The 72,089-nt window shown below is 47.0% G+C and overlaps 1 long non-coding RNA gene across 1 annotated transcript; it reads right to left on the bottom strand.

Annotated features, from left to right (window-relative positions):
* Positions 1–34,104: 34,104 nt before the first annotated feature.
* On the bottom strand, positions 34,105–39,311 carry LOC118352168 (uncharacterized). The gene is made up of 2 exons (XR_004808861.2): positions 38,938–39,311; positions 34,105–38,784 (listed from the first exon to the last, which is right to left on the bottom strand). It is a non-coding gene; the product is annotated as an uncharacterized LOC118352168 (long non-coding RNA).
* Positions 39,312–72,089: the final 32,778 nt, after the last annotated feature.

The following is a 72,089-nucleotide window of genomic DNA, read 5'->3' as shown; positions in this document are numbered from 1 at the left end:
GTGAAACTTGCAAATTCCAAAGATAAAGAGAAAATCCTTAAAGCAGCAAGAGATAAGAGATCCCTAACTTATATGGGAAGAACTATTAGATTAACAGCAGACCTCTCCACAGAGACCTGCAGGCCAGAAAGGGCAGGCAGGATATATTCAGGGTCCCAAATGAGAAGAACATGCAGCCAAGAATACTCTATCCAGCAAGGCTCTCATTCAGAATAGGAGGAGAGATAAAGAGCCTCCAAGATAGGCAGAAACTGAAAGAATATGTGACCACCAAACCAGCTCTGCAAGAAATATTAAGGGGGACAACTGTAAAAGAAAGAGGAAGCCCAAAGAAATAAGCCACAAAAACAGGGACTGAATAGGTATTATGATGACACTAAATTCATATCTTTCAATAGTAACTCTGAATGTGAATGGGCTTAATGACCCCATCAAAAGACACAGGGTTTCATAATGGATAAAAATGCAAGACCCATCTATTTGCTATCTACAAGAGACTCATTTTAGACCTAAGGACACCTCCAGCCTGAAAATAAAAGGTTGGAGAACCATTTACCATTCAAATGGTCCTCAAAAGAAAGCTGGAGTAGCAACCTTCATATCAGATAAATTAAAGTTTGTCCCAAAGTAGTGAGAGATGGAGAGGGACACTATATCATGCTTAAAGGATCTATCCAACAAGAGGGCCTAACAATCATGAATATTTATGCTCCTAACGTGGGAGCTGCCAAGTATATCAATCAATTAATAACCAAGGTTAAGACATACTTAGATAATAATACAATTATACTGGGAGACTTTAACACGGCACTTTCTGCAAATAACAGACCTTCTAAGTACAACATCTCCAAAGAAACAAGAGCTTTAAATGATACACTGGACCAGATGGATTTCACAGATATCTACAGAACTTTACATCCAAACTCAACTGAATACACATTCTTCTCAAGTGCACATGGAACTTTCTCCAGAATAGACCACATACTGGGTCACAAATCAGGTCTTAACTGATACCAAAAGATTGGGATTGTCACCTACATATTTTCATACTATAATGCTTTGAAACTTGAACTCAATCACAAGAAGAAACTTGGAAGAAATTCAAACACGTGGAGGTTAAAGACCATCTTGCTTAAAAGATGAAAGAGTCAACCAGGAAATTAGAGAAGAATTAAAAAGATTCATGGAAACTAATGAGAATGAAGATACAACCGTTCAAAATCTTTGGGATACAGCAAAAGCAGTCCTGAGAGAGAAATACATCGCAATACAAGCATCCCTCAAAAAATTGGGAAAAACTCAAATACACAAGCTAACCATGTACCTAAAGGAACTCGAGAAAGAAGCAAATAAAACCTGTACCCAGCAGACGAGAGTTAATAAAGATTCAAGCAGAACTCAATGAAATAGAGACCAGAACAACTGTAGAACAGACCAACAAAACCAGGAGTTAGTTCTTTGAAACAATTAATAAGACAGATAAACCATTAGCCAACCTTATTAAAAACAAAAGAGAAAAGACTCTAATTAATAAAATCATGAATGAACAAGGAGAGATAACAAACAATACCAAGGAAATACAAACGATTTTAAAAAACAAGTTATGAACAGCTATACGCCAATAAATTAGGCAATCTAGAAGAAATGGGCGCATTTCTGGAAAACCGCAAACTACCAAAACTGGAGCAGGAAGAAATAGAAAAGCTGAACAGGCCAATAACCAGGGAGGAAATTGAAGCAATCATCAAAAACCTCCCAAAACACAAAAGCCCAGGGCCAGATAGCTTCCCAGGGGAATTCTATCAAATGTTTAAAGAAGAAACAATATCTATTCTAATAAAGCTGTTCCAAAAGTTAGAAAGGAATGGAATACTTCCAAACTCATTCTAGGAGGCCAGCATCACCTTAATTCCAAAACCAGACAAAGATCCCACCAAAAAGGAGAATTATACACCAATATCCCTGATGAACACAGATGCAAAAATTGTCAACAAGATACTAGCCAACAGGATCCCATAGTACATTAAGATTATTCACCATGACCAAGTAGGATTTATCTCTGTGATGCAAGGCTGGTTCAACATTCATAAAGCAATCAACATGATAGGTCATATCAACAAGAGAAAAACCAAGAACCTTATGATCCTCTCAGTAGATGCAGAGAGAGCATTTAACAAAATACAGCATCCATTCCTGATCAGAAGTCTTCAGAGTGTAGGGATAGAGGGAACATTCCTCAGTATCTTAAAAGCCATCTACGAAAAGCCCACAGTAAATATCATTCTCACTGGGGAAACACTGGGAGCCTTTCCCCTAAGATCGGGACCAAGACAGGGATGTCCACTCTCACCACTGCTATTCAACATAGTGCTAGAAGTCCTAGCCTCAGCAATCAGGCAACAAAAAGAAATAAAAGGCATTCAAATTGGCAAAGAAGAAGTCAAACTCTCCCCCCTTTGCAGATAACATGATACTGTAGATAGAAAACCCAAAAGCCTCCACCCCAAGATTGCTAGAACTCATACAGCAATTCAACAGCATGGCAGGATACAAAATCAATCCCCAGAAATCAGTGGCATTTCTATACACTAACAATGAAACTGAATAAAGAAAAATTAAGGATCAATCCCATTTATAATTGCACCCAAAAGCATAAGATACCTAGGAATAAACCTAATCAAAGAGGCAAAGGATCTATACCCTAAAAACTACAGAACACTTCTGAAAGAAATGGAGGAAGACACAAAGAGATGGAAAAATATTCCATGCTCATGGATTGGCAGAATTGATATTGTGAAAATGTCAATGTTACCCAGGGCAATATACACGTTTAATGCAATCCCTATCAAAATACCATGGACCTTCTTCAGACATTGGAACAAATCATCTTAAGATTTGTCTGGAATCAGAAAAGACCCTGAATAGCCAGGGGAATATTAAAAAACAAAACCATAGCTGGGGGCATCACAATGCCAGATTTCAGGTTGTACTACAAAGCTGTGGTCATCAAGACAGTGTGGTCCTGGCACAAAAACAGACACATAGATCAATGGAACAGAATAGAGAACCCAGACCCAGACGTGGACCCTGAACTTTATGGTCAATATTCGATAAAGGAGGAAAGACTATCCATTGGAAGAAAGACAGTCTCTTCAATAAATGGTGCTGGGAAAATTGGACATGCACATGCAGAAGAATGAAACTAGACCACTCTCTTGCACCATACACAAAGATACACTCAAAATGGATGAAAGATCTAAATGTGAGACAAGATTCCATCAAAATCCTAGAGGAGAACACAGGCAACACCCTTTCTGAACTTGGCCACAGCGACTTCTTGCAAGATACATCCATGAAGGCAAGAGAAACAAAAGCAAAAATGAACTATTGGGACTTCATTAAGATAAGAAGCTTCTGCACAGCAAAGGATACAGTCAGCAAAACTCAAAGACAACCTACAGAATGGGAGAAGATATTTGCAAATGACGTATCAGATAAAGGGCTAGTTTCCAAGATCTATAAAGAACTTATTAAACTCAACAGCAAAGAAACAATCTAATCATGAAATGGGCAAAAGACATGAAGAGAAATCTCACAGAGGAAGACATAGACATGGCCAACAAGCACATGAGAAAATGCTCTGCATCACTGGCCATCAGGGAAATACAAATCAAAACCACAATGAGATACCACCTCACACCAGTGAGAATGGGGAAAATTAACAAGACAGGAAACAACAAATGCTAGAGAGGATGTGGAGCCAGGGGAACCTCCACATTCTTGCAAGAATGTGAACTGGTGCAGCCTCTCTGGAAAATTGTGTGGAGGTTCCTCTAAGAATTAAAAATTGAACTGCCTTATGACCCAGCAGTTGCACTGCTGGGGATTTACCCCAAAGATACAGATGCAGTGAAGCGCCGGGACACCTGCACCCCGATGTTTCTAGCAGCAATGGCCACAATAGCCAAACTGTGGAAGGAGCCTCGGTGTCCATCGAAAGATGAATGGATAAAGAAGATGTGGTCTATGTATACAATGGAATATTCCTCAGCCATTAGAAATGACAAATACCCACCATTCATTTGCTTCAACGTGGATGGAACTGGAGGGTATTATGCTGAGTGAAGTAAGTCATTTAGAAAAGGACAAACATTATATGGTCTCATTCATTTGGGGAATATAAAAAAATAGTGAAAGGGAATAAAGTGGAAAGGAGAGAAAATGAGTGGAAATATCATTGAGGGTGACGGAACATGAGAGACTCCTAACTCTGGGAAATGAACAAGGGGTGGTGGAAAGGGAGGTGGGTGGGGGGTTGGGGTGACTGGGTGATGGGCACTGAGGGGGGCACTTGACAGGATGAGCACTGGGTGTTATGCTATATGTTGGCAAATTGAATTTCAATCAAAAACATATATACAAAAAAAAATAAAAAGGAACCAGTGATCTGCTTATTGGTGAAGTGAGCAGGAAGGGAGTTACCTAAGCATGGGGAGGTGTTGCTGGATATTTGCTCTAGTGCCCCTGGATGCTTGAAAGGGCTGCACTCAGAGACAGTAAGAGGTAAATAAAAAATCCCATGTATATCACGACAAACCTCCCGTTCCTTCAAGCTGAGCACACAGGTATCCCAACCCATTGCCTTCAGAATGGTGGTCATCCCAGTTCTGCTCCCCACCATCACCTCTTCTACGTGCTCTCAAGGGCAACTCCAGAGATCTCTAGATCATTCCTCCATGATCTCTAGATTCCATGGTAAATTTGCCCCCTTTTGGAAACTCGGACCCTGCTCATTTTCCCTCTCATAATACAGCTGCACATGGCAATGTCTTGTACCCCATTGTATCAGTCAGAAGTTGCCATGTAACAACTCCTCAGGACTCCAACAGCACTCATACATTATTACAACCTCCATGTCTGAGGGTCAGGGAGCATTGGCCAATATCAGCTGGGCTCACGTGTGCTTCTGCAGGGTCAGGGGCTCTGCTCCAAGCTGGCTGGCTGAGACCAAACCCAAGTGCACATGTCCATCCTGTGCTTTTGTCACATTATGTTCACTAACACGTCTCTGGCAAAGTCAATCTCATGGCCAAGCCAGGAGTCAGGAATCAAGGCAGTCATGCTTCCCAAGGTGGGAAACCTCATAAAAGTTACCTAGCAGGGGGTGGTCCACAGGGGAATGTAGAATTTGGGCAGTAATACACCCACCATATCTATGAATCTATGGTTCCTTGAGGGGTGGAGACAATGTCACTGACCTGCACACAGTTTTCTATAATTCACACTGGGCCTTCACAAGACTGCTGCAAGATAGGATTTCTTGTGTTACTTCATTTTGATCTGGTTTCCTTTTGGTTTCTTGTTTTGTTTTACCATTTTTTGGATGAAGCCACTTCCATCCAGAGGAAGAAGGTGTCCTGATCAAGGTCACAGCATGGAGGTGATAGGGCCCCGGAGTTGGGACAGGACCCCAAATGCACCCTGGATCTCAGGAGCATGCGATGTATTCTGATGTGCTTTGATAGCTCGCTACACATCGCAGTGTGGTCCTCGGATGAGTGACCCACAGCAGCCTCATTGTTGGGAGCTCATTGCCAATTATAAATTACCAGCAAGCCTTTCTGACATTATAGGCTACAATGGGGAAAACCCATCTGTGTTTCCACGATAGAGTCCAAAGATTTGAATGTTATCTAATTTGATTTGTGTTAGCTTTATCTTCAAAACTGGTCTGTAGTGCTAAAGTTGTGGAAAACTGTGTTGGGCGGAGGTGGACTGGAGTACTTACAGATAGTTGATGTGCCTGATTTCAGTTGTGCATCTGGTGGGTAGCTCTACAAGGAAAAACTGTGTAACATGCTTCCCTTCATAAATTTCAGTGTCTAGCATGTGTGGGCCAGAGGCCCCTGCCATCCACTGCCCACATAGCATCCCGCTGGGCAAGTCACCAAGGTGTGCTAAGGATCAGGCAAGGGCTGTGCTATGGCAAGAGTTGCGTGGGGTGCTGGAGACACATGTGGTAGTTTCACAAGAAAAATGAAATAACACCAGTAGGGTGCATCATAAAGTCATGAACTCATCCATTTCCCCAGTCTGGGTGGCCTCAGGTGGGGCAGAGGTATATGTGTAACTTCACATGGCTTTCCAAAGAGGCTGGACATCTGTCTGTGGTCCCCACAGCCATGGACAGATTTGCTCCCTAGTCCTGATAACACTTGGGATGGGCCATCTTCCAGTCTGAGCCCTGCTGGTAGCTATGGTGGTATGATGGTATCTCACTGCGAATTCCAGTTTGAATTCAGGAATAACAATGAATAAACTCCTTATCTTTAACAAACTTCATTCCTTTCGGTCTGCTCTAGCAAAATCCTGGACGGGGGTGGGGAGCAGGCTTATAAACAGCAGAAGCTTCACTTCTCACAGTGCCAGAGGCTGGAAGCCTAAGGTCAAGGTGCCAGGTATGTGGAGGGGAGGTGCTCTCCCAGGGCACAGGCTTTTCCATGCTTCCTCACATAACAGAAAGGGCTACAGGCCCCTCTGGAGCCTCTTCTATGAAGCACTAGTAGGGCTCCAAGGCCAGTGCCCCACCTCAAGCACTTCCCAAGGGTCTACCTCCTAAAACCATCACACTGGGCATTGAGATTTCAACATGTGGGTCGGGGAACAGGGACCTTCCATACATAATGCCGCTGACACACAGTGCTGTGGATCTCAAAATCATCACACAGAGTGAACTAGGTCAAACAGGAGGGCACATGAGATTCCTACACAAAAAGTGAAGACTTATCTCTAGGGACTAAGCACTGGCAGCAGTCATCTAGGTCCAGGAATGAGAGGGTCTCATCCACAATGGGGCACAAAGATCTTCTGGACTTGATGAAAGTGTTCAGCACCCTGATGGGGCTGATGGTACCAGTCATCCAGATTCCCTGAAGGCTACATTTTAAATGTACACTTTAAGTGGATGTAGTTTACTGGCCATGAATTATTCCTTAATAAAGTTAATAAGAAAAAAAAAAACTCTGCTGTAGGTACAGAAAGAGCAGTGCCCATCTCCCTATTCTGTAAGCAGACTAATATTAGTATTTATTATAGTAATAATAGTAATAATGGTGAACAGCAAGCTAGTGCCTACTTGGTGCCAGGCACTGTTAGGCATCTGGTACATGTTACCTCCAGATCTCACAGCAATCCACGACGAAGCCTCTGTTACCATCACTGTTGTACAGATTGGGTAAATGAGGCACAGACACATCAAGTGACTTACCCAAGATCACACAGCCAATTAGCACCAGAGTCAGGATTCAAATACTAGCAGCCAAGCTCTGGATCAGCATAGTTCAATAAATACTCACAAGACAAGTATTCCCAGAGACTGGGAAGCCCAGGGGGACCCCAACTTTAGATGCGCTTCTCTGTGTTAGGCCCTACCAACTCAGGCCACTGCCTGCATGCATGCATTTCCTCTTGAGGAAAGCAGGCCCCCTGGTACAGATGAGCACTGGTACTCCTTCCTCTCTTCTGTCCGTGAACTCATTGGGACAGGACAGTTGGAAGAACAACACCCACCCACCACCATGTGGCCGACTGTCTCTCTCATGTGCAGGGGAAGGGTGGAGTTCACCAAGGATGTTGGAGTGGCTGCCCTTTACCCATGGGGTGATCTTGACGGAAATCTAAACACTGAGGGTATGGAACGCCTGCATGATGCCCTTGCCTAACCCATTGGCAGCACAGAGGGACCCCAATGGGAGCCCCACTGTGTGATGGGAGTGAGGCAATGAACATGGGGACCAGAGACCCTCCTTGCAGCACCTGTTAGACCTGGGTTTCAGGGAGCAGCCCCTCAAAGAAGCATCCAGGGGTCACAGAGGGCCATCTCTGTCCCAAGTACCCACTGCCTGCCCCTGCCTAGGACATGTCCCTGAAGTAAGGGTGACCTCAGAGGGCAGAGGCGGACTCGAAGGATGAAGGCAGGGACAAGGAAGGAGGGGGGCAGACCTTCTTGGGACCTTCATGGAGGCCAAACGCCATAGCCTGTGGTCAACCTGCAAACATACGGTCCCCACCATTACACCATCCAAAAAAGACACAGTCAGAGTGTCCCCTGATTGCAGACACTGGCTGCCTCCCATCTCCTCACCCAGTTCACTTCCCTCTGTGCCCTGAGCTCCAGCAAGGGATATGTTTCTTCTCTACTTTTATAAAACACATCCTGGAGGTCAGAAATGAGTTCTTGAAGTGTGGTTTGCCTAAAATTGGACACAGGATCTAGTTAAAAACCCAGATTTCTGCACCCCATCACTGCCCCCACACCCGATCTGATTTGAAGGTAAAGTGAGGAGCCCAGACAGAGGTCTTTGTAATAGACTTCCAGGGGATTCTTCTGCAAGTGCCCTTAGGCCACACCTCAGCCATACTTAGACTTGCAGGACCAGTAGGAAGGACAAAGACTGGTGGATCTCCAGTCTCCAGTTATGGAGCTCAGACCTCTGCAGGGCCTAGGTTGGGCAAGGGGTGAGGGTCAAGAGGTCGGAGGCAAGGCCCCCTTCTCAACCCAACCAGATCATGTTATATTTATGTGTTTTTAAAATGGGCTTCTGCAAATATTAAGGTAAAGAAGTATGGTATTAATGATTAAAAAAGAAAAAGTTTAGAAAGAACAAATCCCAAACAGTGTCAGTTTGTGGACAAGACACCAACGCTCAGATGGCAAGGCAGGTGGAGTGTCTCGAGACTCGGGACAGTCTGCAACCCGAGTAGGTGGGGCTTACCCCAGAACCTGTCTCCTGGTCCCTAAAGGGCAGGTAACAGTACCTGCCTCCGAGTCAGGGGGTGTGTGTGCAGCTTTCGTAGCAGGCCTCCGCAGACTCCTTTCCTTGCCCGGTCCAGAATCTGGAGGGAACCATTTCCCCCATTTCTCGTCCGGAGGCTCAGTCCCTGAGCACTGTGGGAAGCAGAAGGAAGCTTAAGACTCAATCCGCCCTGGAGACACTTCTGCATGAGTCAGGAGACAGCATACTGCCTGACACTTCTCTAGGCCACTGGTAGGAGGGCTGCTGAGAGCAGGGCAGTGGATGGGCTTTCTGAGGAGATGAGGCACAAACAGTCTTTCTGAGCAGGGCAAGGTTTTGGGGGTGAGATTAGGGAAGCAGGTGGGGCTTAGCGCATGGGGTACAGAAGCTCTGAATCAAGGGAGTTTGGACACCATTAAGCTTCTCAGCCCTTGTCTTCAGTGATGCTGAAGCTGGGACATGGATGCAGGGGATTCATAGGACATCGTTTGCAGAGTGACCTGTGATCAAGAAGCCCTGACCTGAAAACCCTGGAATGATGAGTGTCACATCCCTGTTCTAGGCCCAATCTGCTCCCTACCCGGAGTGCTCTGGGCTCCCTACGGCCAACATCTGCATCTCTCCTAGGAGGCTAACCTCCTTGGCAGGAGGCCTGAGTCAGTGAGAGATCAGGGCCTGGGGACAGATATCCCAACCTAGTTACTGCAGCAGCACATTGGCCCAGCAGGACAGAGCCCCAGGGGTGCTCTGCTCATGGAAGCCGCTGTCTGAACTCCCTTATGCCCTCAACTCATCCCTTCACTTCCCAACAGACACTTCTGGATTTGACTCCCAAGCAAACTCATCTCAGGGGTAGCTTAGGGGTTCCCCACCTGAGACACAGGTCCTCTATGAGCCAAGATCACCACCTCCAGCCTGCACCCAGCTCAGAGGATGGAATAGGTGCAGATGTGGGAGCCAGCCACTCATTATTCAGGGAATGAGGCCCTCCAGCTCACATGCAGGGGAGGGCCAAATGCTGTTATCAGAAATAAAAAGAAGTAGAAAGGCATAGAACATGTAAATTGTCCTGGGTAGCATAGACATTTTCACAATATTAATTCTTCCAATCCATGAGCATGGAATATTTTTCCATCTCTTTGTGTCTTCCTCAATTTCTTTCAATAGTGTTCTGTAGTTTTTAGGGTATAGATCCTTTACACGTTCTATGTAATTCCTATTAAAATACCATGAACTTCCTTCACAGAGTTGGAACAAATAATCCTAAGATTTGTGTGGAATCAGAAAAGACCTCAAATAGTCAGGGGAATACTGAAAAAGAAAACCAAAGCTGGGGGCATCACAATGCCGGATTTCAAGCTGCACTACAAAGCTGTGGTCATCAAGACACTGTGGTACTGGCACAAAAACAGACACATAGATCAATGGTGAATATAGAGAACCCAGAAATGGGCCCTCAACTCTAGAAACAAACAATCCAATCATGAAATGGGCAAAAGACATGAACAGAAATTTCACCAAAAGAGACATACACATGGCCAACAGGCTCATGAGAAAATGCTCCTCATCACTTGCCATCAGGGAAATACAAATCAAAACCACAATGAGATACCACCTCACACCAGTGAGAATGGGGAAGATTAAGAAGGCAGGAAACCACAAATGTTGGAGAGGATGCGGAGAAAGGGGAACCCTCCTGCACTGTTGGTGGGACTGTGAACTGGTGCAGCCACTCTGGAAAACTGTGTGGAGGTTCCTCAAAGAGTTAAAAATAGAACTGCCCTATGACTCAGCAATTGCACTCCTGGGGATTTACCCCAAAGATACAGATGCAATGAAACGCCGGGACACCTGCACCCCGATGTTTCTAGCAGCAATGTCCACAATAGCCAAACTGTGGAAGGAGCCTTGGTGTCCATCGAAAGATGAATGGATAAAGAAGATGTGGTTTATGTATACAATGGAATATTCCTCAGCCATTAGAAACGACAAATACCCACCATTTGCTTCAATGTGGATGGAACTGGAGGGTATTATGCTGAGTGAAGTAAGTCAATCGGAGAAGGACAATCATCATATGGTTTCATTCATTCAGGGAACATAGGAAATAGTGAAAGCGATTATAGGGGAAAGAAGGGGAACTGAGTGGGAAATGTCAGAAAGGGAGACAAACCATGAGAGACTCCTAACTCTGGGAAATGAACAAGGGGTATTGGAAGGGGAGGTGGGCAGGGGGATGGGGTGACTGGGTGATGGGCACTGAGGGGGGCACTTGACTGGATGAGCACTGGGTATTATACTATATGTTGGCAAATCGAACTTCAACCTAAAAAATATATATTTAAAAAAAAGAGGTGGGAAGGCAAAATGATTTCCCCAAACTTACCCAGGACTTAGAATGTCCTTTTGCTTCTCCAGTGTTTTCATCTTTCTGGCACCCAATTTCCCCATGGCCCCCAGAAGAGCAAAAGAGTGAGGGACAAAATCCAGAGAGCCATCTTCAGGTGGCTTTTTTCCAAGCTTCCACATTGTAAGCTTGGAAAATGGAAGCCAGGCTTGGTTTCCTAAGCAACATGCAAAGGTGCTAGAGAAGCCAGAAGATGTGAAACTTGACAAATTTTCCTTCAACTCCATTTGTTTGACAAGGGTTTGATTACAACAAAATAAACCAGACCTGCAAACAGTACAGTTAAGTGTAAAAATAGTTCTCTCTCACTCTTCCAGCAGGATTGGGCAGGATGTTGTCCTAGAACCATGTATTTCCCACGGTAAGTCAATAGATATTCCATTAAAAAAAAATTAAAGTTTCAGTATTTCGTTAAATAAACTGGCATGAAGTTGCGTGCTCAACTGGCTGATTAAACACACATTATCATATTAAAGTCACTAACAATTCCTAAATAAAGACAACTGTTTCACATTAAAGTTGTGTTTTCCAAACTCAGTGGACCATGGAATCTTTTCCTTTTTTAAAATAACACTTTCTAAAACCTGAAGTGTAATTGACGTGTAACATTATATTAGTTTCGGGTACACAACATTTGTATACATTGCTCAGTGAACCTCTTGCTAAGTCTAGTTATATCTTCATCCTCATAAAACCTTACAGTTTTTTTTTTCTTGTGATGAAAATTTTCAAGAAAATAGCACCATTAGTGTCCTATAGGACGCTAGTCCCTGTTCCATAAATGCAGTCTGGGAAATGCTGGGCTTCACAGGTCCCGCTGTCAAGTCAATCAATAGATCATGCATTGAGTGCCCTGTGTGGTGTGCCTGTGGCTCACAGGGGACAACCAAAGCCATCTGCAAGTGCTCAACTGGATTCCCCAGTCTTAACCCAGATGTTTGCCATCCTGACCAGCAGGGAGAGGCTAGCATCCAGCGTTTAGGCTATTGCGGGGCAGTGTAGTGACTTCTTGTAGGCATTCCTGGAGCACGCTAGAGAATACCCCAATTTTATATTCTTCCATGAATTGGTAATTTCTTCCATAATTAGAAGATTCAGCCACACAAGCATTGCCTGCGTCTGCTACACTAGGCAATTGCCATATTCATCAGACTAACACAGCCTCCACGAGCTTAAATTGACCCTCACCATCAAGAACCTTCTGATAATCTGAGAATCTCAACATGGCCAACAGGTCCTTCAACACATGAAAGGGCTGGTCAGGCCTTCTGAGAATCACCAGGAGCTGACAAGTGACTGACTGCCCTCTTAGGCAAGCACAGATAATGCTACCATGGCCCTTTCGTCTTCTCGGTAAGTCCCTGTTTCTTATCATTATGTTGTCAGCACAATTACTGTTTATTTTCTGGTTGTGTGGCTTATGCACTATTTAATTTCCTGGCTCTTATCTTCTTTGTGCACGCCCAAGAGAAACAGCCCATATATCAAGTTAACCTCAGCTCAGCGCAGATTGATTCTGCTTCACTGGGATGTTGGGTCCCAGTGAACTCATACTGAGCTCATGTGGTGATGTGCGTCCTGCACCTGGACCATGCAACTGAGTCTAGCCTGAGACTGCCTCTCATTTATTCCTCAGGGATCTGCTTGGGCCCCTGCTCATTTCCCAGGGGAGGGACAGGCCTGCATTCAGTTGGTGCATTGCTCCTGCAGGGACAGCAGAACCAGAGCTCCAGATGGGGATGCAGGGCTAAGGCCACATTTCATCCTTCCTGTCTCCATTTGTACCTTGCCCAGAGACAGCACTTATCAAGCACCCACCACACACATCCAGGAAAGGAAAGACTAGTCCCTATTTGCCAGTAAAAGTGCTTCCTAACCCATTTTCCAAGAGGCTTTTCAGAAAACTTTTCTTTCAAAGCATAAGTAACCAGCAGCTCTGAGACTGTGGGGAGCTGTATGCATGCTTTGCGTCTGGATCCCATTCCAATGCGGGAGAGGGGTGCAGGGGGAGGGTGAAGCTGGGCAGCGACTCTGAGGAGGCCTGCTCCAAGTCCTATAATGGGGACCCTCAGATCTGGCAGCCCTAAGAGGAGCAGCCAAATCAAGGGAGGTGGTCAGGAAAGTTCCCTCACTGTTTCCCATGCTGCCATTGGCCCCAAATCCGGTGGGGGGTGGGGGGATTTTTCAAATGAGTGACAAGGACATAGAGGGTGTGAGGCTGGTCCTGAACATGCCGCTGCCTTGCCCCTCTGTTTCTCATCTGTAAAATGGGGGTGATAGTAATGGTAATCTCATAGATTATCATAATAATTCAGTAAGACCATTGAATGTTGTCCTTTGCATGGCGTCAGGCACATAACAAGAGTCGGAAAGGTGCTGAGTTTTAATATTTCCTTTGTCTTTCTTTCCTTCATTTCTGGGTTTCATACTGAAAAGGTGGGTGGGCTTTCTAATGAGATATATAGGTTCTCACCCTAAAAGTTCCTCTTTGGAGGACTGGAGGCCAAGAGCATCACAAGCATCTATATTGGCAGGGTCTGGGCTTCCTTCCACATTCTGGAAACCACAACCAGCAGAAGACAGACCTTACACCTCCTCCCCATAGACCCCTGTGAGTGGTGGGGTTCCAGGGTCATAGAGCCCCACAGTCAGTCCAGACCTTCCCCTTTCTCAGCATACAGCAGCACCTCCAAGGGATCCAGCTGTCTTCAGATTTTCATGTGGATATTCCTGACAATTCTAGGAAGTGGAGAGTCAGTGGGAAGGTTAGGGGTGGAGCCAAGTCCCTGGTCTGGCTCCAGAAGTGTGGTCACAGAGAAGGCCTCTCGGGGCAGGGACTCATCAGGCACATGCCCAAACAGCCAGTCCACAAGCTTCCATGTGGGGCTGCAAAGTTCAGAGAAGTAGAGAATTGGCACTAGAGAGTGGGTGCCCTGGAGATAAGGCCTCTGAGGACACAGTCAGTGTGAGGAGCCCAAATGCCCAAACACTTTCTTTTTTTTTTTTTAAGATTTCGTTTATTTATTCATGAGAGACACACAGAGAGAAGCAGAGACACAGGCAGAGGGAGAAGCAGGCTCCCTGTGGGAAGCCCGAGGTGAAACTCGATCCCAGGACTCCAGGATCATGCCCTGGGCCAAAGGCAGGCACTCAACCACTGAGCCACCCAGGGGTCCCCCAAACACTTTCAATGACAGCAAAAGCATAGCCCTCTGAAGGATGAGTGCGAGGTGCAGCCACTACATCTGTGACCATCATCAGGGATGGAGTGGATGTGGGTCTTTTCTGTGGGGCCATACTGTGATTTCAGCTAAGGGTTTTTGTGGGGGTTTTTAAATGCCTGTTTATCTATCGATTCAATTTATTCCAACTGAGGCCAAGATTTAGGGAACACCAGAATCCATTTATTGTATTTGTCTTTTACAGGCATCATTGATATAGTGCAGATTTGATGTAAGCAGGCATTGGCAGGGGTGCACATTAAGTTTTCAGTACCATTAATTGGAAGGCCCAGACACTGGCAGGGTGTTGAGAGGACTGGGGCCTGGGGCCTGCTCTTGGGACACAGTTCAGTGGATGCATTCTGTGAGCAATTGACCTTTCTGGGTGTGAGTCCCTTCTCTGGAAAAGTCTGAGCCCTAAAGCAAGATGGTCTGAGGCTCTTCCAGCTCTATAAAGGCAGGGTTCTTCTAAGATCTCATGGACATAGATCACATCCATGCCCATCCCCAGGCTCATGCACACAGAATATTGCCCAAAAAAGAAATTTAGAAAATAATTCAATTTACAACAGCATCAAAGAGAATAAAATGCTTAGGAATTACAGTCAACCAACGAGGTGAAAGACTTATATTCTGAAAACTATAAAATATTGCTGAAAGAAATGAAAGAAGACAGAAATAGAAAAACATCTTGTATTTATGGATCAGAACACAATATTGTTAAGATGTCAGTAGTATCCAGAGTGCTCTACAGATTCAACGCAATCCCCATCAAAATCCTAATGGCACCTTTTTTTGAAGAAATAAAAACATCCATCCCAAATTTCACATGGAATAAGGGACTCTGATTAACCAAAACAAACTGGGAAAAGAAGAACAGAGTTGGAAGTATCCTACTTTCTGATTTTAAAATCTACTACAAAGCTATAGTAGTAGTCAAAATGGTATAGTATTGGCATAAAGACAGGCATGTAGACCAACAGAATAGAATAGAGAGCCCAGAAATCAACCCTAAACATATGGTTAAATGATTTTCAGTGAGTGTTCCAAGGTTATTCAATGGAGAGAGGACAGTCTTTTCAATAATTGTGTTGGGAAAACTGGGTGTCTACGTGCAGAGGAATGAAATTGGACCCTTACCTCACACCATACATAAACATAATTTCAAATGGATTTAAGACCTAAAACTATAAAACTCTGAGAAGAAAACACAGGAGAAATGTTTCTTGACATTCTATTGAGACATTAGTTCTGGCGTATAATGTCAAAAGCATAAGTAACGAAAGTAAATCAGATAAATCAGACTCCATCAAAATTAAACATGGCTGTACATCAAAGGACACAATTGACAGAGTGAAAAGATGAGCTACAGTAAAAGAAAATATTTACAAATCATATATCTGATAAGGGGTCAATATCCAGGATACATAAAGAACTCTGACAACTCAATAACAATAACAACAAACCAATTAAAACATGGGCAAATGATGAGAATAGCCATTTTTCCAAAGAAGACATACAAATGGCCAACAAGCACATGAAAAGACACTCAGCTACACTAATCATTAGGCAAATGAAAATTAAAACTATGAGATATTACATCACGTCCATGAGGTTTGCTACTATAAAGAAATGCTACAATAATGGAGAAGGTATGGAGAAATTAGACCTTGTGCACTGCTGGTGGGAATGCAAAACGGTGCATCTTTTCCACATGGCCTCTCGGCATGGCCTCTTTGTGGTTTCTCCAGGACAGTGGCTCAAATCCCAGGAGTGAGAGCTTCAAGCTGCCCGACCTCGAGAAGGCAGGCCTAAGCTGGCAGAGCATCACTCCTGCCACTTTCTCCTGATGAGGGTGGGTCAGAACCCAGCCCAGACTCCTATGAGAGGGACTACAGGAGGGGGTAGACTCCAGGCAGTGTGTTTGTGGGGCCCTCTCTGGATTCCAGCAATGCAATATGCTCCAGCCCAGAGTCCACGCTGTGCCCTGTGAAGGGGAGCTCCCCAGCCAGCCCTGCTCCCCACACCGGCAGCAATAGCATTAGGCCAGTGGGTGCCCACGTCTGGGGCCCGTGGGTACACGTGGGTACAAGTGAGCTGTACCTGTGGCTCCCCCTTGGTGCCCTCACTTACTCTGGTTAGCCCGCAGGAGACTGATGAGGAAACAATAAGAAAGTAGCCAAGGGCCCTGTCCCAGGTCACAGGCTGCATGCCAGCCCAGCCCGCTAGGCCATCCATTCCTCTGCTCACTACCCAGCACTGGCAAGGGGCCACTGGAGGACCACATAGGCCATTCGGAGCCGGGCACAGCACAGCAGCTGCCTGGGTATTTGACAGTGCCTCTCAGGGAGGGCTGACTAAATAAACGATAAATGGAAGGAATACTAAGTGAAATAAGTCAGAGAAAGACAAATACCATGATTTCATTCCTATGTGGAATTTAAGAAACAAAATAGAGGATCATAGGGAAAGGGAGGGAAAAATAAAACAAGATGAAATCAGAGAGAGAGACAAACCGTAAGAGACTCTTAACTCTAAGGAACAAACTGAGGGCTGCTGGAGGGAAGGGGGTGGGGGCATTAAGGAAGGCTAGTGATGTAAGGAGCACTGGATGTTATAGGCAACTGGTGAATCGCAGAGCTTCACCTCTGAAACTAAGGATACACTATATGTTAATTTAATTTAACTTAATTTGACTTAAAAAAATAAAAGAGAAAAGTTTCACTTCATCATGATGTATAAGTGGCAGAGGTGCTGTACGCTGGCCGTTTGTGCCCTGGGGAAAGTTCAGCAGGACACCCACAGGAGAATGGGGGACAGGCTCCCGGCTCACTCTCACCTCATTTATGCCACTCTCAGGTCTCCAGACCAGCATCTCTCTGCTCAGATGATCTGGCCACATCCTGCGTTTGGGTTCTCAGACTGGTATTTCTTTGTGTCATAGCCAAAATCATGGGAGTTGGACTGAGGAGACCTGCCTGCATTCCTTATGATCTGACCAAATAATAATAATTTGCAAAACAAAACAAAACAAAACAAAACAAAAACAAAAACACTTAAGAAACACTCAGATAGGCAGATTTGCTACATCAAATCTGTAAAACGTCAGAGCAGATTTTCAGAACTCACATTATGAATATTTCCTGTGCCCTCACCGATCTGCCAGAGGCTTCCAGCTGCAGGAGACACACCCAGCCTCACCTGGCTCGCTTTGAGTCTCCAATTTGTCCAGAATCTAGTTTCTAAGCTTCTCAAGCTCATCAGGACCACCCAGCTGAGACTGGAGCCCAGCACTACCCCTGGGGTAGTAGGGGAGGGCTGGGCTGCTGGGGTGACGTGGGAGTTGTAACATCTACAGACTAATCCATTTCTGTTTCCTGGCAAGTATGTACTGGCTTGAATGGGATAAAGTCCTGGCTGCCACAACATTGCTTAATCTCCAAATTCTGCTCAAATCCTGTCTGATTAAAGATTACCAAATATATGGAAAACTAAGTCAAGCAAAGGGGAGGGTATGCATGGAGCCTTGGGGCATCCGTGGGAGGCCAGAGTGTGCTCCTGGTATGCCGGTCGGCAGGGTGGCTTCCCAAGTAATAGAAATGTAGGCCCTTGATTCTTACAGCTTCCTTTTCTTTCCATCTGACCATCCTATAAACCAGAAACCAAGACATCCATTGGGGCACCTATCACTAGCACAATACTTGCATAACACACGGCAGGATGTTTGGCACCGGGCGGGAGTTAGAACAGATGAGCACTGGGTGCATGATCATGCTAGCCCTACCCCTTAAGGGCCCATAACAGGGAATTAATTCAGTCGTATTTCAGAATTTAGAGGCAGCCGCTCCTGAGGCAGCCACAGTGGAGGTCCCTGGTCTCTTGCTTATGCACGAAGACACGGAACCATTTCTCTCTGGGACACAGACACCGCTCGGCTGGAGACAGCGCTCCACACCTGGCTTTCTCCCTAAGCAAATCCAGAGGGCGGCCCCCTGCCCCGTGTGCTGCTCGGTGAGGCACCTTCCGGGGCTGCAGCGCTCCTGGCTCATAAACATGCCGTCGCAAACCACAAACCCGCGTGCACCTTGGGACAGGCCCAGGAGGGGGCCCTACACCTGGGCCTGCCCGGCAGGTGGGCTCAGCGCTGTGGCTCGCGCCCCGGGCCGCCTGCCCTGGGAGCCGGGTCTCTGCTCCGGTCTCTGGCGCAGCCCCGCCCGCCCGGGCCCTGCTGCTCTTCTCCTCGCTGACGTGCGACAGTGAAATGCGAAGGCAAGAGCGTACTCCCTCTGAATTTGGTGTGTGACGCAAACACATTTCCTGCTTGCTCCACATTTCCTTTTTAGTCCGAAGACAAATTGCGAAGTAACTGCTTGAGCTGAAGCTGAAGCTGAAGCTTCATGAAGCTGAAGCTCATCCTTTTTAAATTGTATTTGTCTTTTCTTCTTCAACATACGATTACTCTTGGTAGAAACAGTCAGTATATCGACTGTTTCGTGGCCTCTTGTGCCTCGGTGCTCTGCTCTCCACTCCAAAATCACTTATTCCACAGTTCTCTAACTCCTCTACATTTCCTTCCAGAAGCCTCGTGGTTCAACTTCTAGGGAGTTTGAGGTCTGCCTTCCTGCTCTCTGTGCGCTTTCTCTTTTACTGCCTGGTTTGTGTCTTGTGTTTCTTTCTTTAGGGGCCCATGTGTCCTTCTGATTATTTCCAAGCTGCAAATTTTATTCTAGTTCTCCTCACTCTCACTTTCCTGACTATATTGCTCCACTAGGTGACCTATCTTCCCTTAAGCAGAACTGATCACTCCTCTCTCAGCACCGCCACTTTTTCAACTTCCCTGCATTGTCCAATTTTAGTTTATTACGCTACTTAAAAAAAAAATTATTCTGGTGTTTACTTCTGCCCTTAACTATTACTGGATTTTCTTAGCATTTAATGATTTATTCTGAAACTAAGTCCCAGTTCCATGATCTGCAAGGGTGTTCAGCTGGTAACCAAGAGTCACACAGTTGCTTATTTAAAAAGAAAATCCAAACCACATACTTTAAAAAAGGTCAAGCTGGGAGACATGAGGCATTATGGCATAAACTGAATGACCTAATGTTATTAGCTCAAACTGGGAGGTGGCCTTGGGGTGAGATTTTCCAGGAACTAGGCTAACCTGGCCTCCCCCTACCTAGCAGGGTGATTGCTCGAGGTTCTGGGTCAGCCCAAGCTGAGTGTCATGATGTGTGGGCCCAGCCACAGCCAGGTACCCGGGGCATGTCCGCCCACTGAACTCCCTGACGACTCAGCACCCAGCCTGGTGGCCATGTGTCAGCCCAGGACAGCTTCATCACAGAGCTGTCCCGAGGTCCTCAGAGCCACGGAGGTGAGAAATTCAGAAACACTGAGTTAGACCAAAGCTCTGCCCGGCCTCAGTAAATGATGCCCATGATGCCCATGCTCACAGGAAAAGCTGTCCTGAAGAGAACCTCTCCGTCCTGCCTTCCCGGGCATCAACCACCAGTTCTCATCCAAGAACATCCATGTCCCTGGCCTCGTAGTCACAAAGACCAGTGGCACAGGCCTCTACCTTCTCAGGGCTCACAGTATTTTGTGAGAACACCTAAGTGAATGACTACAAGGCAAACAGGCAGCGGCAGATGCAGGGAGGGGACACTGAAGAGGTGTGACTCCCTTTTAGAGGAAGGGAGGAGCTGGAAACTGAGCTGAGGCCTGATGGCCAAGTGGGCAGATGACCAGGACGTCCTGGTGGGGGCTGGGTTCCTCCACCTCCTGCTCCTCCCTGAGCCCCAGGATCCCAATTTTCCCACTTGCCACTCCTGCTGCTGCAACCCTTTGAAACGGCAGTCGATCTAAGTGTTCAGGTGGCCTTGGCGAGCTCCCTCAGCTCCTGAGGATTTGGATCCTCCTTTCTTCGAAGTCAACAGGCTCAGAACTGCAGCTCTGGACAGCTGGAAGCCAAGGGAGGCACCCTGTCTGACCCAGGCACTCCTTCCTCTTCCCATTCCTTCAGAGCACCTGGCCTGGGGCCCCATGGGAAGCACTAGGGATGTATTGATGAACAGATGGGACCACTCTCTGCCACCCCTCATGCAGGGCTCACTTTCCAGTGGGGTGGCAATTAGACTGGAGCAGGGACTAGAATGGGCAGGCACATGCTATGAACAGAAAGGCAAAAGGGCAGGCGCCCGAGGAATGGGCACTGATGTTTTGGGTCAGGGAAGGTCTAAGCAGGGGGCGTTTGAACTCTAGGTATCCAGAGGTGGTAGAGCAGGTTTGACTAGTCAGCCTTAAAAAGGAGCCCCTGAAGATGACTTGTTAAAGCAGCAAAACTTGCTAAAAGTACTAGGCTTTTGGTCCTTCAAATCAAGATTTATGAAATATCTGGTGTCCTAGGACAGGAAAGTGGTCATGGAGAAAGAGTCGGCTTGGTGCAGGGACCCCTGGGGAGGGATCTTAGGTCAACACATGCCCAGCCAGGATCTCCCAGCACCCCAGGCCAAGGAGTGTCAGCCACCGACTTTCCCAAGGCTGCTGCAACGGAGCCAGAAGGAGGCCGGGTGAGGGCCAGAGGCATAGGGGTGGCCGCCCCACGGTCTGACACGGCATACACAGGCTCAATGAATGTTTGCCAGACCAGTGGCTGATGGGTTTTTTCTTTCTCCTAATAGCATTTATTATGAGTAACATCGGGGCCCCCACATTAGCCAGAGGCAAAGTCTATGTCAGCTGAAGGTTGTGTGCGGTGGTGACTTCTGTTGGTTCCTGGCTGCAAACTGGGCCGATCAAATGTCCGTCTGAAGGTAATCGGGCCTTTTTCCCTTCGGTAGCACCGATTATAAGCTCCCACTTTCTGTCTCTTGCTAACCCCTGTCCGCACAGGTGAATGTCCAATATCTTACTTTGTGGTATGTACTTTCCCGCATTATTTGAGATTACTATTTCAGCATGTGTCATTTCAAGGGGAAGCTCTTTTCCTCAGTGCTGATACTCCTTATTTTCACAACACAAATTCTCAAAGCTGGAAAAGTGGTTCACTCTCTGCGGGATGATCAGAAAAACCTCAGATGACGGTACTGCTGACCCAGACTCTCTGCCATGCTGCAGTGGACTAAGCGGGCCTGCCGACCATCCCGCGTGTGGTGACACAGGCTGTTGGCCAGAGTCAGGGACTCTGTGGCCGTGTGTCCACCCAGGAAGGATGCAGGAACCCAGACAAAAAGCACCTTTAGACGGGAGGGAACGCTTGGTGTTTTGTGGGAAACCTTAAAATCAGTATCTTGAAATGAAACAATTTGAATCATTGGAAAGTTTCAATTGTCCATAAAATTATATTGCCTGGTAAAGGGTAAGTAAAAATCTGTATCTTTGCAGGTATGATATATTTTCATTTATAACTTGCAGAACCACATCTGATGTCGTGCAAAGTTGGAGATGTTTATAGTAAGCCCATGATTTATGGGGAACAGGAATGATTCTATCCAAACTGAAGGTCAAGGAGGCAGTAACATTCTAGGAGCTTTTGGATTTTTAGAAGGTATTACTATTAGGGGAAATTCCTTTTGAAGAGAGGGAGGGTAGAGAGAAAAAGAATACATATATATATACATGCATATAATGTGTGTATATGGTGTGTGCACGTGTATGTGTGTGTGTGTGCACGCATGCACATATTGTGTGTGCTTATGTATGTGTGTGCATGCTCACATGCATCTTTGAGATGCTGTCCTAACCTGGTGCCAGCCCTCTCTCCTGTCTGAATCACACCCACAGCCCTCTTCCCAGCTTGGGAATCGGCTCTGGTGCAAGGCTGACAGAAGAATGAAGCAGGATTTGACTTGCCAGGTTGGTGTCAGACTTCTGACAAATTCGTCTCTCATATTTGCTCACATGATGTCCATTAGATCCCCAGGCTCCCTGTCCTGAAGATGCCCTGCATGTCCCAAAGCAGTGTCATAGGAACTTACCTTGAGAGCCCTGGCCACTCAGAATGTGATCCCCCAGCCCACTACTCTGCCTCACACAGAGGCAAGCCATTGACTCAAGCGTGTGAGCCATCTTTCTCCTCAGAACTGTAAAGCTCTATGCCCTGGGTGTCAGGGTCTGGGATGTCAGGCTGCTCACTCTGGGAACAGACCAGCCCATGCAGACCAGGGCTGCATGCGGGGGGTAGAACAGGTGTCTTTCTGAATTCAAGGCATCTGCCCTGCTTCCTCAAGGCTTAGATGCCTGATTCCAGTGCTAAGGGTGGATGGGTGGGAACACACCAAGGTGGCAGGCCTTGAGTCCAAACATGAGGTGTGTGCTCCCAATGCACAGTAATACATCCACCATATCAGGGTTTAATAAAGTTTGCTCCATAGAACAAAAGTCCTTTGTGATGCTCAGGGAGAAACAAAATGTTTCTTGACCCAAAAAGTTCTGGAAACTACATAGTGTCTGGGCTTGGAAAGCCAGTGCCCATCCTAGCCCAGTTAAGCCTCCAAGGAGACCTCAGTGTGCTAAGATCACTTGTGTCAGAACCAATCATGCATCCTTTCCCTGAGACTCCAGCAGAAGCTGCTATGACAGGGTCTCCAAATACTGTGTCAGCTGGGGCCAGAAAGCAGGCCAGCGGCAGGTAGAGGCCACAGCTTCTTACAGGCACATCACACCAGCTCTCTTCCCTCTGCCCAGGGTGCCCAGTGGACTGGTTGGAAAGAAGTAAGCCATAGGAGAGAGAAGCGTTGCTCAGACAACCCAAATGCCTGACTTCCAGGGCTCTTCCTGTCAGTAAGTCCTGGGTAGGCACCCCATAGGCTGGGCCAGGGGAGGGATTGCAGGTGGGAGATGCTAGTAGGGGTTAGGAGGTGACAGCAGCAAAGCTGAGGTCAGAGTCGTGATGGAGTGAATGCGAGATGACCTGGAGGAAGAATGCTAGCAAGCTGACAGCACGTGTGCCTTGTGTGTGTGTGTGTGTGTGTGTGTGTGTGTGTGTGGTCAAGGACCCGGTGGCCACCCACAGATGGGCACAATGGAAACACTGATTCACACAGACAGCCGCAAACCCGGCCAGGGCAGGGTCACTGGGGAGGGGGTGTGGCAGGAGGAGATAAATGGTTCATTTGACCCAACACAGCACAATATAAAACAAGAAAATTAAGTGAAAATCCAAGCAAGAACATCTTGTTTAAGAAAACAGAAATGTGAAATTTGTTCATGGAAGTTTTCCATGATAATAATTTTTATAGAGACAGGAAAGTGTAATTTAAATGGAAAACAGACTTAGGAAGAACAGATCTTCAGTGAGTAATGAATAATGATAGGTTCATATATTTAATATGTATTAACATGATATATATACATATATATATATCAAGTTGATTACATTTCATTTGAACAACTTTGAATCATATTTTCAATTCTCTGAAGAATGATAAAAGTCATCCACAATGAGCCCATCGCTTATTTATTCTAACATGTGACCACCTACTACACTGCCTGGCAGCTCTCCAGTGTTTAACAGATGTTTAATTAATAAATAAACGTTATTGGGCAAATGAAAGCACTATTCCGAGATCTTAAGGAAATAATAGAACCATATAAGATCCCTTTCTCTTCAGGGATCAGGTTAACAGTTCTTCACCCCTCAGAAGCCAAAAAGACTCTGCTAGAGGTCTCCTTATCAGAGCCAAATCGCCTCTGGGAAAAGCCAAGATAAACCCAACGTAATCTGCAAGGAACTTGTCCATTCAGACCACACAGATTTGCAAAATCTTCCTCATCTACCCGGGGAACATCCACTCCAATTAAGCAATTGGTTTGAGTGCACCTCACACATGTATAGCCATTTTTCTTGTATTTTTGAAATCTGCAAACACTGTCCTGTCTTTGTGACAGGTGGCAGGGCTGGACAGTTTCCAAGGGTCAGGACCTGGGATTCATCGGTGCCGGGAGTGGCCACAGCCTTTAGGGTCAGTGAGAGTACGGATAGGAAAGCACATTCTGGAAAGAAAAGCAAGGAGACACATTTACTATGTGGAGCCACAAAAGAAAAACATTGAAAGAAAATTTTGTATAGAAAGTTGGGGGAGGGATCCCTGGGTGGTGCAGCGGTTTAGCGCCTGCCTTTGGCCCAGGGCGCGATCCTGGAGACCCGGGATCGAATCCCACGTCGGGCTCCCGGTGCATGGAGCCTGCTTCTCCCTCTGCCTGTGTCTCTGCCTCTCTCTCTCTGTGACTATCATAAATAAATAAATAAATAAATTAAAAAAAAAAAAAAGAAAGTTGGGGGAGGGATCCCTGGGTGGCGCAGTGGTTTAGCGCCTGCCTTTGGCCCAGGGCGCGATCCTGGAGACCCGGGATGGAATCCCACGTCGGGCTCCCGGTGCCTGGAGCCTGCTTCTCCCTCTGCCTATGTCTCTGCTTCTCTCTCTCTCTGTGTGACTATCATAAATAAATAAAAATTAAAAAAAAAAAAAGAAAGTTGGGGGAAAAGTATTGACTCTCATTCTGTCTCCCTCTCCTCCCATTCACCCTCTCACTCCAGGCTAAGCATCCAGCAAGCGATCAATAATTAAAGGTGCTTCCCAGTGCAGAGCCATTTGAAACTTTAGGTAAAATAACGTTTTAGGAGTGGGGCAATGGGCTAAGTTCCCTTTACTTCCCTTTGGAAAATATCAGGGGTGCTTATTTAGACGTATGCCAATGGGGGGTCCCCACACAGGCTGTGATACACTGGGGTTAAGCTCGGGCCCTGGAAGCGGCATCCTTAGAACACATCCTGGAAGACATGGATGCCCCCAACTCTGTGACTGCTCTTCAAGCTACAGCCAGGGTGTGATTCCAATACTGTGTCATCTCCTATTCTTTGGACCCTCATTTCTCCAAAGGATAATTGCTGGGGTGGGCCAGTCCTGCAGAGGGGTTTGAGGGGCCATATTCTGGACCCATCTTGCCTATGATAAGCCTGAAAGCGGTTGACAACACCAAGTGTGGCAGGTGTCCTGGGGCCCATTTTATGGTGGGGGAATGGAGAGACAAGATCCTGAAAGCAGATGCAGGAAGCAGTGAGGCATGGGAAAGCTTCCTCTTGTGAAATCAGGAACTTACTGCCCAGAGCAGTAAGAGAACATGCCCAAGGTCCAGCACCGACCTGGGACTCACCGGTCCTCATCTGCATCTCCTCCTTCCACCCAACTGCCTCTTTGCTGAAACTACGCATGGGGTTCACTAAATAATGGTCCCTAGAAATAAGCTTATGTCATGTTCCTACTCTGATTGGAAATAGGAAGGGGAAGAAGCAAGAGGGTGTGGTGAGACACATTTTAGAAAGATTTCCTTAAAAGCAGTTACTGAGGGGCACCTGGGAGGCTCAGCTGGTGACGCGTCTGTCTTCAGCTCAGGTCCTGATCCCAGGGTCCTGAGATTGAGTCCTGCATTAGCACCCTGCTCAGCGGGTGACCTGCTTATCCCTCTCCCTCTGCCTGCTGCCCCCCTGCTTGTGCGCGCTCTTGTGCTCTCTCTCTTAAGTAAATACATAAATTAATAAATAAATAATTTTTAAAAACTAAAAGTAGTTACTATCTTAGAAAACTCCACATCTGTACTAATGGAGTGCTAGGTAGCATTAAATTGATGTGTAAGTTTATTGACATAAAAAGACACACAGGACATATTCTATGTGGAAAAGCATGTTAGAGCCGAGTTTCACAGTGTGATTCTGCTGCTACACAGGCACACACACTCACACGTACACTCATGTCAACATGTTAATACCAATCTGTGTCTGGGTAGTGGAGTTGAAGGGAATTTGTTTGTTTTGTTTTGGCTTTGCTCATTTGTATTGTTGTTTTTCCTCTGAAAAATGTGCAGCCCTTGTGCAATAATTTGTCTTTTTAAATACATTGAAATGAGTATAGTTTTTATTTGTCACCTCATTAAAGCAGTAAGCGAAGTCATATGGAACATTTTATTTGCCTGAGAGATTGTCCCTCTGGACCCAACCCCACAATGAGATGTTCATCCTCGTCCCCTACCAAGGCCCAAGAAGTCTCCTGCTGGGTTCTGAGCTCCAGTGAGTGACTAATACGACATGGATGACAAGGGGTGACTCATAAGGACCAAGAGAGTAGCATAGTCATGTGCTCAACAGGAAATTGCTACAATCTCCTCACTCGGGGTTTCATCTGTAGTCTGGAGAGTCAGGGCTCCCTGGCTTCATTCTCCCTTTCTGGTCAGGATGGGAGTCTGTTGTAAGGATAGCAAGTAGTCATCCAGGGCAACTCGATGTTTGGTTGTCAAAACAAAGGGCTATGACGAGAAAGCACGAAAGAGGCAGCGGGGACTTCACAGAATCATGGGCATGCACGGGACCAGTGGGGACAGAGGGCTCAGAGGGCTTGCATTTCTGTTGCCTGTCACCCTGGACGCAGCCTGGTCACCCTGTTCAGTACATGTTTGCTAAATGAGAGTGTGTGACCCAATAAGTGACTTCAACTGAACTCCCTATTTAATGTGGCAATTTCCTTTGCAACATGCCTGACTGATGGGTAATCATCTTTCTCTTGAATGTTTCTGGAGATGTGGCACTCACTACTACAGGGGGCAAGGCATGGCAATTTTCCCCGTTGCATCTGTTAGAAAGGCCTTCTCCTATATTTAGGTTTAGGAGAGTGGTTCTCACAGCCAAGCACATCTCAGAATCACCTGCCTAGCTTGTTAAAACACAGATTCCTGGGGCCTGTCTCCAGTTTTTGAGAATTTGCACTTCTAACAAGTTCACATCTTGTTGAAGCTGGTTCAGCTTCTAGCTTCACACAGACCATGTCATGTTTTCCTTTACTTTCACACATGCTCAGAGCCTATGGAGACAAAGCATGGTCCCTGCAACACATAGACACACACACACACACACACACACACACACTGATACACATGCACTGTCTCTCTCACACACAGGCATGCACACCCCATCTGTGTCCCTAGCTTCAGGTACAGCACAAGATCATCCCTCCCTGCTCCGTGAGGAACTACTTAAACAGGGATATGACTCCCATGTCCTCTTAGTCCCTCCTCTAGAGACCTCTTACAAAACAACCAGTACAGCCAGGAAACTGTAGCTGGAAGATGTGTGCTCTGCCTGAAGCTGGGCATCTATCCGCTGCGGTCTGCGCGCAGCCAGGACACCGGATCCCAACTTCCTCCTCCCTGGAACCAGAACAAAGGCCTCTGTCTTTACCTGTAAGGGCCTACCACTCATCTTTTCTGCCAATGGCTCAACGATGATGCTACTATATCTTCCAAAGGCTCAGATCAGGATGCGGGTTAGAGGCTGAGAGGTGAGGTCTCCTGATGGGATCTTATAGGACCTGTAGAGATGGTCCTCATGGCTCAGCCTTTGGTCCACTCAGCTGTGGTGAGCCCCTCTTTGTTCTCTGACTTCATGCTTCCCCTTCTCCTGCTCAGTTGGGAGCAGGTGCCACACTGAGGGGTATGTTGTGTGGTGGGGGGCCAAGGTAGGAGCTAGTGGTTACCGGTGCATACTTGGCGGGGGGCAGTCTGGTGGGCAATCTGCATGATTTCAGAGGTCCCTAAAAACATCCTATTGTGGCTCCATTCCCTATGTGGCTCTCCCCGCTCCTGGCAGGGTGATGCTTCCTATAGTATCACCCCCCCACCCCGCAAATAAGCTTCTCTCAAGTCCTTGTCTTAGTGAATGTTGACTAAACAAGTGAATGACCAAATAAGTGACTTGCCTTGAACTCTCTGTCTGATATCCTTTAGGGAACATTAGGCAAAGCCAAGCCCACCTGGGCTTCAGGCCCCCAAAGACAGAACTTTCTACCTGCATGCATTTTAACATGCTCAGGGCCTAGGACCAAGCCCTGCCCAATACGTGAGTCCTCCAGCACAGGGAGAGAGGCATGTCTAACGTTTATGTCTCAGGAGTTTGTTTGTCCTGGCCTGAAATTTACTCACTATCATTAGATGAGGGGCAATCCGTTTATGAGCTTCAGGTCACCATCCTGGGCACTGCCAAGTGATGAGGACTCATGTCCAGGATACATGACTTTCACATAATATTTGTACTTGAGCGAGCTGGCCAGACTTATCTCACATGGTCCTGCCTGTCAGAGCTCCTTTTTTGTACTTAAATGTCCTAGAGGGGGGTGGTCACTTTGACAGTTTTTCATATGTGACACTCGTCTTAATCTGTAGCAGTCCTATTTAAAGACCAGAAAAATCTGAGAAAAGTGGAAAGAAGATGCCTGAGCATTGGCAGTGACCTAGATGGTGAGACTCTTGAAATGCAGCAGGGCCTTCTGATGCTTGTCCCCACTCTGACCCTCCCCTAATTCCCCAGCAAGCAGCACTAACTCTACTCCCTCTGAATCCTTCTCAACATTCACCTCCAAGCTTTTCCTCCAGGCTCCTGGAGCTGGCTTCTGAGAAGAGCCACATGTCTTTTGCAGGACCTTTGAAAATTCAGCTAAATCTACTATGCCAGGGACCATGCAGCATACACAGAACCCTACCCTCCTGAAACTCTGAAGACATGCAACCATACGAAAAGAATTAAAAGGTAGTATGAAAGATCTCAAGTCGCAGAGAGAAGGCCCATCTGCAGGTGAAGGCCCTGAGTAAGAGGTGACCCCTAGCAAGTCTTCTAAAATGGGTGGGATCTGGGCTGTCACAGGTGCGAGTGCAGAGTATAGCCCAGAAATCTAGCTGGGGAACAGGTGACTATGGAGAACAGAGAAGTTGGGAGGATGAAGACGCAGAGTGCTGAGCCATAGAGGGAGGTCCAGTCAGGTTCAGGAGCTGAGGGGTTTCGTTCATCCCTGAGACACACTTGTAACCCATGAGCAAGCAGGGACACCTGCCCCATAAGGCTGCCACACAGAGACAGGACTCTGTCCCATCACCAAGGCCAGGGATCTGTGTGCACAGGACACTAGCATGAGTCACCATTAACTAGCAGCCATCTTCTGGCTCACATCCCAGAGGTGAGCTGTATGGGGTCCATGATGCATCTGGGGCAGCCTTTAGACCAAGAGAGACAGAAACAGTGAGCACCACTCTCCTGCCCCTGGGCTGTGACCTCCCAGTGCCCAGCAGTGAGTGGGCAGCAAGAGTCCAGCCCTCTTCCCACAGGCAGCTCCATTAGGAAGCAGGTCCAGCATCTCTGAGATGAGCATGATGAAGCCACCCCCTTCTTTGTGTGTTCAAGAGACATTCCTCACAGAAGTGCCGAGAAACCATTGTCCTTCATCTTTCCCCCATCCAGGAAGAATAAAGGGTACCCTGAGACTTGTCTTTGCTCTGTTATTGAATGCCTTCTCAGTTAAGGGGAAAGGAACTCACTCTTGGCCCCATCCTTAGAATTTGAAAGTCAGTCTTTAGTCAGACTGGTGTGACCAAGAATCACACACACACACACACACACACACACACACACACACCCATACCACTCCATCCAGACCTCCACATCTGGCCTTGCCCTCTGCAGTAGCGACTGAAAACTCTTAAAGAGTTAGTCCCCTGAAAAAAAAAAAAAAAAGAGTTAGTCCCCTGCTTTTGAAGACCTGAGTGTGGGGTCTTCCCACAGAGGTAGATTCAGCAGGGGAGGCCAGGTCCCTGGAGGACTCTATTGAAGCTCCTTGACCCAATGAAAACAAGACCTCTGCCATGGTGCCTGCCGCAATCCTGCCCACCATCACCCAGCCTGGATGGGGACACACCCCCTGTGGAGCTGACGTCAATTATATCGTGAGAGTACTGCCCACACCTCGACTGGACTGACTTCTCCTTCCGTTTAAGGTGGTAGCTTACCCTCACCCTGCCCCAGGTAGGAAGCCATATGGTCTGAGTCGGCGTGAACAGCAACATAAGTTGGGCTTACTGCACTACCACATGGGGCTGAGGTTGAGTTAGGGCCCAAGGCTTGTCTGTTTTATCTCTAAGTGTTTCCGTTAGCTCTTGGTGCAAAGTAAACCACCTCAGATTTAGTGACTTAAACCAACAGAAATTATTGTTTCTCACAAGTGTGAGTTGACCAACTGTGTGGCTCTTTCACAGTGCACAAAGCTGATGGTGGCAGCATCGTCAGGAGCTCACCTTAGGCAGAACATTCCAGATGGCTCCATCACACACAAGGTGCCTCCGGGGACAGCCAGAAGGCTGCTCAGCCAAGACACTCTGTGTCATTTCACAATCTCCACAGGGACTTATTTTGTGGCAGCTCAGGATGCCCAAAGCACAAGGAGGCCTCCAGGCCTTCCAAGGGCCTCTAAAGATTTAGGCCCAGAAATGACAGTGGCTGCCACACATCCTGTGAGTCAAGAGGCCAGCCCAGCTTCACTGCAGAAGGGGACAACTTAGGATCAGTGCCCGAAGCCATCTCTGGATAACTTTCCTCTCAGTGTCTCAAATATCAGAACAAACCCCAGTCCCTACCAAAGGCGATGACCATGTAGGCCTAGGAGCCACCGCAGGGCAACTTGTTTGAAGGGAGTATAAAAATACTGGGAAAAGACAACTTCTAATGTTAGGTTCTTAACAATCATATTATAGTTTAATTATGCCTTTAAGACCCTGACCAGGATCTCTGGGAAGCATGTTACTATGTGCCAAATGCCACCAAACCAGCACTTTCCCATTACAGGAAGCCCTTGCGTTGGGGGACATACTGTTCCTTTCTAATGTGGTCACCATGTGTCACCCTCTGACGTCTCCCATCTAAATGGGGCAGAGCTAGCCTGTTGCACTCAGCTAGGTCACTGTCCAGACTTGAGTAGGAGCTGAGGTCACTTAGCTAAGACTGGCTAAAAACAGTAATAGTCAAAAACACAGGCTCTGTGTCACAGACATCATGCTGATGTCTAGGCTCCCTGCCCCCACCAAGGAACAGGGTCTTCAGATAGCACAGTAGTTCCCAGAGCTAGTGGTAGTATCCTGCAAGCGGTGACTTAAAGCTTCAGAATTCAGCTTTTGGAGATGTGTCTTGATTCATAAGCAGTAATCATGTCTCCTCTTAAGTAAAATGGTTAAGCCAATTTTTGTTCTCAATTAAGAGTTAAGATTTAAACATTTAGGATATAGGGATGCCTGGGTGGCTAGTGGTTGAGCATCTGCCTTCAGCTCAGGGCATGATCCTGGGGTCCTAGGATCAAGTCCCACATCAGGCTCCCTGCAGGAAGCCTGCTTCTCCCTCTGCCTGTGTCTTGGCCTGTCTCTGTGTGTGTATCTCATGAATAAATAAGTCAAATCTTTAAAAAAAAATAACATTTAGCATGTATGTGAGCAGTATTCAGAGAAGCCCAGACTACCATTTTGCAGAAAAAGGAGAGAAACTATGTACTTAAAACCTACTTCAAAACTCTGGGGCAGTGATTTGGATTTCTCTTTGGAAGTCAGCATGGAAAGAGGATATATCCTGGAGCCTACGGTTCTGAGAAGCAGGAGGCAGGGACTTCATTGGTCCGAGCACACTTGCCAAAACCCTCTGAGGACATCTCTGACAATGGTGTCCCACCCACAACCAGCAAAAGAAAAATCATGGCTTACAGCTGCACTGTTTTGCCAAATTGTGTTATAATTTATCTATAGATAGCAAATGGCTTTTTGTGGCAAGCTTGAGGTTATATTAGAATTAGATATATCAGAATGAGAGCCTTATTAAAATTTTCATAGATGACGCAAAGAAACACAATGATAAATATAACCACCGACAAGAAATTGTATCTTTTGTCTTCACAGTGGTGAGATATAAATGAAATTTTTCCTGCTGCTGCCTTATGTACTGTCAGCCACCAACATGAAACACGCGAACCACTTTCCATGCTAAAGGGATTAAAATGTCTTTTTTCCTACAGAAGCATTAGCAAGATGCCTTCCTTTTTACAGAGGCATTAGGAAAAAGAGACAGAGTCCCCATCCCCAGCCCAAGCCTGCATGCCTTGGTGATGACTGGTGTCAGACTGAAATCTGCAGGGTCTCGCGGAATTTAAGATGAATTGTAGTTGACACCAGTTCTTAACCTCCTCTCTCCCTCCCAGGACCTGAACAAACCCTTCCCAAAGCAAACCAGAGAGACAGAGCCTCCTGCCTCAAGGGTAGAAGAGGTCTGCAGGCTGCTGTTCTTCCCTTTGCCAGAAAAGAAGAAGCTGTAGCTCATTCAGAAGCATCTTCCCCCCCACCTCAGTCCTATCCTGGGTCAGTATGTGCAAGAGGCAGAAACCCCCAGTACACGTAGCCCACGATACTAGTTAGAGGTGACCCCTTTCAAATCATTGGACTTAATTAAAGAGTGATCCTCTGTGGGAATCACTGCCTGTTTAGCTGGAAACTTGAAGGACAAGACGTGAGAGCTGGGTCCTTGCACCCTTGACGAGTTTAGAAGAAAAGAAATGGGCCCCCACCACCCCTGGTGGGCCCGCCACATTTCCTCTGGGCCTTCCAAACTCTCAGCACTATGAGACAATTATGTCTAAAACCAAGTGTACTCGTGACTCATAGAAAGGGTTCCAAATCAGTACCTGGCCCTTTCTGCTTTTCACTACCTAACAGAGAAAATAGAAGTATTTTCTTTCCACTCTGCCCTCCAACTTCATGACAGTAGGTGAGGATTTGTTTGTCAAGGGGTCTTAATTCCTTGATCATGTCCTCCCTACTGGAGTTTTCAGCTGGCAAGAGTGGGAGACTGAGCCAGGGCAGACTTCCCTCCTTTGCGTTTTCCCACCAGCCACATGTAGCAAAGCAGCCCCTGGAGGGAGAGTTTGCTGAAGACATGCTATTGTTTTTCAAGGACATAAACTCCTATTTCTACTCACTCATGGGTGCTGTAACGATCTCATCGACTAGCGTGGACACAGCTGCCTTGGGGTGCGGACGCACTGCGGTAAATCGAGACCCCGCCCCCATCCCCGCCCCCACCCCAGCCAGCTGTCCAACTGCCTGTTGTTTTAGCTGAGTCTAGCAGAAGTTGTCCCCAGTCCATTCTCAAGGCAGTTAACCATCTGTAGAGACCCAACTGTTGGGCACAGTTAGACAGCATCTGTCGCTCATCACCATTTCCAAATGAACATGGTCTATGATTTGATGAAAATATGAAAACCTGAGCCCCATCACCCAACTATAATAAAAGCCAGAGCAGGAGACCCAACTACATGCCACAGGTTTCTGAACAGAGAGCTTCCAGAGAAGTAGTTCTCAGGTCAGTGGCCATGGATCTCAGCATGGACCTTTACCTCCAGGGCTGTTGAAGGAAAGGCAGAAATGCAAGCTGAAAGGAAATTTACAGCCACTGACACAGCCCCTCCATTTCTCCAGAGACACTGGGCATTTGTCCGGGTCACCCAGCTGAGAAGTGACGGACAGGGAGGGGGTCTATGGTGTCAGGAATGCACACAGGTGGGAGTCCCTGGGCACCTAATTGTGCATCTGGGGACTCATGGCAGACTTGGAGGAAGAACTACCCAGAGCGAGACGACAACTAGAGACACAATGTCGGGTGGTCTCTCCGGGTGGATGGTGTGGGTTAGAGGTGGCATGTCAGAATTCCACCCACAAGTGGAATCCACCTACAGCCCAACCCAAGTCACCCTGACCACTGTCCCTGAGAGCAGTTCCTCATTATCCCAGTCTTGTCATTCGCAGCAGGGACTATCGGCCAACTTTTAAGCAGGCTCAGAAATGATGCGAATTCAAAGGCTTTTAATACTAATGCTTGGCTACAATAAATGAACAGATGGACACAATTTCTAGTCAAATTAAAAACAGTCGAAGCCCCCAGCTGCATTTACAGTGTTTTCTACAGAGGTTTGGGAAGGATGCCCTCTAGAATCCAGTGCAGAGGGAAGTGTGTCTCTTCGTGATTGGCCTAGCATTCTTGAGTTAGCTAATGAAGAAAAGTCACAAACTCATGGCATTCCTCCCTCCCCCCGGCTACCAGGGAACTCAGACAGAAGTTATATGCTTGAATCAACAGTCATTCAAGAATAGAGTTTATCTTAAGGTTTTGTCTCCCTTCCCATGAGGGCATGATGCTTACTTTGCATCTTTATATTTTACTCATCTTAATCTCTCTGCTTCTGTTGTTATAATATTCCTCAATCCTTGTAGAAAATAAAACAGTACAAATTGCATTTGATGAATGTTTTAACCCGTCCTGAAAAAGCACTTTTGATTCCAATGAAAAAAAAAATAGGAAAAGCATTTAAAAAAAATCTCTTTCGTGCACATTATATCATTTCCTCCCCAAAGCCCTGTAGAACCCCTGTGTCTTCTGAATCTTTCCTTCCCGTCATGGGGCTAAACATGTTTTACCGTGTTCTGATTCTCTGCAGCCTGCAGCTCCCTGGGCTCCTGTGAGGCCCGAGGTGGTGCTGCTGCGGCTCCTCTCCTGTGATGGAAGCAAGCCCTTGCTCCGTGGTGCATCTTGTTGAGGCAGCAAAGTCTCTAAAGGACAGCTCAGTTCATTTGGAAAGTGACAGTGGAGAAATGCTATTTTTGCTTCCCGTCCCATTCTGATTAGCTTGTCAAATCCTCCCCACTCTCAGGAAGCCCTGGGTGCAGCCTGTAGGAGCCAGGAAAACAAAGGATGCTGTTGCTTTTTGTCCTCATATGCCCAAGGCCAACTATAGTCCCTGGTCCCCAGCAGATGATCTGTAAATGTTTGCTGAATGCACGTGTCAATTTGGGTGAATGATTTGATTTCTCTGAGCTTCAGTTTCAACAAAATGGTGAGATTAGCTTTTGGCTTCCTTCCAGCACCATTCAGGAGGATGAAATGAGATGAAATGAGATTCAAGGACAAGAAAATGCCTGCACTAGAAAGAAAAGGCGGGGGGGGTGGTGGGTTGTACACTTGAGTGACTCAGTCAGTTAAGCGTCTGCCTTTGGCTCAGGGTCCTGGGATGGAGCCTGGGTCAGGCCCCCTGCTCAGCAGGGAGTCTGCTTCTCCAGCTCCCCCCTGCTCATGCTCTTTCTCAAATAAATAAATAAAATCTTCAAAGAAAGAAAGAAAGAGCATGTGACAGTCTGTGTGACTCATCGTCAAGAAATAGCCACCAATGCCCAGGAAGTCCTCTCCACCTGCTGACTTACATCTCCACCGACCCAGGAGCAGCTTCTGTTTTGAGAATGTCCTTAAATATTTAGTCAGTGGAAATACAACTGTGTTGATCCAGAGAGAGTAGGGATGGAGAAATCCCAGATGGCCTTGCCTTGGCTCTGAAGCTCCTTCCAGCCTGCGTGTCTACACGGAGGACAGAATTTGAGGTCTGGAGGGCAATAGGGAAAAGGCCAGATGCCCCCACGGTCCTCCCGGCCGCTCAGCCTTGCTTCCCTGCATCGCACCCAGGGAGGATCTCCCTTGCCACCCTCTTCAGGGGGATAACCAAACCATGGGGCCAGACCCCAGGTACTTTGCCCGCCCACAGTTACGTTTCTTCAAGTAAGAAACCACTTATCGTCATTCTCTACCCGGCATGGTAGCAATTCTGGAAAACAGGTTGCACCACTGCCAACATCTGAGGAACATAGGTCACAGCGTGGTCCATAACTAGGGACAAGCACATTTTGCATGAATGTCCAGAATTTCCCTTTGACAATGTTGGTGTTTTACAGAAGCAGAGCCTGCAAACTAGAAATCCCATCCTGTTTATTGTTTTTTCGCCATGCTTTCCTTTCCTATCTGGACGCTGTTAAGCTGGTGTCTCACTGAAAGCCACGAAAGCCTGGGTGGGTGGGTGACCAGTGACTCAGCTACTTTGCCCCCGTGCAGGTGTGACCAGCCGCAGACCCTCGCTGGGGTGAGCCACGGGTCCTGAAACAGCTGCTCCTCTCGTGGCTGGGGCCTGGGGCCCAGGCAGGTACAGAGAGTAAAAACAAAGAAGAGGGATCGGACAACCTTTGCCTTCCCTGGGCTGGAGTCATTAAGGGCCAGGAAAACAGGAAGGGGGTGAGGCCTCACTCAGAGAAGGGAAATGCTGAGGAAACGTGGGCAGGGCACTTGGAGCAGGAAAGAGTGTTTCAAGAGGCTGCTTCCAAGGAGACCCCAGCTGGCCCTGGAGAAACCAGCCTAGGAAAGCAGCAGGCTGGCCCGGAGGCCTGGCCTCTGAACACAGAAAGGGAGGGCCCCACCCAGGATTGTTTTCCAGGCACAATTTACAGTCTCCATTGTCAGCCTTTCCTCTGGGTAATTAGGTACAAGACAGGAGCCAAGAAGGCTCATCCATCTTGTTATTGGATTTTACTTTCCCTGGCATGTCGCGCTCCCCGCTCCTGGGCAGCTGCTCCACAGTGTGGCTGGCCTGCTCGCTGATAGTCTCACCCGGAGCCGACATGGTCCCTGCTAAGAAGCTTTACTGTGACAGCGCTCTGTCCACTGTGCCCTCTACAGCGGATGAGGAAAGACTGTCTATTTTTGTGATTTATTTCTGGACCAGGCTTCACTGTGGAATTTCAACCAGAGAGGAGGCTTTCTTTAGCCTGGGCTTCATGCCTTTTAAAAGTAGCTGGAGTACAAATGACTTCTCCTAGGAGAGAATAAATGAGTCAGAAAAGGAGTAAGACTGCATTTTAATCCACCTGGCAGATAGATGAATGAACAACAGGTCAAATGTATTTGATGTATTGATGTACGTATTACAAGTTATGATGAAAAATCTCAGTTCTCATCTGAAAAGTGCATCTCTCAGAGTGGTTCCTTTTGTGTGTGTGGCATGTGTGTTGTGTGTGGTGTGTGTGTGCGTGTGACGTGTGTGTACGTGATGTGTGGCATGTGTGATGTGTGTGGCATATGTATGATACATGTGTGCTATGTGTGACTGTATATGCTGTGTGTGTGATACATGTGCTGTATGTGTGGTGTTTATGTGCATGTGCTGTGTGTGTAACCCAAATACAAACAGGAATTTCGTATTGTCTGGTCTGCACATGGAGTCACACTCCAAAGAACAAAGCCCCAAAATCAAAATGTGAAACGTTAGTGTCAGTTTTCACTCAAATATCTGGAAGAATGCCAAGGGGGATGAAGCAGAAAACCACTTCTTAAAATCTTATTTGATCCCCTTGTTCTTCCAGAATTCTGTAGCCTCTCACTTTATATGGCAAAGTTCTCCTTGCTTCCAGTCTTGAAACCTATCCTGGTTTGATACCTGCAAGCTTCTCTATCAGCTCTAAGCACCCACGGAAAAGCTGCGTGTCCTCCTTATCCATTACCTGAACTCCTCAAAACAAAAGTGGCTGAGGCTGATCCCAGAAGCCAGAGCCTCCCAGCCTCCCTCTGCCCTCCCACAGCCTGTGTGCATCTCAAACCTGCCTGGCCAACTCCTTGGGAGCAGGAGGGATGAGGCTGGGTGGGGGCAGCGCTCACAGTGCTCTTCCTCAGGCAGTATGTCTGGGGCAAGGGCAGGGGTATAATTCAGAAATTGCATTCTTCATGCAAGTCCATGTGCACCGCACAAGCCAAGCTCTGTGGGCCTCCGCAACGACGAGCTGGCCGCCACGTGCAGCTGGGCCCTTTCCACCCACTGTCCAACCCTTCACACACAAGGAGCCTTCTCCCGGGAGCACGTCACCCCTCGGGGACCTTTCTCAGACCCTCAAAAGCTACACAACCTGAGTCTCAGAGGTGTGTGGAAACGCACGGAAGAGGCTGCGCCGTCGAGTAAGTGTCCTGCCTGTGACACCTCAGCTGCCATGGGGGCAGGTGGGAGGTGGAAACAGACGAGGCCAGACAGAGCAGGTGAGCAGGAAAGGTGGCTGCTTCCAGCTGGGGTGTCCTGGGCTGAGGCTTCTGAGCCCCCACACCCTCCAGCCTGGTCTGTCACCAAGCAGGGACTCACATTTTGTTCAGATGACCGGGATTCGGACAGAGTGGGAAGCTCTTAAGCAACAAGCACCTGAGTGTGAGCGCGGGAAGCCCGTGCAAACAGGCGACTTCGGGCACATCCTGGCTTCGGAGGGCACAGCCTTTCTGAGTCTCAGGTGGAGATACGGCACCAGCTCCATCCTGCCACCCCCCCCCCAGGCGTTTCCCCAAAAAAACTGTCATATTTAAACCCATTTTGCCTTCTCCCTGGCTCATCGTTGTTGTCCTTGGGACCCTGCTGGGAACCCTGGAGCCGGACAGATAAACCACGTCCTGAGTGACCGCTCAGTTCCAAGACATTCCGAGGCCCCGCAACATGGAATGCCTTTCTGCGGAGTCCACTCCCAACACAGAGAGAGCAGAGGGACACGCAGGACGTGAGCGGAAAGCGGTGCTGGAAACAGTAAGGATGGACAGGAAGGAGCCTCCCTGGAGCTGAAAGGGCTGCAGGTGTGTGGAACCGGGAAGCGTTCAACTTAGGCCTCGGCAAGGGGGCGCCTGCCAAAGGAAGGAGGGAGGTCACACCCTGGTGTCCACCTTCAGGAGGAGGAAGGCCTCGTGGGCCAGCCCCTGCCCTCGCAGTGGCGGGACCCCAAGCTCCCCCCCCCCCCCCCCCGCAGAGCACCCTCTCCTGTCTTCCAAAGTACTCACCGCATTTGTAATTTGGACACGTCATGAAAGTCCGCGTCGAACGTGTCTTCCCAGCTGACAGCACAGCTCATGTGGCACGGGCCGTCGTGGTGTTTGGGCTCACCCCGTGCTCGCCACCGTGGCTGGCACGTCATGAGGTGCTCAGCAGCATCCGTCAACAGAAACATGAAACTGCCCGACCTGCTGCCCGTCACCCTGCCCGCGAAGGCAAACAGTCCCGCAGGCCTGGCCCTGAGTTCTCCCGCTGCCCTCCCGCGGGCCGGGGGCGGGGGGCTGTCCTAGGACTCTGGTCTGTTCCTGGGACAGAAGAACCGGGCCAGGCCAGGACTGATGACAGAGGAGCATCTGTGTGCCCAGCCTGGGCGGGGGGGGGGGGGGGGCATGCTGCAGGACCCGTATCAGAGGAGGGGCCAGCTCTGTGAAATTCCCTCGGGATCTCGGGACACCCTCATCTCCCGAGCTCTCACCCAGCTCCTCGGTGGCTCCCTGCAGCTTGGAGAGGCTGAGTTAGAGCCGCAAAGGTCCCCAAAGCTGCTCTCTTCAGCCTCTGGTCTCCAGAATATAGAGGACCGTGCCCTCTGCTGGCCAGGCCTCACAGAGCCCAGGGAAATGGACCAGGAGAAGTCTGGAGCATTCTGTAGGAACAGGCCGGCAGGGCAAGGAGGAGGAGACAGCGGGCTGCCACCCTGGGCTCAGAACCCACTGGGGCTCAGGCAGGTCCTTCTGGGCCGTGGGGGAGGGGGCAGGGAGGCCGAAAAAGGGCTACATGGGGAATCACACACACATCCTCTGTCCTTTCCCTTTGGAGTTGCCTCTGCACCTGTTTACAAGCCTCAAAGGAAAAGCCACACTGATCCCTCATGACCAAATAGCTGACCTTCTCCCAGCCAGTTTGACACCCAGTTATATATGGCAGTTTTCAAAAAGTGAATCCAGGCTTCAAGGATAAAGGCTGAAAACCCGGGTTGGACATTGGAAGTCACAAACCTGACAGCTGGTCCCAAGGGAGCCCCAGGGTCATGGTGAAGGCAGCATCTTCACCCGGAAACACACATGCCCCCCTCCCCGGCCAACACTGTGCAGGGCAGCAGCGATACCCCACAGCCTCCAGACCAGCAGTGGGGGCGGGGGGGGGGTGGCGGGGGAGCTGAAAGCCATGTCTGTTAGACAGAGTCCCACAGGCAGCAGGACAGGTCCAACCTAAGAACAGGAGACCAGATCAGCAGGGATAGGTCAAGGATGGGGAGGCATGTCAGGGAGCATCTTCTCACCGGATCAAGTACGAGAGTCCAGTCTTTAGTTAACACATATCTGTTGAGCACCTTCTGGGAGCAGGACTCCCCACAAAGTGCTGGGGGTGCATCAGCAGGCAAACAGGCACCACGTCAGCTCTCCACTGCATGGAGCTGGTGGCTGAGCCAGGGGCCTGATGCTGGATCAAGTCATCACACAGCCAGATGCACACATGGGCATGCACATGTGCACATGGATGTGTGTAAACACATGCAGACACATGCACACAAAGTGAAAAAGGTGAGAAGACCCATGACAGAGAGTACATCTTGTGTTGAGTGGTGGAGGGCTGGTGGTCAGGGAAGGTTTCCCAGAGGAAGAGGTGCTGCATTGCAATCCTCCGGAGGAATGACCTTGGGTAGGGAACAGACAGTTCAGACGGTGGATCAGCACATGCAAACCCCTGAGGAGGATCAGGTCTGCACGACTGAGGGACTGAAAGAAAGGGCCCCGTGGCTGGAGGCATGAAGGAGGAGGAGGCTGCCAGGGAGGCCAGAGCCCTGGAGGCCATTCTTGGCATTGTGGGCTTTGGCCTGAAAGCAGATGTATTAAGACTGGGGGAAGGGACAGGGCACCTGGGTGGCTCAGCCAGTGTAGTGTCAGGCTCTCGATTTCAGCTCAGGTTGGGATCTCAGGGTCCTGAGATGGAACTCTGCACCAGGAGCAGGGAGTCTGTTTGAGATCCTCCCCCTTCTCCCTGTGGCTCTCCTGGCTTGCACTCCCTCTCTCTCCCTGTCTCAAATAAATTAGTCTTAAAAAAGACTGGAGGAAGGGACAGAGCAGAGCTGCAACATCAAAGAGCAAGGTCCTGCCGTGCCTGGGGAGAGCACCTGGCCCTGGATAAGGATGGAAACGGGCAGGTGGACTGGAGAAACCCCAGGGAGGTGACTGAGCGGGACCCAGGGACAACTTGGTATCCCAGAAATCAAGCCTAAAGGCACTCTCAGGTCTTCTTCCCTGCAAAGGTATGAGTCACCACCTGTCTGCACACCAGATTCTCAGCAAGCTTCACAGGATGCTGATGCGGAACCACCATCCCCACCCGGAGGGTGCAGCCTGTGCATCCAGATTAATGCAGGTGATTCCAATAAGTAACAAGGCCTATGAGCACTACCCTGGTGTGCCCTAGCGTCTCCTGGAGCCTGGGCCGGGTGGCACCTGCGGGCTGTGCACTGGCAGCAGGTGGCAGGGGGGAACAGCCACGCCAGCAGGCCACAGGGACTACAGGGTCTGCAGGTCTACCCCAAGCGTTCAGCAGGACGGAGTGTCAGCGGGCTCCTCCCTCTCACTGTTGGCAAAACAGTAAGAAGTGGAGGGAAAGGAAGCTTAACACGGTCCATTCCAAAGTCCATCCTGGGGAAATGGTCTGGCGACTGATAAGCGAAGCCGTGCATGTGCCCGGCCTCGGCTGGCGCCCACTCCCATTAGCAGCAGGTGGCTGGCACGGTCGTCATGGTCTGTCCAGGGTGTGGAGGGCCACCTCTCCTGCCAGGCAGCAGCTGCAGTGCTATCCTATGGCCCGTGCCCTGATGCTCACACGTGGGCTGCTCCGTTTTCTGCAGCCAGCCAATTCTGTCCACCTGGGCATTTTCTAGGGAAAATGATCCACTGTGAGAAAGAGCACACATTCCTGAAATATCTGATACACAAATATTTTTCCTTTCTCCATCCCACTTGACCAGAACCCATGGGTGACTGTGATTTGTCCCCTTTTACTCTCTGGCAAAGTGGCCCATCCCAGCATACACCTCCCTTCCTGGTCCCCTTCCTCCTCTCCCTGGTTACCCCTTACTTGTAATTCCTTTCGTAACCCAATTCCAGACCTTCCCGTCTCTCTACATCTCTCGCTTCACTGTCGTGTGAACTCTCAAAGAGTTTTTTTCCATTTATTTTCAAGTGTTTTTGCAGCACTCAGTCTTTGTGAAGAAAGAGATATGAAATTTCTCATCAGAACAAACTTGAGGTGGCCTTGCCCAGGAGGAGAAAACAACTTCAGTGCTGGGAGTAGAGCGGGGGCACTTGTCCCTGGTGGCTGCCAGGGTCGTGAATCACACACACAATTCCAGGACATTGCTAGAATGTGCTCACATGGCAGTAAGCCGTGTCAGCAGCTCCTCTCATCAGGACCCCAGCAGAATGCCCCCACCCCGCCATCAGCTCTGGCTCCCGGAGCCCCCGGGGACCTCGTGCTGGTTGGCCCCAATACCTGAGTGGATGAAGACCAGGCCACCGCCAGCCTTTCCGGTGGGCAACAGCCACTGGAAACTGCAGGAGAGCCATGTGCTTGAAATGGATGGCTCAGGAAAAGGTGGACATTTGGGTGGCACGCTTATTTCCTGAAAACCAAGAAGTCTGTGTTTGATATATTTTAGAACAATGTCTGGAAACTGCACTTTACTTTTTCAAATGTGCTTAAATGTCTAAACTCAACAGTGCAGAAGAAAATTTCACTCGAAAACTAAGGATGTCAGACGATGGGACCTGAGTGGAGTATTCACGTTGACGTGGCTGTGTTTTATCTCTGGATGCATGGAATGCTTTGAGAATCAGAAACTAGCATGCATCCAGGCACTAATGGTTCCTCGGTGTGTCAGGCCAGCACTGGGTAGATGTTGGGGATGGAGAAACAAAGATGACCAATGAAGTGCCTGCACTCATGGGTTTATGCTCGAGTGGGAGATTCAGACAACAAACAAGCAACATCTAACTAAAGAAGCAGCTAGGCTCCGGTGCTCATACCAAACATGGTTCTGTGGCTGTGGACGGTGTGCCTCCTCCAGCAGGGTGGCCAGGGAAGGAATGACTTCCCACCTGCCATTAGGGAGAAGCCAGCTGCAAAGACCCAAGGCAGGGCCTCCTAGGTACGGAGTCTCATGAGCCTGGAGTCCGAGGAGGCTGGTATGTGCAAAGGACAGTAAAGGTCAGTATGGCTGCATGAAGCAGGGCCAGGGAGCACACAGGAAAGTGCCTGCAGAGAGCTGGGCAGAAGCCAGGTCACAGTACCTGTCAGAGATGCTGGTGACGTGTCGGTAAGCTGACAAGCCATGTCCAAGCAGGCCATGGCAGGGTTTGATGATGTCGTAAAAAGCCCCCCCACCAGGAACCACAAGGAGGATAAGACACAAATCCATGCTTTGCTTATTCTTCCATAAAAATAAAACACTATTGAGAGTCAGCCCTCTTGGTCATGTCTGGAGCTATACGAAGAAAAAGGCCACGTTACAGGGCACAAGGCACTCATCAATGGTGGAGGGGACTCCCCTTGAGCCCAGGAACATGACACCATATGCATGTGAGCTGTATTCAGGGTCCCAGTAAAAGCTGTGGAAGCAGAGAGGAGCCAAGAGGAAGTATGGGGAAGTCAGAAGAGGCTGCTCAAGGAGATGCCATGTGAGTTGGGGCCCCTGGGCCAAAAGCACTCATTGTGACAAAAAGTTTGTGCAAGGGTACAGGGGCAGGCTAGAGCAGGTGAGGTTCAAGGGACACCTTGTAGGGCACAGGGTGAACTTGGTAAGGAAGCTTGAGGACAGATGAAGAAAGATCTTAGCACCAAACAGAGGGCTTTTTTTCTTTTCCTGGAAGTGGCAGGAAAATCTTTGAGGTGTATGATCCTGGACATAACACAGTCAGACTGGCTTTGGATAACTAATTTGGGGTAGTGCGCCTTGGTTTGGTTCCCCCAGATGTAGGTCAAGGACTATGGACAGGTAGCTACCTTGAGACTTGCAGGCACACTGTGAAGAAGGTAGCTGGTGACCGGGCACCAGCAAGCCACCGCGGTATTAGGGGGCCAATGAACTTACTGCCTTAGAGAAACTCTAGAGACTGCAAATCATGTGCCTCGGAGTTATCCCAGCCCAAGGCCAGGTTGCAGGGTGCATGCTGATCAGCTTCCTCACACCCTGGGGAAGAGCTGCTCCAGTGGATGAATCCCACATTTGCAGTGAGTGGTACAGTTGAAGTTCTCTCAGCCCTGGGAAGAGCCGGCAGAGAGAGAAATGCCCATGTGGTGGTGGAAAGCCAGACAGATCCCACCAAGACTTGGGTAGAACACTCACTGCCAGGTGAACCTTAGTGAGGGCAGGCAGGAAGGCCGAGTATCCTAGCAAATGTCACTGAGCGAGGTCACATGTGATTTCTGCCACAGCTCGGTCCTCTCAGTTTTGCTCTTTTGGAAATTTTATTTTAGAAAATGCTAATTGAGAAATGCAAGCAGAAAACATCTGGCATCACTAGATATCCTGAGTCTTCCCAGCAAAGACAAACAAAATCACATCTTGACCTCTGGGGTGTGAATGTGCTGACATGCAGAGGACAGCTTAACCCTTCCCCCAAGGAATCACCCCTGCAGGATGTCCTGTCTCCACAAACAGAATTTTCCCAGGCCACGGCTTTTCTATGGCCAAAAAGAAGGGAAACAAGCAGTTGTTGGGTACATGGCACGTTGAAGAGAGATTTTGTCTGGTTTGGTTTGGTTTTGTGCTTTGCATTCTTGTGTTTGTTTAATGCTGCAAATCACTTCGGCGATTCCATTATTCGGCAGACTTGCTTTTCTGCAGGACCTCACTAACACATTTAAGCCACCGCCTACCGCCTTGCGTAACTCTTGGCAGCACCTAGCTGAAGTCCATTTTTATCTGAGCAGAGAACTCCGAGGGCAGACTCTCCCCACGCTGCTGTGAAAGCCATTCCAGATGGACAAGTGGTTTTCCTGTGGAGTGACAGACTAAACCACACATCTGTGGTGTGACGAAACTGATAAGCTCTTTATTGCAAAAGAACCTGAGATCTTTGAGTCTCTAAACCACAAGAAGGGCCCTTAAGATTCAGTAGTCAGAGACGAACGTAATGAGGACATTGACTATCCCAACAATGACCTCAGACAACCAAAGGTAACAAATCCCCATCCTAGTCGGTTTGAGCTGCAAAGTCATGTAGACTGAGGGGATTATAAACAACAGAAATATATTCCTCACGGTTCCAAATCCTGGAAGTGCAAAATCCAGGTTCCAGCAGATTTGTTTGGTGTCAAACATCCCTATTACTAGTTTGTCGACCACCATTCTTCTCACTGTGCCCCACATAATGGGAAGGGCGAGGGAGCTCTCTGGGGTCTCTCTTATGAGGGCACTAATCCCATTCATGAGGCTCCACTCTCACAATCTCAGCAGCTTCCAGAATCCCCCTATCTGATGTCATCTTCTTAGAGGAATATGTTTTGATATATGAATTTGGAGGGGTGGGGGGATGCCAACACCCCATGGGGTGTTATGGACTGAATGTTGGCACCCCCCACCCCATGTCAGTTGCAAAATGACATGTCTACACAATGCCAGAAGGGGCAGAGAAAACCAAAGCTGGTGATGTGCTCCAGTTTGGTCTTCCCAGAAGCAGACTCAAGACAAGGATGTGCGTTTGAGTAGATTATCTGATTCCAGGATATGGGAGTGGAGGAGAGGGGAAGTGAGACCAGGAAGAGAAGGGGCTAACAAAGAGTATGCTTGCAAGCAGGTCAGGCTGTGTCCCCTCTTGGAACGTTAGGACCCAGAGTAGACATGCACTTCTGAGTTACCCTACCCCCCAGGGAGCAAGGGAGTTGGTGTATTTCTGCATCCACCCCCATGAGTCACTGATTGAAGTCTCTTCCTCAGGGTTGGAAGCATTCATTCTCCCTCACTTTTGTCCTGCACACCAGCAGACTTCCACAGACTAAATGAGGTGAAGGCAGAGAAACCACAACACCGGTAGCTGAAAGCCGGCCTGTGTGCCCTGACCTGGTGAGGGTGGGAGCATCCAGACAGGCACCAACCCCATTTACTGAATGGTATGTGGAATGTCCTAGTTCCTACCCTCAGGCTTCTTTCAATACTTATTGTGTGCTCCACATTCTTCCTCTGTCCGGAGGCCCAGGACTACTCGTGATGATGGCACTCATCCTCTCCCTTTGTATTTCCAGACTGACTACCCCCACAGACACATCTCTCAGTGACAAGGGGCCGGAGGTGCAGCTGAGCCCCATGATGGTGACAAGGCCTCAGTTGGTCACTCTCAGATTCTCCATCTCCCTCACTCTGGTTTCCTGGGGCTATAGGCCTTTTCTCTCCACCTCCCCCTAGTCCAGTTGGCCTGCCACAGAACAACTTCTCTTGTTGGCTCCTGAGCCAACATCCTTCCCACTCCACCCCCCAGGGGGTCCCCTCAAATCATTTGTTCTCAGCACTGTCTGTTTTCTAAGATTGTTCTCAAAAGAAAGAATCTGGTTGCTCAGTTTTGTTCAACTACTCACTCCTGGTCTGATGAACATAGCTAGGATAGGGTTCCTGGCACAAGCCTGGCCATGAGGGCATGGGCAAAGGGAAGCTCCCTGGGACAGTTGAGGGTGGAAAGATGATGCCTGACACAACTAATATGGCTCCACTGGCAATGGCTATTCTAAAGAAAAAGATGCCATGATCTGTATTTTAACAATTTACACTCTCTTGTGACCACCCTTCCATGTCACTGAAAGTATACCTATGTTATCTTTTGTAGGGACCACAGTCTGCTATCCTGTAATGGGATGTACCTCAATGGATTTACTGACTCCCCTAGTGCTAAGCACTTAGATTATTTTTGATTATTCCCTGTAATAAACCACTCTTTTTTTTAAAAAAAGATTTTATTTATTTACTCATGAGAGACACAGAAAGAGAGAGAGAAAGAGAGAGAGAGAAAGAGACATAGGCAGAGGGAGAAGCAGGCTCCACGCAGGGAGCCTGATGTGGGACTCAATCCCGAGACTCCAGGATCACGCCTTGAGCTGAAGGCAGGCGCTAAACCGCTGAGCCACCCAGGGATCCCCAATAAACCACTCTTGATGAACTTTCCTGTACACAAATATTTTATTATTTTCTTAGAATGAATTCCCTGGGACATTCTAGATCCAGCACCTAGAGCTACTCTTCTATTTCATCTTTACAATAACACCATGAAACAGGGATTAGCACCCTGATTTTACAGATGAGGAAACTGAGGCAACACTCAAGTGGACACAGCTCGTACGGTCTCTCATCTGAGGAGTGAGAGAGCCAGGACTCAAACCCAAGTCTGAACCAGAGAAGCATCATCGACATAAAAATGAGCCACGGATGGATAAGCTACAGATTGAGCTCTGACTCAGTCTAAGGGGAAATGCATCAGAAGTGAGAAAACATCAGCCTTCAAACTAACATGCAAAGGCCTTTCCTACTTCTTGCACCAATGAATGATCTCACATGGAGAATTTTTCTCCATACTAGAAAGTGGCTGCACAATCCGAAATGGAATGAACTTTGAAGGTGATATAGTCTGGAAAAGGCATTTTCCCTGAGCTGTCATTTCATGTTGCATTTATAACCTTTTGGATTGGCCAACACAAATCATAAGTGGATCATGTCATTATTCCCATTTCACAAGAAGGGAAAAAGGCACTAGAACCAAAGTTCAGTGACCCACTGAGGGACATGGGGAGACGTTATAGGAGATCCAAGAAGAGGTAAAAAGGGTGGGATGCCCACCTTCTTCTTGGTCTTGTGTTCCATGTCACTGGGAGGTGGGTTGGTCAAAGCTGGGGCTGCTTGAGGCCTGATCATCTGGCATGAGAGAGAATAAGACAGGGGCCTTGGTGGTTGGAGAATCCCAGAGAGGATACAGTCACCCCTGTGATGACAGTCAACACCAAGACCAGACAGTAACAGAGAAGAGGGTGGGGTGATATAATCACTGAAAAGAAGAGGACAATGAGCCTTGCCATCAAAATAACTTGTCCATACCCATCTTGGGTAGAGGGCAGAAAGGTAGAGGGAGAAGGGGAGGGCCAAGCTGTCCTAAAATAGCGAAGATAGTCTTGGCTTGTGGACCAAGGAAGAAAAACAGGAGAGAACTCTGTTTCTTTGGGATGTTGCCCGACCTGGCCAGCCCTGCCAGGAAAACTGATACTCCAGAATACACATAAGCATAAGATCTGCAACTCTTCGTCAGAAAATCCTAGTCAGGGCCTCAACTCTGCAGACAGGTCCCCCAAAAGACCTGGGGTGTGACCCACAAAGATCATGAAGCAGATGCAACAATTTTCTGGAAGATCAATTTTATTATTCAAAAATAAAACAAAGATACCTATGTTAGTTTTTCTAGTGCTGTCATAACAGAATACCACAGGCTGGGGAGTATAAACAACAGAAATTTATTTTTTCATAGTTCAAAGGCTGAAAGTCTGAGATCAGGTGTTAGCAGGTTTGGCTTACCCCAAGATCTCTCTCCTTAGCTTGCAGATGGCCACTCTCTTCATAAGACTGTTCCTCTCTGCATGCACATCCTGCGCCCAAATGTTCTCTTCTTATAAGGACACCAGTCAGATTGGAATGGGGCCCATCCACATGGCCTCATTCACTTTAATTACCTCCTCAAAGTCCGTCTCCAAATACAGTCACATTGTGAGTCACATTGTTAGGACCTCAACATATGAATTGGGGGGAACACAACTCAGCCCATCACAGCATCCAAACTGAAAATAAAGAAGTAAAATCATCAATATTCACAGATAACATGATCTGATATATAGAAAGCCCAGAAGAACCCACAAGAAGGACTACAGAATCAATAAACACTCTCAGCAAAATTATAGGATTCAAGATCAACACAAGAAATCAGTTGTATTTCCATACAATATCAATAAGCAACCAGAAAATTACATTAAGAAAACAATTTTATTTACCACAGCATCAAAAAGAATAAAATACTTGGGGATAAATTTAACCAAAGAGGTACAAAATTTGTACACTGAAAACTACAGAATTGCTGAAAGAAATTAAAATAGACCTAAATGAATGAAAAGATAACCCATGTTTATGTATTAGAAGACTTAATATCTTAAGATGGCAATATTCTGCAAAGCTATTTATACACCTACTAATTTGTGCACTTTTCTGGATGCACATTACATTTAAATAACAAGAGTAAAAGCAAAAAAGAAAGAATCCTCAATGGTTTCCCATCACACCTAAAAGGGTAAAAAATTCAGGAGGCCAACATCTACAAGGCCTCATGATGAGCCTCTGGCTCTCTAGCTTGCTCCCACCTCACAAATCCTGATGACAAAACAAGATGGATTGGAAGACCATTACAAACACACACAAAAATGGACCAAATTTTCTTTTGTCCCCACAGGATGGTTCTAGAACCAATGTTAGAGCTGGCCAAGCTTCAGCTCAGGATCAATCAGTGCCTGCACCTGAGAGCTGTCCATGTGATCTTCTCTGTGTGGTGCCCTGTGTTCCTATCGCTACTTGGGTCTGAGCAGAGCCTCAGGACCTCCTGTCAGGGACACGAAGAAGGACACCATACAGTTCTAATTACACCAGAGACAAATGCTCTTAGCCTAACTGGCTTCTTGCTGCCTGGCCTGGCTGCCTCAACTTCCCAGACCTAGGCACATAGTCACCCCTGAGGATGCCAGCTGATGGGGTGTCTATGCAAAATTCTGTGACACTGGCTGGGCAAAGTGGGTGATGCTGACAAGGTAATTCCTGGCTGGGGAGGTTGCCATCGTATCTGCAGAAAGACAGATGGTTTCAAATTCCTGCCAGGCATGATTGAAATCTTGAGAGATGGGAAGCCTGGGTGGCTTAGTGGTTAAGCATCTGCCTTCAGCCCAGTGTGTGATCCTGGAGTCCCAGGATCAAGTCCCACAACAGGCTCCCTGCATGGAGCCTGCTTCTCCCTCCGCCTGTGTCTCTGCCTCTGTGTGTGTGTGTCTCTCATAAATAAATAAAATCTTCTAAAAAAAATCTTGAGAGATGCTAATATCTCAGAGGGGTAGTAAGAGGACGCTGAAATGTACGCCTCCAGAGCCCTCAGCTTCATGGTCAGCTCCCTGGGGATTTGCCTCAGCTGCAGAGTCACCTCACCCTGTCGCATCCCTCTTCCTTGAGGGTGACACCCAAAGACTGATTAATGTGGAGACCCAAGGCCCAGGGATGTTTGTCCCTTGTAGGACAACTCTGAAGGCCGTCCCAGCCTCAGAGCTCCCCACAGGTACGCTGGGGTCTCTGGCCAGATGGCGTCAAAGGACTGCTTCTCTTCAACCCACTCTGTGTCCTTCCTGCCCCTTCTTGGGTGGGGAGGATGGAATCAGGAGCATGCCGAAGGTGCAGCCTGCATGCTATTTCCACTCCAGGTCTGCTTCCCTGAGAACCCATCTGGCACATTCTTCCTGACCCTGCTACAGACTTTCTTCTGCTGCAAAGCTCTGGGCTGTCCCCATGGTTGGCATATGCTCCTGTCCTGGGAGCATCGCTTCTTATCTGTCCATGTGTCACCCACTCCCTCAGTCTGCTTTCTGGTCGGGGTGCTGATGGAGCAAGGTTCAGCGACACTTCCAGCACACACGCCTTTATTGCCGGGCAGGCTTCCAGAGCGCAATGAGCAAACAGCAGGCCCTCTCTAAGCTTGTCTCCTCAACTCTGAAAGTAAAGAGGTGGCCTCCACTGCCTCCATATGGCCACCAGCCACAGATGTCATTTTTAAATTTGAAAACAGAATGCCAAGTAGCAAGCACTTTCACACATGCAAAGCCTACACTTCCTAAGTCCCATGACTCGTCACTATGCTAGCCACACCATCTGGCCATTGCACTCGAATTGTACGATAACTGAGAGATGTGCAGGCCTGATGAGGTGAGTGAGGTAAGGGGGGGTTCAGGGAGGACTGGGGTTCCTCAAAGCCTGCAGCGGTGTCGGTTTCCCTATGTCCAGCAGCACTGAAGATGAAGGACTAGAAGAGGGGACAGAATGAGTGAGTCCCCTCTGTGCCCCAGGCTGGAAGCTCTTCTTTCCTTAGCAATCTAACATCAGCCACAGGTTCTGCATTTGTGTTTCTCCCAGCCAGAGTACAGGGGAACAGCCAGCTCTGGCTGGTGCTGAAACGCGCAGGAGCATTGGCCGGCAAAGGCTGTCCTCTTTCTCTCCTTCCTGCTCAGGGAGAAACAACGGCAGGATCCAGCAACTTATTGCCATCTCTTGGGGTTGCAGTGCTGGACACACAAGGCAGGAGAGCCCTGAGCAAGCACTGCCTTCCATAATCATTACCAGATCACAGCCCTTTGAACTCAGATTTGCAGGGCCCATCTCTTGTAGGGAAGATACCTGTCACCTATAGTGACTGTCTGTGGGCACTGCTATACCTGTAGGTGTGCATAGGGTCATGAGGAGATAGTGGTGGACCTTTTCCGGAACCAGGTGGCAAGAGCCAACTTACACTTCCTGGCTCTTTGGCTTGAAACAAGTCCTGATCCTTGAGCCTCCATTTTCTTGCCTGGACATGGGGCTCAGCAAACCCATTTCTCAGGGACAAATGTGAGAATCAGTTGAAATAACTCAGGTGAGAGGTCCTAATGCCCCCCAGCAAGTGCTGGCCGACTAAGAATCCTGTTTGAAATGTAGGAGGGATTTAGCTATGCTGATGGGTACATTTCCCTGGTCAGGAGAAGGCAGGGAGTTTAACCTAGCTGTAAGTACCATGAGCCTGGGTGGCTGGACACAGAGGACTCCAGGGAGCTGCATGGCAGCCAACAGGAGGGCTCTAGGAGTCCTAGTTAAATGGCTGAGAAGTTCATGGACAGAGATGTTGATCTGGTAGCTCAAGTGTATTCTTGCTCAGACCCATCTACCTGTTCACAATGAACCCTCTGACAGTCTGAGATGTTCTGTTTCCTGAAAACACTGGCCTGTCTCATGTCATTGAACATGCTGTAAGGCCTGCCTGGAATGTCTTCCTTCTCCATCCTGCTGACCCAGACTCCATCAAGTCTTCCAGGAAGGCCCTTATAGCACCATCACCAGCTGTGGGCATGGAATTACATCTGTGCTTTGATCTGAGGTGGAGTGGATGTTGGTCATGAGCCCAGCCCTCCCTGAGAGAAATGTTCATCTACAAGGAGCATGCCTCTTGGCACAGAGCAAGAGCTCCATGATGGCTATTGGGCTCAGATTTATCACTGCATACACCAGAAGTTGTCTTCTCTAGAGTGACCCCTCCCACAGCCGAGAGAAGGAGAGGGCATGGGCAAATGACCCCAAGGAAGAAGAGAGGACTCCTGTGAGCTGTGGACTCACAAGTGTCCACATGGCCAGAGCCCTCTTGGAGGTGACCAGGCCTGAGCCCATTGAAAGCACAGCGATAGGAATGGTAATGAGCCAAGAATAGAGAATGTGCTTTGTTTTTTGAATGTTATTCTTTTTTCTAGATAAAACTGCATGTGGGCTGCTCTCAAGATGCTGTCCCCAGAGTTTCCATCCTGGATATTGGCAGCTGCCTATACAAACCTTTCCAAGGGAATAGCCAGGTCACAATGAGGGTCGGAAGAAAGTACTGGACTATGGTAGCTATAGGGTAGACCATGCGTGGGACTGGGGAGTGGCCTTCTCCCTGCCAGCATCCCTCCTCTGTCCCTCTGTCCAAGTCCTGGACCACACACAGCGCTGGAGCTCCTGGCACTGCCTCAGCTGGGGGTTGGAGGACTGTCCTGCTGAGAGCCACCCAGAAGGCCATCCCACCCCAGGAGACCCAGACCAGGCCCTGCCCAGGAACCCCAACAGCTCCCTGACACCCATCAGACACGGACGGGACCAGGGCAACCCTTTTCCCTTTTCTGGACAAGAGATGCCTTAGTTTGCAGAGTCCATCCTGCAGGTGACTAAGGACAGCCTCCTTGTTCCCAGAGAAGGACAGATGCAGCTCTTTCCCAGACCACAGCAGCCCACATGAGCTGTCACCCACATGTTTGTTATAGGGAAAAAGAAAAGAGGGAAAAAATAGGATTCTACTTGCATTCAGTCACCCAGGGCCCAGCTCAGGAGGTTGGTTAAAATCCTCCCACATCTCTGAGGCTGGGCCCAGCAAGGTGGGCACGTGCCCTCCCCTCCTGCATCTCGAGGTCACTCCTATTCAGGGAGGTGAGACCCCCCCTCCCAAGAAAGAACCATCAGGGAGCCAGTCTTCCTATGCCTTTCTGGCCAAACAGATGAATGGGTATGTGTGGAAGGCCTGATTTTTTTTCTCCCAAAGACTTTCTTGGCTAAGTCCTGATGCTTTCTTGAACTTTCTACTTTATTTCCCCCGGTCCTCTGTGGCTTAGCAGGTTTTCTTTTCTGTTCTTATAACCACCTTTGTTTCATGCCCAGATCGCCAGCAGCCACTGTGGTTTTCAGGACATTGATGAGCCCATCTATAGAGTGCCCCCAGGGTGCTGAGGGCTCCTACGGGAGCTCTGGTTAAGTAGCCCATCCCCGGTTGTTCAGGTGAGTTACAAAGTCACTAAGGAGGGGGTCTGCCCTTTGAGCTCTGTCTGGCCGTTTCTATCTGAAATGCATGCTTCTTCACCCCAGCAGGCCTCCACGAGACTCTGAGGGCTTCTGGAATTTTGAGCGACATTGCCCCACGACTTCCCTGGCTACTATCACTTCACCTCCTCAGACGGGCTTTCAGAGCTGCCCTGGATCACAGCCAGGAAAGCAAGAATTACATTTTACCTTTCCCAGGGGAGAGTCTAAGGAACAGCCAGGTTCCTTGCCTGAAGCCCACAGTAAGGTGGACCTGGACTGCCTCTTCTGGCCAGAGGCTCTCACCTCCAGAGTGAGAGAAGGCTCAGGGCTCTTCCCTACGGCCCGGCAGGTCCCAGGTGAGCACAGGGCGTGCCGGGCTCACATGCGGTCTGCACGTGACGATGTGGGTCACCAAGTGCCAGAAGACAGAAGAGACTTTCCTGAGTGCCTGCAGGCTCAGAATGAAGACCTCATGTAGCCTCACACTCCAGGGAGAGACAGGCAAATGCCCAGGTGACGGCACCTGCTGACGGAGCACCACATTCCTCCTGGGCCTCATCACATTGTCTTCCCTCCAGATCTGTCTCTGTGGACAAGTTTGTCCTTTTCTACAATGAACCTCTTGGGATACGCCTCCCCCCTAACGATCTCATTATGACTTGACTGCCTCTGTTAAGACCTTAGAGCACCTGAGGTCACATTCTGAGGTACCCGGGTGAGGCCCCTGGCATGCGTCCTGCTGTGGGTTACAGTTCAGTCCCTGCACCAGGGACAGAACTGAAGGCCCCAGGCTAAGGGGTCAGGGGACAGAACTTGCTGTGAGGGAGATGGCAGCCACCACCAAATGAGCGCAGGAGGCTACAGAACAGCTGCTACGCCGCATGGGCTCCGCCGGGGTTGCACTGACATGAGGCCCCAGGAGCACATATGCATTTGGGGGTTGGTCCAGGGGGACAGGGGAAGAAGGAAAGCTAGTGCAGGGCACAGTGTGAGGCAGCAGCCACCAGGGTCAAGGTGGGCCCAGCCTCACCAGGACCTTGGAAGGAGGGAGGTAGAAAGCATCTCAGGATTGATGCGTGGGCATCTCAGCCACTGTTTCCTTCCCTCTGGTCAAGCGTCCCTGGCCCTGTGCAGGCGGAGCAGGTGCAATGCGGCCTGGAAGCCTCTGGCAAAGGGCAGCGAGCTGTGCCCAGGAGATGGGGCAGGACAGAACCACTGCCCCCGGCTGCTCATCATCCCTTTCCTCCCCCGAAGCCAGACACACAAACCACTAGCCTCCCGGCTTCCTTCAGGGTCCACTGCACACACCTCCATCTGCACACTGTCTGCCAAGTGCATGGGGTGAAGGGAGGAGTGATCGTGTGCTGTTCCTACACATGTGTTTGTGTGTGTGGTGTCCATGGTATATGTTTGCGTGTCATGTCTCTGTGTGGTGTGTGTGTGGAGGGGGAGTGTGCAGTGTATGATAAGAGTGTGTGTTTATGTGGTATGGGTATTTGTGGGATGGAATATGGTCTGTGTGATGTGTGTGCAGTACGTTTGTGTGCTGTGTCTGTGGAGGGAGAATGTGGTGTATAGGCTGTGAGTGTGTGTATTTGAGTGTGTGTGATGTCTCTGTGTATGGATGTGGGTGTGAGCCACATGGGGCGCTGTGTGGTGTGTGTGCTGGACATGCATGTCTGAGGCTGCGTGTAGAGGGATGTTCACAGCAGGCAGAGGGGATAGAGTTTCCCTGGGGCGGCAGAGATCAGAGGGTGCAGCCAGACCCCAGAGAAGGTGAGGGAACAAAAGAAAGTTTTAAAAAGCAACAGCATCAGGACTCCTGGGTGGCTCAGCAGTTGAGCGTCTGCCTTCGGCTCAGGGCATGATCCCGGGGTCCTGGGATCCAGTCCCACAGTGGGCTCCCTGCATGGAGCCTGCTTCTCCCTCTCCCTGTGTCTCTGCCCCTCTCTCTCTCTCTCTCTCTCTCTCTCTCTTTCTGTCTCTCATGAATAAATAAATAAAATCTTTAAAACAAAATAGAAAGCAACAGCATCTGGAGGACAAGGTGGCAGTGGAGCTGCCGTTCCCCGTGGGCACAGAGGCAGGCAGGCAGGAGGACACTGGCACAGCAGGTCTGCCTCTGGGCAGCGGAGGAAGGGCCCCAGGCCTGGTGCTGCTGCATGGAGTGTGCCAGGGGGCAGCCCAGGGAGGTGCCCAGGCTTGGGGATGATGGGTCCCCAAGCCCGCAGAGAAGATCGAGGGTAGGCCCTGGAGGTTCCAGGAGGTGGTGTGACTTCATGCCCTCATCTTACACGACCACAAGTGACAAGGACTCCAGCTGCATCCAGCAGGTCTCTCCTGTGTGCTCAGGGTGAGGGGACAGCCACAGGAAAAGACAACTGTGTCTCCCCAGTTAGAAGTCTCCTGGAGGGTCAAGATGGTGAGAAACCCAAGGGAACAATTGTGTGGAGGACAAATGTCACTTGTCCCCCATCTTTTGGTTGCGTTGTCGTGCCTCTGGGGAGCCGTGAGGCCTCAAGCTACCACCGTGCTCTGAGCATTCCCCTAGGAGGCAGGTAGTCCAGCAGGGAGATTTACAACCTGCTGGGGCGGGGGTGAGGGGGGCAGGGGGAGGAGTAAGTGGCTGCCTGAAACAGCCTCAAGCTGTTGTCTCTGGCTGCAGGCACAGGTCTCCGAGGGATTTCACTAACACCCGGTTGGGGTGAGGCCACATGGCCCTGTGGGGCCACAACTCTCTCTTTGGCCTTCACAAGCACATAGGACAGCAGATTTTGCAGATACCTCATGGGGAAGGGGAATTTTCTTGGCTAGGTCTAAATAAATAAAGCAGCAGGCATAGAGACTAAAGCCAAGACTTTCAAAAGACAAGGAGCCAAAATATTTATTTTAAAAAAAGAGCAGATTTTAAATCTTTCTGCTATTAATACTTTCATTTTTTCTTTTTGACTTAGGAAATAGTCAAGTGATTAAAATGACTTGAACAAAGTGAATGTCATGAGCTGAGGAAGAAGAAGGAAAACAGAAGCCAAAAACGGACAAAGGAAGAGGTTTGGAGATGAGTGTTTGGTATGCGGTCGATTGTGTGCGTGTTCCTCTTTTTTCATTCTGTTTCTCCCCTTTCTATCACCCTCATCTGAAATACATAGCAAAGAAAAAATGTAAGCTTCAAGAGGAAAACCATTTCCAAACAGTGAGGTTTAGCAAACACTGGCCTCATATCCGTATTCCCCTTCTAAAAAAATCTACACTTGGTTCCTCATGCTCGCCTCAACGCCAGACCAAAGGTCAACTCTTGTTTTGGCCATTGTGCATAAGCACCACGTCCCCAAATGATTAGAAACTCCTGTTGACAGATGAGATAGGAGATCTGTGGTCAGTGGCACTGCTCTGCAAACGCTGGCCACTCCTGCCCCAAGGTTCAGGAAAGGACGGTCCTTCTTGGGGCCCTGGTAGGTGGCTCCATGGGGCTGGCTCTGGGCAGTTACTCAGGATGGAAATGGCACCTGCCACTTTTGGACTAGAACATTTAAGTGCCAGAGCATTTAATCATCCTCAGAACTCGCCTCTCTGCTGTGGTGACCAGCAGTGTTCCAGGCCAGAGAAATCAATTTTTCCTGTTCACTAAGAGTGAATTGCTATAGCACAGCCAAGCTTATCTTGATTGATACAAGATTTGTTCATTTTTGAGCTGCCTAATAGCAAAAATATAATAGGTGGATGGACAGATGGAGCTGGTAGATATGGTTCTTTGTCTATAAATCTCAACCACGAATTTGCAATTCCTCCAGAATACAAAATCCTACAAGGCAGGAACTGCAAATGTTGTTAAAATGAGAGACCCATTAGAAACCAAAAAAAAAAAAAAAAAAAAAGAAACTGATGTTGACTTCTGGTTTAACATACGTGGAGCACTCTATACAAGACTTGCCCATACACCTCAGAGAGAAAGTTCTTTAGCCTGGTGGCAAATCTGTACAGGACAAGGTGTCAAGTTATCCAGTTCCAACCAAGTGTCATCAATAACTATTGTTGATTTTACAGTTTCAACAAAAACACAAAGCAAATGTGCTTTCATCTTCAAACAAAGCAATGCATAATAGTTGAAAGAGTATTCGGTTAGGGTTAGAGAGAAGTCGGGGTAATTCCTGTTTCCATTAAATTCTGGCTCTAGGATCTTGGAAAAAATCACATAACTTCTCTACACCTCATTTTTCTCAACTCTGGGTTGGAAATACCACTTGACCTGTCTCCACCACAAGGCTGGTGAGTTTGAGGTTGCTTTAAATGACTTGGTTTAAGCCCCTCGGCACACTGCAATGTGTTTCAAGTACTCTGCTGTTTGTGCCTTGTGCCAAGAGGTGCTTCCTAACTAACTGCTACCATTGGTATTGTTGTTGTTCTACCGTCAGTACCCTTGCAAACAGCACCCTGTTAACTATGCCAAGCTCGTGCCCAGAACATACATAATGCGCCCCTTGTTAATCAAGCTCCGACAGTGTCCTGAAGCCAGGAGGACATTCAACAGGTGGTCTGTGGTCTCCGACAGAGGTGCCTTGAGACTTTCTGGTTGTTGAGATCCACTCGTCCATGATACCATGAGAAAGGGAGTTCTCTGCTGCGTGGAGAGGTTTTCCTAGCTACTGGACTCCTGAAAAGGGCCAAACCTGGCCAAAAAAGGTATGGACAAAATGTGTCTCGGTGACGCTCTGCTAGCCCTCACACACCCACTCTGTCTTGTGTCCCTAAGTCCGTCCTCCTCAGGGCATCCCAAACCAGAAATGCATTTAATGTGTGACCAACAGGGACATTTCTGTTCTAGACTCAATGCCTGAGATGTATTTGAGGGCAAGTGCTTTCTTTTTTTATCGGCTACTAGGAAATGTTGACTGAACAACTGAAACAACCAAAGGCTACAAAATCTGCTCCATCATTTCAAGACTTGACAAACCTGCATGTGGAAATATCGCAGAAGGGAGGCCAAGGCTCAGTACATAATCCAGCACATTCAGGTGTAGGTACTGTTTTACCTACCTGAATTGTATATGATTTTATTATCGGTACAGCGTGATATTTTGACATCTTAAAAAAAAACCTTTCTAGCTGTGGAGAGACTACCCTCTCCCTCTCAGGAGCTAGCCAATTCTTAGAGATTGCAAAGGGGCCGGCAAGCATAGCTTTGATATGCAAACGAAGCAATCCAGGCCCTACCTCCTCTTGCTGACCTACCCAGTCCAGGAGGCAAAATTCCTGTTTTTATCATCCCAGAACCAACTGGAGACTGCCCCATATTGGAGCCACAGATATTCAAACTTGCCAATCCTGTCCTGCTCATCGGGTCCTGTCTTGCCTTTCCCACAGGAAACCCTGGCCAAAACCCTCCCCTCACTCCTGTCTTCTGCTCACTTCCCACTTCCCAAAACCCAGTGCTCTCCCACTGTGATCATGCAGGGCATGTGATGACCTCTCTCTATGACCTGTGAATATAATAAACTTTGGATGTTTTTGGTGTGTATGTCTCTCCTGTGCCTCCTTCCTGTGGCCACACCTAACATATCATAGAAAAGGAGACAAAACATGACCTTTCTAAGCATGAAAATCTTTGAGAAGGAGCATACCCTGTGCTGCCAGTAGGTCTTAGGACGGCAGTGAGGAGTCAAATCCCCAAAACCTTGAACATGATGCACTTGTTCTATCTCAGCTATTTTAATTCTAGGATTTTATTCTAAGAAAATAATGACTTAAATGCAAATCAGATTTTTATCATTGTTTTATTTAGAGTTTTGAAAATTTTGAAGCCACCACATAATCAGCAACAGGAGATGGACTGCATACATTTTGGGAGGGCTGTATACAATTGGATTCCAGGGCAGCCATTAAAATTTGCATTCAGGAGCAATCTTTCTGTCTGCCAGGAGAAAAATATTCACTGTATGACAAGATGTTGTGAGGCTGAGGCTGAACAACAGTATATGCTGTATGGCTTTAACTCGACTTCATTGTTTAAGTCTGCATATGCACACCGGGGAAAACACTTCAATGATGCTAATACCAACTTTCTCTGAGGGCAGTTATATGAGATTTTAATTTCATTTCTTGGTACTTTTTTTTTATATTTTCAAGTTTTCCACCATGAATATCTGTTCTCCCAGGAAGCAGAATAACATGTAGCTTTTTGGTTTCTCTGTGTGTTTTTGAAATCTATGGAATAAGAACCTGGAGTGATAAGAATAGTTATGTCCTTCATATTTATGTTCTTTGTGTTTAATACTATCAATATGTAGTAACCCTCTTCAAGGATGTAGGTTTTCAAAATGTCACTGGATTTATTATCTCACTCCTCAGGGTCCATTTCTGTGAGTGTGAAGGCTCTGCAATGATTAGACCGCTGTGAATATTTAATAAGAACTCAGGTAAGACTTAGCAAAAGAGAAATCATTCCACAAGAGAAGAAGCAAAATTAAGGAGTGGCTGGATTCTTCTCTTTATTAGAAATTGATTATTGATGGAGTTTGGAATTGGATGGTTTTGCGGTAGGAAGAGAAAAGATTTCAAAATAAGCTTTGGAATGGCCATGCTTAGGATACAGCTCAATGGAAAAACCATTTCTATGATTGTTAAAATTGCTCAATAGGCTGAGTGTTGCAGGCTCTAGGCCACAAGACCTTGTCTATGCACCTGTAGCCAGGATGTGCCTTTGGCCCCTGTGCAGCAAGAATTAACTTCTAACTTCTAAATTCAGCCCACGCTTGTTCACCTGACCTTCACCCCTACCAACACCCACTCATTCAAGGTCTGCACCATGTGTGCTCAAGGGTATTAATGTATGTTCAGACAAAAAGCAAAACCTATGGGATAAACCGTGTTTTATCCAACACTGGACTTTGTGCAAAGCAGCCTACACCATCAGCACATCTGGGACCAGCACTGGGCCCCAGCTTTTGGGAGATAAGCACTGGAGAATATAAACATTATGGAGGGAACACGCATCATTTACTAGCCCCAGGCAGGAAGCAGATGAATCCCCTTGTGCACAACCCCTAATCCATTTATCTCCTGGACCACGGCATCTAAAATCACCAGATGTAGATTTTCATTTGCAAACTCCTCACACTGAGGTTTGAAAACCACTTCCACTCTCATTCCCAAAGCAAAATGCTCACCCCCTCTTAAGAGAAATCAGCAAGTGGCTTCAGATTACTGGCTTTCTCCAAAAGTTATCTTACCCAGAGAATGTGGAGGACAAGCATCCAGGTCAGACCGAAAGTTCAATCTGTTGTCTTTTGTCTGGGTTTGTTTTGCATTGTTTTCCCTGTTTCTCTGTCAATTCTAACAAACCTCTTTCCCACAGCCCAGTTTGGGAGGCAAGCCTGAGGTGATGATTACAGAAAAGCTGTGATCAAGCAACATTAGGAGCTTCACTGAGGAGGTTTGGACCAGAAACACCTCCAGTGAAACCCAGTTGGTGCCACCAGCCAGGGGCCATCACTGTGGTGCTGTCGAGAATGTCATGAAAGAAGCAATGACAATAACATTGAAATATTCAAGGCTACGTGTGCCAAAGGCAGAGGCTGTGTCCAGTTGTCTTCTGAGCTCTTTATATAATTCATAGCACTTGACACTCAGAACATCAGGGAAAACAAACCCTGCACAACATGGAGGGTGGGCAGACCACTGATGACTCTTAAAGAGGTAGCCACTAGAAAATTACTTCATTCCCACCCTCATATGACCTATACAAGCATATGGGGAAAAATTATATGCTATATAACACAAGTATTGCAATTAGAGCAGAATTATAACCACAAAAACCAATTTAAAGTTCTTTTTTAAAAAGATTTTATTTATTTATTTGAGAGAGAGAGTGAGCAAGTGACAGAGGGGAAAGCATGAGTAGGGGGAAAGGAGAAGCAGGCTCCCCATGGAGCAGGGAGCCTGATGCAAGGCTCAATCCCAGGACCCTGGGATCATGACCTTGGTGAAGGCAGATGCTTAATAAACTGAGTCACCCAGGCACCCCACATCCCCACCCCACCCCACCCCACCCCCATTTAAAGTTCTAAGTCCAAGTGAGTTTACTGATGTTAGGGCCCTTACATTGCCTGATTTCAGTATTGATGAGAGGGAAGAACCCACCAACATAAAGCAAGAGACTGTGAAAAGGTTCAGAATGTGAACTCTAGAGCCAGACTGCCTGGTTTGAATCCCACTTTACAATGTTCCTATTCTCAGATGGGGAGCAAGTTGATTAAATTTGGGGATCTTGGCTTCCTATCTGTGAAATGGGGCTAATAACAGTAGTTCCATAGTGGGCTAGGTATGAGGGTAAAATAAGGTGAGATCAGATGGAGTGACATCATCTAGATGGCAGACTAGGAAGCCCCAGGCTCTTGTTTCCCCATAGAAACACTAAGTAAAATAGAGACAGACCAAAGTAACTTTACAGGAGATTTAGAATCAAAAATCTACAGCAATCAAGTACACAATCAAGAATAAGCCACATCCAGAATGGTAGGAATATTTGTGATGTTTTTATTTTCTCTTATCCCATGCCCAGCCAGTATGGTGCATACCATATCATTGTATGACTTAGAGAATGTGGCTGTTCTGTCCTGAGTTCCCTTCCCTGAAGCAGAGAGAGCAAAGTGTATCCAATTTGCAATGTTCTATTCTGTCTGGGGCTGCCTAGAGGATTGGTCTCAATTTCACCAAACTCAAAGTTCTGAAAGCATAATTCAGGCTATGAAAAGTCATGAAGGGCAACAAACATGGCTCATGAAAGATGTGGGGAAATGAATGTCCTGCAGATACCTAGAACAAGAGATTACTGATGGAAAAATATGAAAAAAAAAAAGCTAAGGCCCCAAAAAGAAGCAGGGGTGAGACTCTTAGAGAAATTAAGATACTTAAAAGCAGCCATATATACAGAAGGAATTTAAGAAGCACACACACAGGCCAAGGAAGAAAATAAGCCTGGAAAAGGCCTGAAGACACTGTGAGTTCTCACATCAGGCTGGTTATTGAAGGTTTCACCTACACAGAGCTTCTCTGTAAAGACTAGAGAGGTGGCTGTTTTGCCAAATGATCATCTGATCAACAGTATATTACAAGACATACAAAGAAACAGGAAAACATGACCACTCAAAGACACAAAATAAATTTACACAATCCATCCCTGAAGAAACACGTGCATGAGATGTAATAGACAAAGACTCCAAAATAACTGTCTTAAATATTCTCCAAGAGCTAAGAGAAAACAGGGACAAAGACTAAAGGAAATAGAAAAATACAAACAGGATGAAAATACCAGTAAAGGGATAGAAAGGATTTAAAAATCAGATATTTCTTCAGCCAAAAAATACAAGAACTGAAGTAAAAAAAAAAAAAAATCCCTAGAGATGTTTAACAGCACCCTCAAACAGGCAAAAGAAAGAATCTGTGAACTTGAAAACAGATCATATTACATTATCAAGTCTGGGGAAGAAAAAGAAAAAAAAAAGGATGAAAGAAGTGAACAGAGCCTAAGCACTTTGAGACATTATCAAATGGACCAATATACACATCACAGGAGTCCCAGATGGGGAAGAGAGGGAGATCAGGGTAGAGAGTTTACTTGAAGAAATAACAGCCCCAAAATTTCCCACTTAAGGAAATTTAAGGAAAGATGTGTATCTATAAATCCAAAAAGCTTGATAAACTCAAAGTAGAATAAATTCAAAAATACTGCTTGAAAGAAGTTACTGTGGCTGAGTTCAAAAAGGGTGTTGCCTGTGTTCTCCTCTAGGATTTTGATGGAATCTTGTCTCACATTTAGATCTTTCATCCATTTTGAGTTTATCTTTGTGTATGGTGCAAGAGAGTGGTCTAGTTTCATTCTTCTGCATGTGGATGTCCAATTTTCCCAGCACCATTTATTGAAGAGACTGTCTTTCTTCCAGTGGATAGTCTTTCCTCCTTTATCGAATATTAGTCAGCCACAGTAACTTCTTGCAAGATACATCCACGAAGGCAAAAGAAACAAAAGCAAAAATGAACTATTGGGACTTCATCAAGATAAGAAGCTTCTGCACAGCAAAGGATACAGTCAACAAAACTAAAAGACAACCTACAGAATGGGAGAAGATTTTTGCAAATGACATATCAGATAAAGGGCTAGTTTCCAAGATCTATAAAGAACTTATTAAACTCAACACCAAAGAAACAAACAATCCAATCATGAAATGGGCAAAAGACATGAAGAGAAATCTCACAGAGGAAGACATAGACATGGCCAACATGCATATGAGAAAATGCTCTGCATCACTTGCCATCAGGGAAATACAAATCAAAACCACAAATGAGATACCACCTCACACCAGTGAGAATGGGGCAAATTAACAAGGCAGGAAACCACAAATGTTGGAGAAGATGCAGAGAAAGGGGAACCCTCTTACACTGTTGGTGGGAATGTGAACTGGTGCAGCCACTCTGGAAAACTGTGTGGAGGTTCCTCAGAGAGTTAAAAATAGACCTGCCCTACGACCCAGCAATTGCACTGTTGGGGATTTACCCCAAAGATGCAGATGCAATGAAACGCCGGGACACCTGCACCCCGATGTTTCTAGCAGCAATGTCCACAATAGCCAAACTGTGGAAGGAGCCTTGGTGTCCATCGAAAGATGAATGGATAAAGAAGATGTGGTTTATGTATACAATGGAATATTCCTCAGCAATTAGAAATGACAAATACCCACCATTTGCTTCAACGTGGATGGAACTGGAGGGTATTATGCTGAGTGAAGTAAGTCAATCGGAGAAGGACAAACAGTGTATGTTCTCATTCATTTGGGGAATATAAATAATAGTGAAAGGGAATATAAGGGAAGGGAGAAGAAATGTGTGGGAAATATCAGAAAGGGAGACAGAACATAAAGACTCCTAACTCTGGGAAACGAACTAGGGGTGGTAGAAGGGGAGGAGAGAGGGGGGTGGGGGTGAATGGGTGGCGGGCACTGAGGGGGGCACTTGGCAGGATGAGCACTGGCTGTTATTCTGTATGTTGGTAAATTGAACACCAATAAAAAATAAATTTATTATTAAAAAAAATACTGCTTAAAAAATACTGCTTGAGACAAAACTAAGAAAAATTTGTTCAGAGAAAAACAATAATGAGTTTCAGTGAGTTTTTAGGAAATGTGATATAAGCTGCCATTTAGTCATAAAAACGCCATTTTTAAAATATGTATTATCTATTGTTATGTTTCATGTTTCACTATAGAGTGACATCTTTGTGAAATGAGGTCTGGTGATTTTCTTCAAAATACAACAGTTCAGAGTGCGGCTCCTTCATGTCTCCTCCATGACCATTTCTCCTCTAAAGCTAATGTCTGTGCTCATGTATTTTCTCCTTTTTTGTCTTATTATTTTTGTTGACATACCCTGTTATATTAGTTTCAGATGTACAATATAGTAATTCAGCAATTCTATACATTACTCCGTGCTCATAATGATAAGTGCCCTCCTTAGTTCCCATCACCTATTTCACCTATCCCCCTACCCACATCCCTTCTAGTAACATCAGTTTGTTCCTATAGTTAAGAGTCTGTTTCTTGGTTTGTCTGTCTCTCTTTTTTCCCCTTTGTTCATTTGCTTTGTTTCTTAAATTCCACATATGAGTGCAATCATATGGTATTTGTCTTTCTCTGACTGACTTATTTCACTTAGCATTATACTCTCTAGCTCCATCCATGTCATTGCAAATGGCAAGATTTCATTCTTTTTATAGATAAATAATATTTCATTATATATAATATATATATATAATTTTTTTCATCCTTTCATTTACTGATGGACACTGGGCTGCTTCCATAGTTTGGCTACTATAAATGCTGCAATAAATATGAGTGCATGTTATTCTTTCAAATTAGTGTTTTTGTATTCTTTGAGTAAATACCCAGTAGTGCAATTACTAGACTGAAGGGTAACACTATTTTCAATTTTTTGAGGAAAGTCCATACTGCTTTCTGCAGTGCTGAACCAATCTACATTCCCAACAACAGGCACAAAGTTTCCTTTTTCTCCGCATCCTCACCAACACATGTTGTTACTTATGTTCCCTGGTGAATTCTACCAAACATTTAAAGAAGGATCAATTCCTTAATCTTAAGGAATCTTAAATGTTTTTTCAAAAAATTGAAGGGGAGTGAACTGTTACTAACTCATTCTATGAGGCCAGCATATGCCTGATACTGAAGCCAGAGAAAGACACTATAGGAAAAAGAAACTAAAGACCAATATATCTTATAAATATTAATATAAAAATCCTCAAGAAAGTATTAGTACACTGGATTCAACAGCATAGTAAAAGCATTATACACCGTGACTAAGTGGGATTCATTCCTAAAAAGCAAGGATGATTCTACATTTTTAAAAAAGTAATTTAATGACAACAAAAGCAATTACATGATCATCTGAATCAATGCAGAAAAAGCTATTTCACAAATCTATAAATTTCAACTCTTTCATGATAAAATTCTCAAAAACTAATAAAAAAAAACTTCAACATAGTAAAAGCCATACACGAAAACCCACAGCTAACATTATACTCAATGGTGAAAGACTGAAAGCTTTTCCTCTAAGATTGGGAAGAAGACAAAGATGCCTGTTTTCAGTACTTTTATTCAACATAGTGCTACAAGTCTTAACTAGAGAAATTAGGTTAAAAAAATAATAAGTTATCCAAAATAGAAAAGAAGTAAAACTATCTCTGTTCATAGACAACATAATTTTGTATGTAGAAAACCGATAGATTCTTACAAAACAAAACAACACAGCACACACACACACACACACACACACACACACAAATCCTGTTAAAATTAAAAAACAAAAAGGATTCAGCAGTTACAGGATACAAAGTCAACTGCAAAAATCAGTTGCATTTCTATACACTAACAATGAGGAGCCCAAAAAAGAAATTAAGAACATGACTATTTTTTATGATAGTATCAAAAAAATACTTAGGAATAAACTTAATGAAGAAGGTGAAAGACTTGTACACTGAAAACTACAAGCCACTGCTGAAAAAAATTAAAGACATTAACAAATTAAAAGACATCCCATGTTCATGGATTGGAAAACTTAATATTGTTAAGATGCCAATACTATACAGTGAGCTACAGGTTCAATGCAATACTTCTCAAAATCCCAAGGACACCCTTTTTTGCAGAAATAAAAAAACTCATACTAAACTTTATATGAATCTCATGGAACCCCAACTGTCAAAACAATCTTGGGGGCGGGGAAAGAACAAAATTGAAGGCCTCACTTCCTGGTTCCAAAATTTAATATAAAGCTCCAATAATCAAAACAGTAGTACTGACATAAATATGGGTGGATAGGCCAATGTAATAGAATTCAAAGTCCAAAAATAAACCATCACATATCTGATCAGACGATTCTGACAGGTGTGCCAAGACAGTCCATGGGGAGGGGATAGTTCTTTCAGCAAATGATGTTGAGAAAACTGGACATCCACAATGCAAACATAGTTGAACCCTTACCTTCTCCCATGAGAAAAGTTAACTCAAATGAATCAAAGATCTAAGAACTAAAATTGTAAGACTCTTAGAAAACATAAAAGGAAGCTTCATGACACTGGATTTGGCAATGACTCCAAAGGCACGGGCAACAAAAGAAAAACCCACAAATTGTGTTTTATGAAAATCAAAAATTTTTTATGTATCCCAAGACACTATCAGCAGAGTGAAAGTCAATACATACGATGAGAGAACATATTCATAAGTCATGTATCTGATAATGGCTTAACTTTCAGGACACAGATAATAGATTGATTTTCAAAATACATAAAGATTTTCCACAACTGAAAAACAACCAAAAAAACCCAATTGAAAAATGAGCAAAGAGGGACTCCTGGGTGGCCCAGTGATTGAGCATCTGCTTAGGATGTAATCCCAGAATCCCAGGATCAAGTTCCACATCAGTCTCTGCCTCTCTCTGTGTGTCTCTCACAAATAAATAAATAAAATCTTAAAAAAAAAAAAAAGAAAAAAAGAAAAGAAAAATGGGCAAAGCATTGAATAGCCATGTCTTCACAGAGGATATATAACTGAACTTCATGAGATTTTCAAATCCTGTTGATGAGAACTGGCACTGTCTCCAGCTCTGTGTAAGGACAGGGCACTGCTTAATCCTTTCAGACAATTCTTTCCTGAGCCTTTGACATTTCTCATGCATGAGCTGAGCAATAATCCACTGAATATTTGAGGTGCACCCTCTGCACATCTCCAGAGCCCCTTCTCTTCATGCCTGTCTCTCCTCTTTGTTACTCTGTCCTATAAGTTCTAGTCACCCTGGTTTTTCTGGATTCTCAGCTCTGTCTCTTCAGTTAGGGTGTCCATCAAGCTCCAGCGGGCTTCGCCACTTCTTGCCCCATGGCCTGGAAACTGTCTCAAAGTGATGAGCTGGGGCAATCATAGAGCTTGCATTATTTGTTTCCTGTCTTTCAAGGATTACTGTCCTCCATAGTGTGATCCCCATTGTTTTAAAAATTGTCATTTCATATATCTTGCCTAGTTTTGTGGGGTTTTTTTTCAGATCAGAGTTTAAATCCAGTCCCTGTTATTCCCTGTTGCCCAGAAACAGAATTTTACCCAAGGGTTTTTACATTACAAATAAAAAGTCTTTCCTAGGGGAAAAGAAGTAATTTGGGGAGTTTTTCTTCCACTGGCAGCAATTCAAAGGAAATATGTGACCAAGTATATAACAGGATCTCATTATGGAGGGACCTTTACTCTGCTTTGTACCGCAGGGGCTATTTGCGGCATGGAAGGAAAGATGTATATAAGTCAATGCTATGGGAAGCACAATCCTCCCAGGAGTCAGTAGGGGGCAGCTCCCCATGTTCAGAAACCGTGCCCACACCAGCCACCCCTGATCTCTCTCAGTTCTCCTAAGAGGAAACTGCTCCACCTGGGGGGTGGGAGGTGCAGGCCTGTGACCAGGAAGAGGGGACAGCCCATCATTCTGCTAAGCATCCTACAACTGTTAAAGCACAGACATCAACTAATCTTTGGAGACCATTGAATCCAGCACTTTTGCTTTTACAGAAGAGGAAACAAATTAAGCTATAAAATGTTAGGGTAAACAGAGACTTAGATATATGTCATGGGGTCAGATGTTTCCATGAAGCCCTGGGGAGTGCACCAGTGCCAAAGAGGATTCTATAGAAGATGGGGAAATCAGAGGGAGAACAGATAGAGAGGACTCCAGGCCCAATCCTTCATGCTTCAATCCAAGCAGCTTGTTTCACATATTGAGAAGATTTCATCTGAAAAAGTATTGATTTGATCCAATTACGTTAATATTCAGATGAAGAAACAAAATCCCCAAAATGACTGGCCTCAGGTCAGACAGCAAGTTTAGTGCCCAACCTGGAATCAGAACCCTTACATGCTATGTCTTAGTGTGTGTAATGCTCTTCACCAGAGCCACGTGTGCTCCACAGAAGGGATGCTGACGAGAAGCACTGAAGCCACAAGGGTCAGGAATCCCTGATTCCTAAGGCAAAGTAACAGCATCACAGACTTGTGGCAAGGAGCCAAGAAGCAAATAGCCACAGAATGCTTTGTGAGGAGTAAGATGCTGCACACACGTCAGGAATTTCTTATGACTAATTATTAACGTGATTACTATTGCCCAACTGGCATGACAAATGCAGGAAGGCTAATTCTCACTCTGACAGCTCGACTGGTGGCGTTTTTAAATCTAATCTTGACGTTGGTTCTCTGTATTCCAAGTGCCTAGTAATTGCTCTGTACACCATATGTACTCAAAGAAGCTGTGGAGAATTTGCAAATGGGCCTTTCCCAGGAGTGGACCTGCAAAGAAGCACAGGAATCTGCATGATTAGCAGAGTTCTGGAGAGAGAGCTGAGGTTCTGCATGGCAGTTCTTGAGCATCGGTGCCATCTTGCCTACTTCCTCAAAGCCAGCCCAGAACTTAAAGAAAAACCAACTACACATGAGGCCACAGAGCAAAGCGCAGCAGATGGCAAAGAGGGAGTTTCACACACTCCCTGATCACTCTGCAATTAAGTTAGTAATCAGGAGAAGAAAGTGAATGTCCTTGGTGGGAAAGACACTTGGGCAAGTATACTGTGTTTGTAGAACCATAAGACTCAACGAGAAAGGTTCTGAGTGAACTCTGATGGAGTGGTTATTGATTGATAGATTCACTTTTGAGCTTGTTTTTATTTGTTGACATGAAACCTGAGGCCATGTTATAAACTCTACTTAGACCAGAAGGAAACTCACAGGGGATCTATTCCTTTTTTATTATTATTCAATAGTCTACACAAATTTCTTTATTTTTAGTTTTTGTAGTCCTAAAAACGAAGTACATTAGAGTAAGATGAGCTTCAGTGTTACACCCAGTACATAGCTACCAGACACACAATTCAGTTGTGTGTGCCTTCATTCACTCAATCACTGGACAAGCCAGCTTGAGGCAACTGGTAGCAGTGTGGTGTGGAGCAACCCCTCTCTGGGGCAAGCAGGCCTAGCACTCTGCACCTTCTGGAGTGAACAGCAGGATCTGTGGGCTGCCCAGTCACTCTGTGGCCCTGGCCCACCAGAAACCTATGGGGCTTCTGAAGAGTATGTACTTAAGCTGGGCCACACATATCTGGGCAATGGCACTTGCGGGTTGGGTTAGGGGTTGTGCGTCCCAAGAGTGGAGCATCTGCCCCTCCCCCCGGGGCACACCCAGTCAGCATACCCCCACCAGCTTGGGGAAGGGGCTTTCGGCCCACTGAGGCATGAACACTGGGACAGTGTGGCATGACCTCCCAAGGACTCCTGTCTGAGTCTAATGGAAATCAGCAGGAACGTGATGAAATGCTGGAACATAATAAACATGAGCTTGAGGCCTTCCTTTCCACAGTGCACCACAAGGGGAGGTCCTGGAGGAGCTGTGGGCTCCTCAGAGGCCACAGAGGGTGGGAGGGAGCAGCACCAGGAAGGAGAGAGTACGACACCTGGTGGAGAACTGGCGCCCAGCAGCCAGGACCCAACCCGGAGCCGCCCAACCTCAGCAGGTGTGTGACCCCGGATGGGATATGACAAGCTCTTGAGCACATGTGAGGAACCCTCTGAGACCCACCAGAAATCCCGGAGGCAACTTTAAGGGAGGCAACATCCTACAAGAATAAGTGAGGGAAGAACCCATGGGATCAGAATTACTTTTTTTTTTTTTAAGATTTTATTTACTTATCTGAGAGAGAGAGAGAAAGGAGGAGGGGCAGAGGAAGAGGGAGAGTCTTAAGGTCTTAAGCAGACTCCCCACTGCATGGATCCCCATGCGGGCCTTGATCCCATGACCCTGATATCTCGACTTGAGCAGAAACCAAGAGTCAGATGCTTAACCAACTATGCCACCCAGACACCCCCAAAGTTTTTAAGTAGATATGTTTCCTCTCCAATAAAGGTACCTTGTTTAAAGCATAGCCCAGATGTGGTCCCTGGCCCCCAGTCCCATAAGCCCCCCTAGATTTCCACCCTTCTCCAGAGACCCATGATTCCCCGATCACTTCCACCTCTTACCTCCTGCCCCTGAGAACCGTGCCTCACCCGTTCCTTCTCTTTGTCAGTGTACCCGCCACACATTTATAGAGCACCTGCTATGTATCAGGCACAGTTCCAACAGCAATAATGAAGCAATAAAAAGTGTCTGCCCTCATGGAGCTTACATTCCAACTAGGGCAGAGGAGGTCAGGAGGGACAGGCAAGAAGCTAACAAAAATGAAGCAAAAATATATTGACCATCGGACTGTGATAAGCCCCATCAAGAAAAGCCAATGTAACTGATGAAGATGGGTAAGCAAGAGATGGAGCTCAAAAGGACTCTTCTCCCTCCTGCCACTTTTATGATGAAAAGTCTGTGCTCCCTCTTCTTGCTTTATTTGTCTTCCTTGGGGACTGTGATCTTGAGTGCACATCACTCCATACCTAGTAGAACCTTGAGCTCAACTTCTCAGGGAGCATCATCGTCTCCCAAAAACAAGGTCAAAATCAAAACAAAACAAAACAAAAGAAGAAACACCCTTTTCTATAAATAACATGGGTGATCAGATTGTTTAGAAAACCTAAGAGTTTGCTAAGAACAAACATCATATTCACATTTTAACGGGAAAGATTACCAAATGATTCCTGTTTTTCAATCTGCTTGCTAAAACCTGATAAGTCAGCTTATTTTGGTTAGCAAAATCACTGCATTCCTCCTGTACGTGATGTTGAACTTAATAATCAGAGACTGGAGGCAAAACTTGGATGCCGGGAGTAGCTGGACTCACCACAAGTTTCTATTAACAGACCAATCAAAGTGGGGTTTGATGGCTTTAGGAAATGTGGGCTCATCTGGGTGTACAAACAAGGGCTCCTGGCTCCTGCAAGAACTAATTATAGCTTCATTTGGCAGGATTTCTGATCAGAGCTCAATGCATTAGGCGCCTGATACCTTGTATTG

This window comes from Canis lupus, chromosome 24, assembly GCF_003254725.2.
Source record: "Canis lupus dingo isolate Sandy chromosome 24, ASM325472v2, whole genome shotgun sequence".
In the NCBI taxonomy this organism is placed as follows: Eukaryota; Metazoa; Chordata; class Mammalia; order Carnivora; family Canidae; genus Canis; species Canis lupus.
Note: the sequence above shows the minus strand (reverse complement) of the source record. Positions and strands in the feature narration are given on the sequence as shown.